This window comes from Cetorhinus maximus, chromosome 5 (assembly GCF_964194155.1).
Source record: "Cetorhinus maximus chromosome 5, sCetMax3.hap1.1, whole genome shotgun sequence".
NCBI classification, from domain to species: Eukaryota; Metazoa; Chordata; class Chondrichthyes; order Lamniformes; family Cetorhinidae; genus Cetorhinus; species Cetorhinus maximus.
This window is the reverse complement of record NC_135883.1, coordinates 117,674,912-117,747,000: the sequence shown is the minus strand read 5'-3', so window position 1 is coordinate 117,747,000 and position 72,089 is coordinate 117,674,912.

Sequence of the window (72,089 nt, the reverse complement as noted above, 5' to 3'; positions counted from 1 at the left end):
GGGCAATCATCTCAGTCCCAGGAGTTCTACAGGATAGTGCCCGAGGCCCAACCGTCTTCAGCTGCCTTCTCAATGACTTTCCATCCATCATAAGGTCAGAAGTGGGGATGTTCATTGTGCAATAATCAATGTTCAGCAGCATTTGCAACTCCTCAGATATTGAAACAGTCTGTGCCCATACGCAGCAAGACTTGGACAACATTCAGATTCGAGCTGATAAGTGGAAAGTAACATTTGTGCCACACAAGTGCCAGGCTGTAGCCATCTCCAACAAGAGAGAATCTAACCATTGTCCCTTGATGTTTAATGGCATTACCATTGCTGAATCTCCCACTGTCAACATCCTGGGGGTTACCGTTGAGCAGAAACTGAACTGGGCTAGCCATATAAATACTGTGACTACAAGAGCAGGTCAGAGGCTGGGAATTCTGTAGAGAGTAACTCACCTCCTGACTCTCTAAAGCCTGTCCACCGTCTACAAGGCACATGTTAGGAGTGTGACGGAATACTCCCCGCTTGGCTGGATGAGTGTAGCTCCAACAACACTTAAGCTTGACACCATCCAGGACAAAGCCACCTGCTTGATTGGCACTCCTTCCACTACCTTTAACATTCACTCATTGCACCACTGACTCACAGGGCCTCATCGGGTGGGCACAGCCAGGCAGGCCAGAAAATGGCCGGGAGATCGACTGCCGCCCGCGATCGGGCCCCGACCACGATTTCACACTGGCTGGCCAATTGATAGCCAGCGTGAAAGGCACGCTAAAAGCCTCAGCGCTGCTGGGGTGGTGGGGGGGTGGGGGGTGTGGCAGCAGCGTGGGGGAACGTGCACTGACAGCTCCTTCAGGGAGAGCTGCCTCAGAGTTGCCTCAGGGAGTTGACGGATTTTAAATACAAAAATAAACTTTCCGCATATGAGATTAACATGTCCCCACATGTGACTCAGTCACATGAAGAGGGACACGTAAAAAAAGTTGTTAGAAAATTTTTATTGCTTTTTTTAGTAAGCATTGGAAACCTCATCCCGCCCATGGATGAGGTTTTGTTAAAAATGCAAAGGCCGCCTGGTCTATTCGCCCACCCGCCAACTGAATGGTTGAACAGGCAACGAAAAATGCAGCTTTATTAATTACCTAAGGGCCTTAATAGGCCTCTTAATTGTCAGCGGGCGCGCAGCCACCTTTTGTGCATGCTCGCCGACCAAAAGGTCGCAAGAGTACACGATGACGTCGGGACACTTGCCCGATGTCATCGTGCACTATTTCACTCCCGTTCAGGTCGGGCGCGTGCCCGCGGGACAAAATTTCAGCCCACAGTGATAGCAGTGTGTACCATCTACAAGATGCACTGCAATAACTCACTAAGGCTCCTTCGACAGCACCTTCCAAACCCACGACCAATACCACCTAGAAGGACAAGGGCAGCAGATACATAGGAACACCACCACCTGGAAGTTCCCCTCCATACCACACACCATCCTGACTTGGAAATATATCGCCGTTCCTTCACTGTCAATGGGTCAAAATCCTGGAACTCCCTCCCTAACAGTACTGTGGGTGTACCTACACTGCACAGAACACAGCGGCTCAAGAAGGCAGCTCACCACCACTTTCTCAAGGGCAATTAGGGATGGGCAATAAATGCAGGTCTAGGCAGTGATGCCCACATCTCTTGAAAGAATAAAAAAGAAGCATGGATTGGCCAAGAGAAAAACAAGATGAAGGCAAGAAGCCAGCAAAGATTTCTACTGAACCACCTTTCCAGCAACAAGTGCTATATTGTAGACTCTCATTGATGTGGCCTTTATCTAAGTGCCCTCTCTACTCAAACTTGCAATAGTTTTTCCATGCAAATCAGCCACTGTTTTAAACCTTGTCTTGTTACCTAAGTATTAAATTTAATTTTGAATGGGCAAAATTTTCTGCCCTCTCTAGTTTTCTTCAATTCATTCATCGGATGTGGGCTTCGCTGGTTGGGCCACCAATTATTGCCCAACCCTAATTGCCCTTGAACCACTGCAGTCCATGTGGTGTAGGTACACCCACAGTGCTGTTAGGGAGGGACTTCCAGGAATTTGACTCAGTGACAGTGAAAGAATGGCGATATATTTCCAAGTCAGGATGGTGAGTGACTTGGAGAGGAACTTTCCGGTGGTGGTGTTCCCATCAATCTGCTATCCTTGTCCTTCTAGATGGCAGCAGTGGTAGGTTTGAAAGTTGGTGTCTAAAGAGCCTTTAGTGGTGTGTTTGGAGGTGGGGAGGGCGTTTAATCAGGCGAGAGGGGGAAGGATGAGCACCCTGCATCTTTTCTGCCTCCACCCCATTAAGTCTGGGGTGGGATGGCTTGTGGTTGACCTTTCCACTCCATCACCAATTGAGGTCCTTAAGTAGACAATTAATGACCACATAAGGGCCTCACCCCACTGCAGCTGGGATTAACCCAGCTGCATGCTGGCCTCTCGCCATGAGGCGTGCACAACAAATAAACCTGCGCGGGCTGCTTGTTGTCCCCCGAGAGGGTCTCCCTCCTTCAAAAGCACTCAGCGCCTGATCAAGGGACCTGGCATTGGGATTGGAGGGGCCTGGTGAGAACAACCCCTCTACCTCATGACCCCCACTATTACTTACCCGTGGCCTGAGTTGCTCATTCATGCAGCAGCCACCAGATCCCCTGTGGCACTGCTGAGCAAAAGAGCTTCTGGGAGCTCGCGGTAGGCAGGACCTCATAACTCATGGTCTTGATTCCAGGAAAAGGCTCCAAGAAGTGACTTCTCCGCTGCCTCATTAGCCTGTGGGTCAGCAGGCCTTCCCTAAAGGAAGCAACACGGGTCCCTTGCCAGCTCTTAAGCCAGCAGACGAATCCACATGCTTCTGCCCCATGATTCACCACTCCTGTTCATCCTCCTGTTACTATCCCTCTGACTGTTTACCTCATTTCTGAGCTTTGTATCATCTTCAATCTTTGAAATTATGCTGTGTACACCCAAGGCATAATTATTCCTAGAAAATCAGCTCTCATGCATATACTGAGGGCATATAGCCCTAAACTCTCAAGTACCTTTCTTGACCCTCACTGCCTCTCTACTATCAGATTGCTTGTCTGACATTCAGTTGTCAATGAGCTGTAAACACCACCAGCTAAACGTTGAGAAAATCCAAAATCATCATCTTTGACCATTTGCACACACTCTGTGTCTTCATCTTCGATTCTATGGGTAGGATTTTGCATGTCGGTGAGCAGGGGCAGAGCCCGCTCGCTGACGCGTAAAATGACACGCGGTGACGTTGGGTGGAACTCCTGACATCACTGCGCCCCATTTAAATTTTCAGGTAGGCGGGGGCGCAGCAAAATCAGCTGTGCATCCGCTGACCTGTCAAAGGCCAATTGAGGCCATTGACAGAGTCAATTAAGTAATTAAAGGACCTGCCCGTCCAACCTTAAGGTTGCAAATTAGAAAAAGCATGAAACCTCATCCACAGGTGGGATGAGGTTTCATGTAGGTTTTTAAAAATATTAATAAAGTTTTTGTAAAAATTATGGACATGTCCTAACTCATGTGACATTGTCACATGAGGGGACATGTTAGGGAAATTTTATTTTTCTATTTTTAGGTTTTTCACATTTAGAGCCGATCTCCCTGAAGCAGCACTTAGCCTCAGGGAGATGAGTGCGCTCTTTCGTGCGTATGCGCGAAAGAGCGCACTCTCGATTTTGGGATTCCACCCCACCCGCACAGGAAGCGCATAGCGCTTCTATGCGGATGTCACGCTGGGCGGGCCTTAATTTGCCCACTCACGTAAAATGGCGCCGAGCCCCTGATCGGGGGGGGCGCCGATCGGAACCGCGCCTGTGCGCGCCCGCCCTTCAACTTCACCCCCAACGGGGAGAAAATTCAGCCCTATGAGCTTCTTTGCCACTGTCCCATGTTGCAACAGGCTACATTTTCTGTATCACAGAGGCTGACCATTTCTTCCTCTGTAACATTACCCATTACTGTCTTTTCCTTAGCCCATTCATCACCCTCAGACTTGCTAACTTAGTGAGCCTGTGATCCTCCACCCTTACATAAATTTAATTTACCCCTGTATCCTATCCCTCACCAAGTTCTGCTTGTTCATCACCCGTGACCTTGCTCAGCAAATTGGCTCATAGTGCCCTAAAGTGACAAGTTTAAAATCCTCATTCTTGTCTAGCAAGGACTCCACATTTGGAAGATGTCAAGCATCTTCAACAATGCTCAATATGTAATAGAAGCGAATAAATTGCCAATTCTGTGATCGTTATATTAGCATAATGTCCTCTCCAAATTGGAATTATGTCAAGGAGACAGGTTGATGTCTCTCTTCCTGGTTGCAGCAGCTGAGTGGTTCTGGTGACAAGAAACTTAAAAGAAAATTTTCTCTCCTCCTTTCTCCTTTGAAGATGAGCCAGTTCGTTGTCCAAGTCATCCTCCTGCAAATGTGACAGTTAGTTTTGGCAGGGTGTCAACCCAAGTAGGGTAAAAAAGCCAAGCCTTATCCTACCCTCACCTGATGACACACTTGCCAAAAGGTGTCACAGGATAACAAGTAGGAAAGAACTTGGTTGAATTTAACTCTTCCTAGCCTAGATGCATTGAATCCGTTGAAACATTCTTACCACTGCATGAGTCGAGGTCATCTAACTCTGCACACACTAGGAATCGAAACTGCGTGCTTCCTTTATAGCTGAGTTCCATACAGTACAGGGTAGTGTGCTTACCAAGTGATCCAGCATCAATGCCAAGATACTTTTATTCATATATCAGGTGTGTAAGTCTAATTCAAAAGCTGCATTAGAAAGACAACTTCAATCTACAGTTCTTGATTTTTTCGTACACACCCTTACCATTTGCAACACAGCTGATATTTAAACCTTCTTGCTTATATACTGTGACAATCTGATGGAGCTGTGAATGTTACAAGGAATTCAAAAACAGCAAGAGACAAGTTCATTCTTGCTCAGACAGCTCAAATCACAGGAAGGCTGTGGCTAAAATTCAGGGAGAAACTGAAATATTTCAAAAAACCTAGAACATACAGTCTAAGTTGAATGACCTCTTTTGCATCAATGGTCAGGTGTGACCAGAGTAAACTGCATTTTGTGTCAGTACTCAGCGATATTTCATTGCACCATTGTAGCACTGCTTGAAATCTTACCTTTCATTGAGCAATGTTGCAAGTATGTTTATATGAATGCCAAATAAAGTGTTATTGCACCAACAATTGTTTCTGTATTTTTTCCATCTCAGAGACCAGTAGAAGTTAAGCTAAGAAATAATGGATGAGCGGCAGATCACATAAACAGACATCGATTTTTAAATACTTTCTTCTCCCTGAAAAGCACTGAACCTTAAATTCTTTGTGTTGAAATTCCGAACACTATGCTGGAATCGTTTCTGATGGTGCCCCCCAGCTGGTGTGTTTGGAGTCAGACAGATGCATGGTACATTTTTGCGCAGACAAAGCAGGACCAAGTGGGGTTATTCTCTGACACTTGTCTGGCCATATCACCCAGAATTTCAATTCTCACTCATTCCTGCTGAGGGGAGGCAGTGCGTTTCCCAAGCTCTGACCCACAACCCACCCCCTCTATTATGCCTATGATTGTCTGAACAAGGAAGATAATTACTTTACATTTCAGGGAAAGAAAAATCTGGTGGAGCTTCAGCAGTCCAGACCACTGCCCTGGCCTGATCCTCACTGGTCCGGCTCATGTGAACCCTTGTGAAGTCCAGATCTTGGTGTATTGCCTGCAACACACGTTCCAGGTCTTGATTGTGGAATACGGATGGGAACATCCTGTTGCGGATATTCTGATCCCTGACCCTGCCCACTGGCTCTCACCCCCTAACCCTGCCATCTGCCAGTCATTAGCCTTGTAAGGAATGGATGAAAGTCAATAAGGAAAGTGCCAGAAAAGACAGAGACCCCGGGTAACCAAAAAAAAACACGGGGCAGGATTTTGCCCTCGTTAGGCGGGCTCAGCAGGGGTGGGCAGGAGCGGTCGGGAAGCTGACCACCACCTGCAATTGGGGCCGGACTGTGATTTCACACTAGCGGGCCGATTAAGGCCCACCCAGCGTGAAACGTGTGCTGCTGCGCTCAGCGCTGCCTGTGTGGGGGGGGGGGGGCGTGGAAGGAAGGCAAGTGGGGAACTTCGCATATGCACGCAAATGCGCACAGGAAAAGCTCCCTGAGGCACAGAGCTGCCTCCGGGAGATGCAGATATAAAAAATTAAAAATGAAGCATTTTAAGATGTTAAAAAACATGTCCCCTCTTGTGATTCTGTCACATGAGCAGGGGCATGTTAGAAATTAGGATGAAAATGTTTTTTTTTAATGGTGGATCGAAGCCTCATCCCGCCTGTGGATGAGGTTTCGCAAAAAATGCAAAGGCCGCTTAGCCTTTTCGCCTGCCTGCCAACCGCAAGGTTGGACGGGCAGTGAAAAATTTATGTCAATTAGATTGTTAATGGCCTTAATAGGCCTTTTAATTGTCGGCGGGTGCGCAGCCAACTCACGCATGCGCTCACTGACCGAAATATCTCGTGAGTGTGCGACGACATCGGGACGCTTGCCCGACATCGCTGTGCGTCATTTTACGTTCGTTCAGGTTGGGCGCGTACCCGCCCGACAAGCAGAAAATTCTGCCCATGGTTAGAGATCTGAAATTTTCAGTTCTTCATTTGCAAGGTATCTAGAGATGCAGTTTTATGGAAATTTAAAGGGAAATTCATTTTCATTATGTTCATATTTGGAGGCTTTTACTTTACAAGTGCAACTTGATTTAATGCTGTCACTGAGAGAAATCTCATTTGGCAGATCTAATCTGAGGGAGATTTGCAAAAGGAAATCAACCAGCAAATTATTTCAAAATAAAATAGAAAGTAGACTTCTAATTAATTGGCATACATTCATTACAACTTACTAATTTTTTGATGAGGTTGTTAGTTTCTTTTTATAATGTTTTCAGTGCGAACATTTTTATTCAGATTGTATCATTCAATCTTCAAATAAAGGGGATTTGAACCAGCCACATTCAAATTAGATGTTATTCATATAGAGTAAGTGTGAGGATTTTTGAGACGGTCCCTGGTGTAGCAAATGTGCTTGCTGAAAGATCACAAGTTCTGCAAACCAGCTGCAAGGTTTCTGTCACACAGATTCAGCAAACTGTCCTTTGTAACCACAAATGTGGCCACAAAATAACCCGAATGACGCAAATAGTTATCTGAAAGTGGCAACTGTTTCCTGCACCAAACTTAAAAGTTTCACATTATAGCATTTTTGTTGTTGCATAAACCTTTAACATGTAAAGAACATGAGCAAGGCTAAACAGTAAAAACTCAGTGCCTGCTTTGTTTTCATGAAAAAAAATATATACAGTATGCATTTTCATAGAGTTTACAAACTATGATTAAATTTCCATAGAAGTTCGGCTGATCGAGTTGATGCAATTGTCTATCTCCCCACAACCTTGTATTTTTCTTTGAATGAACTTTTCCTTTAAAAGTACAATGGTTTTTGCGCCATCACTCTCTGTGGCAAAGCATTCCATGCTCCAATAACTCTTGTTGACAAAAAAAAATTCTTCTAATTTCTGTCCTCATTCTCACTCAGATTTCCTTGCTAGAGGGCGTAGTCTTTAAAGGCAATTTTCGACTGTGCACTCAGGCGCTATCAATTATGGCCAAGATGGAGCCTTCAGCTGAAATGCCGGTTTAGCCCCATGTTTTGCACGAGATACCATCTTGGTAAGGGAGTTGAAGCCATCATCTTGGCTGCTTAGAGACTTGTTAAACAGTTGATGGCCACTTAACATGCCTGCTGGCACTCATTAAAGACGCTGTGAGGCATCTCGGTGGCTAGGACCTCAACTAACTCCCTTTCTCCTAACAGCTGCTTGGGAGTGAACACAGCATTGGTGTCGATTTCAAGCACTACTTAAAGCTTACCAATTGGAGCTACAAAGAGGATCTCTAGCACATCAGGAGACTTTTCTGGACACTACATTAAGACTTCCTCAACACCCGAGCAACATTTATTCCAGAACTTCTCTGAGGACATCACTTAAAAAGAATAAGTGCTGTGCTAGCCCACCTTACAGGAGCCACCAGAAGAGCAGGAGCTCTTGGTTATGAGCATTTTGCTAGAGGTTTCCCTTGGCCTGAACAAAGAATGGGAGGCGGGCATGAGGCCAGGCAGAGAAGCACCAGCTGCTGCAGGAGAGAGAGGCAGGAGGGAAGGGAGGATGAGGTGTCACTATTCTTCTGATCACTCTTACTCTGCATCTTCTTCACCAGGACCTCCAGTTCACATCCGAAAAACTGTGGATCCTCGTCCTCAGTCTCTGAGCCATCCTGCGACATGCACTGTGTGGCAACCAGAGAATTCCACTCCTTCATTGGAAATGTCTGTGAGGAACCCACATATACCGCTCCATAAGGATTGCATCTAGTCAGCAGTTGAATGCTAAAATTTCAGGCTGCAAAATTCAGCTCCTTGGTGCTCAGTTTTTTGGTGCCTTGAGTGCTATTTTGCCTTCAAATGGGGTCTGCGGTATCACACACACATGTTGTGAGGGCCATGCCAGATGCCATTTTTGAGAGGGCATTGGCATATTCGCTGGAAGTATGCAAAGTCGGCAAATTGTGAAGTCAACAGCGTGTAATGCTGATTTGATGCCAGTGCTGCCATTTTGGAATTCACTGCTCCAGCTGTTGCCATTTCTTAAACATACACAGTTGAAAATGCGTTCAGCAGCAAGGAGAAACCTCTTGCCCCAGCAACACTTTTTAAAGCACTTTCTGATTGATTTCTACTGGCTGTTGCTGTGTTTGTAGAAGCGTCAGGTAGTTTCTTGAGTTGTTTTAAAGTTTCTAAAGCCTACAGAGACCGGTGTGGCATGTGTTGAAGGTCTTTACCCTGATTTCAAAGATTCTGCACCATCACTTGCTCCCAAATGTGGGTGCAGCAGTGTGGAACTCCCTTGGAGTACAGCACGGCAGGGAGCATGGGCATAGGCAACACAGGGCAGGATGCCTGCGGAGCACTTGATGCTACAACAGGGAGGAAAAGGAGGGAGAGATGGGCTCTCAGTAGGTGGTCATATCTGCTCAACGGGCAATTCTCCTCCCTGAACTTCAGCAAGGAACATTGTGTAAGTTTTCTAAACTTGTTCATGGGAAGTGGTCATCGCTGGCTAGGCCAGCATTTATTACCCAGCACTTAATTGTCCTTGAAAAGGTGGTGGTGAGCTGCCTTCGTGAACTGCTGCAGTCCATGTGATGTGGGTACACCCACAGTGCTGTTAGGAAGGGAATTCCAGGATTTTAACCCAGTGACAGCGAAGGAACGGCGATATATTTCCAAGTCAGGATGGTGAGTGACTTGGAGGGGAACTTCCAGGTGGTGGTGTTCCAATGTGTCTACTGCCCTTGTCCTTTTAGATGGTAGTGGTTGTGGGTTTGGAAGGTGCTATCTAAGGAGCCTTGGTGAGTTCCTGCAGTGCATCTTGTAGATGGTACACACTGCGCTATTATTTGTTGGTGGTGGAGGGAGTGAATGTTTGTGGATGTGGTGCCAATCAAGCGGGCTGCTTTGTCCTGGATGGTGTCAATCTTTTGAGCGATATTGGAGTTGCACTCATCCAGGCGACTGGGGAGTATTCCATCACACTCCTGACTTGTGCCTTGTCGATGGTGGACAGGATTTGAGGAGTCAGGAGGTGAGTTACCCATCGCAGGATTCCTAGCCTCTGGCCTGTTCTTGTAGCCATAGTATTTATGTGGCTAGCCCAGTTCAATTTCTGGCCAATGGTAACTCCCAGGATGTTGATAGTGCAGGATTCAGTGATGGTAATGCCATTGAACATCTAGGGGCGATGATTAGATTTTTTTCTTGTTGGAGATGGTCATTGCCTGGCACTTGTATGGCGTGAATGTTGCTTGCCACTTGTCAGCCCTAGTCTGTATATTGTCCAGGTCTTGCTGCATTTGGACATGGACTGCTTCAGTATCTGAGGAGTCATGAATGGTGCTGAACATTGTGCAATCATCAGCTAACATCCCCACTTCTGACCTTATGATGGAAGGAAGGTTATTGATGAAGTAGCTGAAGATGGTTGGGCCGAGGACACCACCCTGAGGAACTCCTGTAGTGATGTCCTGGAATTGAGATGCTTAACCTCCAACAACCACAACCATCTTCCTTTGTGCCAGGTACGACTCCAACCAGTGGAGAGTTTTCTCCCTGATTCCCATTGACTCCAGTTTTGTTTGGGCTCCTTGATGCCACACTCGGTCAACTGCTGCCTTGATGTCAAGGGCAGTCACTCTCACCTCAGGTGTCTGAGCTTCACTAAGGACATCCTGACCGAAATCTGCCACCTGCTACAGCATAGCCTGAACCGCCAAGTAAGGGACAGGGTGGTATTATCAGTGGCTGTGAAAGTGATCATGTTTCTGGTTCCTTCCAGACTGGAAGAGGTGATATTTACAATATCTCCCTGTTTGCTGTGCTGTGCTGCATGAAGAAGATCACTGAGGCTCGTTATTCCAAAAAGCTGAATACATTTCATTCTTGCCAGAGAGAAGCAGGCAGAGTGAATAGATAGCTTTGTGAGGAATGTGGGAATCCTCAAGGTGCAGGGCACCATTGCCTGCAGGAAATCCACTTCGCGGGCACCGCATGTCAGCTCTGAGAAGTACCACCACTGAAGGGGATTCCACTCCCTCAATGTCCAGCTGGTGTGTGACCATACGCAGCTCACCATGCAGGTCAATGCCCGGCATCTTGGCAGCAGTCACGAAGCCTTCATTGTGCCATCTGCCTTTGAGCCACCACCCCAAAGAAGGGGGTGGCTACTGGGCAACAAGGGCTATTCTCTGAGGAAATGCTCGTGACTCCGGTGTGCAGCCCACACACACAATTTGGCAGCTTGCACATAGCAAAACGTAATAGGACAGGCCAGTGGAGTGCCTAAACAGTGCTTCCGTCACCTAGAATGCTCTGGATGAGCCTTGAAGCACTCAGAGATCGGGCATCAAAATCCGTGGTAGTCCATCTTATTTTCAGACAACTTTACATTTTTCCAGGCGGCTACCTAAAAGCAGTTGAAGCCTCATTAATATGTTATTAAAATAATTTAAAATAATTAAAATTAAATTATGTAAAAAAATAATAAATTAGAAAGGATGGAAAACAGCACTAAAAAAGAACTAGACAGAGCTCTGAAAAAGAACGGATCAGTCCCCATAAAATCTCCACAGTACATAGAACTTTCCATTTCATCCACTCCAGATGGGGAAACAGGGTTATTACACACCAGATCATATCCTAAACAGATATGGGTTTTATTAGCATGTGTTTCAATGGATTTTCAGATTGAAATTAAACTGGCAGGAGAATAGTTTGTGGCATGAATCCTGGCTTCCACTTGCATGTTCCGCACTGGTGGGATTGGGCCAGCCAGCTATAAAATGTACTTCTGGATTTATACATCACAGAAACAGAGATGTTAAGAAAAGAATATTACAAGTACACATGATGAGAAAAGGCCTGGATAAGCCTGCTTATATTGGGCTCCTTCATTCGCCTATATTGCAAACTAAAAACAGGCTGTTAAATGAGGCAAAAAAGATATTGAAAAAGAAAAGGATCAGCCCCCTTTAAATATTCACTGCAGATTATAGGATGGCAACAAAAATAGTTTAAAAATATATCATACTTCTATTTTTTATTCCACACAAATTCAATGGTATGTTCGATCAGTAAGGCACTGCAAGTACAACTCTATGAAAACCCTGGGCAGGACTTAATATAACTGATGTGCGTTCAGCCCACTGGTTGAAGATTTGTGCCACTTCAGAGGGGGAAGCCCGACCGAACTAGGTGCCTGTCAGGCCTTCCCTGGGATTCAGGACCCCGAGGGTGGAAAACCCGCCCACCAAAATCTGTTGGCTAATCCGGGTTCAGCAGCTCTCCATTGCCGGAAGCAGCACTGGGAACAGTTAGTGCTTCCGGTAGTGCTCCAGGGTCTTTACCCAAGATCATTGTGGGATCCCCGGACTCAGGTAAGTAAGGGCAGCTTGGGGAACACAGGGAGGGCGTCGTGGGAGAGGCATTTGGGGAGGGCGGGGTCGGAGGCAAGTGCAGGGGTCACTTTCAGCAGCCAACCCCCTTCCCGATGCCGGGTCCCTTGGTTGGGCACTAAGTGCCTTTGAAAGGGGGACTCCCCTTGGAGGCCGCAGGCAAATCTGACAGAGTTTCCCTGGCGGCCTTTGGGAAACGTGGGAAAGCTGTGCCACTCACATGTAATCCCTAAGCCATTGCTAGTTTCTGGTGAGCTCAGGGATAATTGGTGTCAATTGGCTCAATAACGGGACTAATTGACATCCTGCCATGAGCAGGCAAGTTTCCCCCACAGGCTGGAGGTGTCAGCTGTGGCTCAGTCCATAGCACCCTCGCCTTTGAATCAGAGGGTTGTGGGTTCATGTCCCACTCCCGGAAACCAAGAACTGTGATTGTACTCGGGAAGAGTTGCAATCTGTGACTGTTGATAACTCGAAAGTGTTTCCCCCACTGGCCCCTTCTCGCCTCTGACTTAATTGTGGGAGGTTTTCCATCCACTGGGAGACCAACAAGCGGCCTGTCCCATGATTAAGTGGGCCCAGCCATCATGTTTGCTGCATTAAATCCATCCCCATGAAACTCATCAAGGGCAATGATAGGACCACACCATAAAGTGTATATTTTAATTGTTCATTCTTTGGTATTAATGTTATTAGCCAAGATCGCCAATTAAACTCTTCCTCTTTATATTTTTATACTTTTGACAAACCATAGCAACTGAACCAATTTTATATCAGCATCATTGTCCATTGTTTATTATTTTATTTTTGTAAGCTATTAATTGGGAAACATGGGGAAGAATTTTCCCCCTGTCGGAGGGGAGAAGTGCAGGAGCAGCTGCGTATGGGCACACCTCAGATCGGCGCCCCCAACCGGGGGCGCGCCAATATTTTATGTGGGTGGACCAATTAAGGCTCACCAAGCGTGATGCCTGGCAAGAAGCGCTATGCGCTCCCTGTGCGGGCGGGGGGATTCCCTCAGCCAAGAGTGAGCTCATTCGCGCATGCACACGAAAGAGCGTACTCATCTCCCTGAGGCTAAGTGCTGCCTCAGGGAGATCAGTGCCAAATTTTAAAATGGTGCAGGTGGAAAAATAAAATTTCCCTGACATATCCCCTCATGTGACACTGTCATATGAGTTGGGACATGTCATAACTTTCATTGAAACCTTTATTAAATTTTAAAATCCCTCATGAAACCTCATCCCACTCGTGGATGAGGTTTTATGCTTTTTCTGAAGCTCGCCAGGGCTCCCCGTCTGCCCGCCAATCCTAAGGTTGGAAAGGCAGGTCCATTAATTATTTCAATTAGTTTTTAATTGGCCTCAGTTGGCCGTTGACAGGTCGGCGGGCGCACAGCTGATTCGGCTGCGCCCCCACCGACCTGAAAGTTTAAATGACGTGGGGTGACGTCGGGAGTTCCACCCAACATCATCCCACATCATTTTACTCATCGGTGAGCAGGCCCCGACCCCCATTCGCCGTCCTAAAGATTCTGGCCATGGAACTGGATTTCACAAGGGGTGGTTGCATATTGGTTTTCCCCCCCTCCTCCTCCCCAGTGCAAGAGTTAGTATGTAGCTGACCCACCTAAAAGGAGCCCATCCCGCACCATAATGCGCAGCTAGCAGGCTAAACAGGCTGAGGGTGGGACTTCCACCCCTCCGTGGGAGGCATTCCCACCCTCGAGAGCTGCTGGCCAATAAGATTGGCCGGCAGTTCTAGCCAGCAGCTCAAGAACTGAGTTGTGGGCACTGCTGGGACTGCAAGCTAGCACATGAGGAAGGTAGCCATCACGTCTGGACTCAGGTAAGTCAGGGGCCTTGGACGGGGAGGGATCTGGCAGCTTGTGTGGGAGGTGGGGAAGGGTGTGGGGGGCAAGTTTTGGAGGCCATTTGGGGAGGAACAAGTGTGGGGTAACATCTTAGGAGGTGCCCTCGATGTGCAGAGAACACCCTCCCTGAATTCTGTGCCCCTCTTCCTTCCCACGTTTACAATTTTAAAAAAAATGGCAAGCCCACTCTTACCCGCCTGTCCACGTCAACCGTTTCATCGTACGGGCAGCAAATTCTCTGGGTCAATTGACTTGTTCACAAGTTCAATTTGTTCTTAATTATTTATTTAAAAATGGCAGGTCGGCAGCCGATTTTGACACTCACCCACCTACTGTTTTTTGGGGGACAGCTCGGGGGTGGGCAGGAAGGTGGTGGGCTTGCCACCCCATGTCATTTACGTGCCCATAGAATCCAGCTCATGGGGTCTTTCCTCTGGCATTTGCCTCTGGCATTTGCCTCTGCCTTCTGCGATAATTGTCTTTTGAGCTAAAGATAAGTTCAGGTGCTTGCTTTTAACTCTACATGCCACATCTCAGTTCAAATGGTGCAAGCTCCAACTGGATTAATTAGCAAAAAGAAAGATTTGCATTTATGTAGTGCTTTTCACGACCACGGGATGTCACTAAGGGCAGAACGTTTAGGTCGGTGGGTGGGCACAATTGGCAGGCCCGGGATCAGCCAAAGAACAGACTGCCTACCGTGATCAGCCCCTGACTGCGATTTCACACTGGCTGGCCAATTAATGAAACACGTGCTAAGAAGCTCAGCGCTGCCGGGGTGGGTGCGAAAAGAGGGTGGGTGCTGACATCAACGCGGGCGTGTGCCAGCGCTGAGAGAAAGCTCCCCGAAGGCAGAGAGCTGCCTCAGGGAGCGGCAGACCCAAAAACCCTCAAACCCTCAAAGTTTTGAAAAGCAGAAAAAAAACGTCCAAGCATCCCAATCAGGCAGCTGAAAATACACATGATAAAAATGCTGTCCACCGATTTTTATTTTTTATTTTATTTCATCACGGAAACCTCATCCTGCCCTTGGATGAGGCTTCATGAAAAATGTAAAGGCCGCCTGGCCGATTCACCCATCCGCCAACTGTAAGGTTGGATGGGCAATGTAAAATTAAAGACATTTGGGCTTTTAATGACTTTAATTAGCCTCTTAACTGTCGGCGGGTGCGCTTCCAACTTTTGCGTGCGCCCGCTGACCGAAATATTGCACGAGCGCGGGATGACTTTGGAACGCCTGCCCGACATCATCTCACGCTCCCGCCCAATCAGCGTAAAATTCTGCCCTAAGAGTTTTGCAGCCAATGAAATATTTTTCAAGTCCAGTCACTGTTCCAATCTGTTTCAATAACATTGGTTGAGGAATAAATATTGGCCACGATGCTGGGGAGAACTCCCCTGTTCTTCTTCAAAATAGTGCCATGGGACTATGTCAAGCCTCAGTTTAATGACACTTCTGACAATACAACCCTCCCTCAGTACTGCACTGAAGTATCAGCAAGATTTTGGACTTGGGAGTGGAACTTGAATTCAAAACCATCTGACTGAAAGATAGGACTGAGACACACTGAATATGCCTTCAGTAAGGAACCTAGGGTGGCAAAGAGGATAAAAGGTTAAGGTCTGCCTGGATTTGTTCATTAATTTTCATCGGGTAAGTTTTTAATCTATGGGAAGAGAATGGGGGAATGGACTAAATGGATGTCTTTTTCAGAGATCTGTCACTGGTATGACAGGCCGAATGACCTATGATTGTATGATTTCATTCTGTTCTGTTGTGGAGCAGTTGGTAGCACACTTCCCTTTTAATCACAAGAATCTGGGTTCAAGTCTCAATCCAGGGCTTGAGCACCAAAAGTAAGGTTGGCGCTCTAGTGCAGCGCTGAGAGAGCTCTGCACATTTGGAGGTGCCGTCTTTTGGATGACAAGCTAAACTGAGGCCTCACCTGCTTGCTCGGGTGGAGGTAAGAGATCCGTGGTACTATTTCAGAGAAGAGCAGGAGAGTTATCCCATGGTCCTGGCCAATATTTATTCCTCAATGAACATCATCAAAACACAGATTGCTGTTGGTGGGAGTTGGCTACGTGCATTTTGGCTGCCATATTTCCAACATTACACTTTTGTACCCTTTTCTATGATTCAGAACTACTGAATTTCACTAAATCAATTACTCACCACCTTATCCTTTTATCCAAATTAAAGAAATACTTCGTGTACAATGTCCCTGTTTGTTTGGATTTCAATCTTCTGCTTCCCTGGCATCACTTATCTTTATTGTTATGCCTGTTTACCTTCTGGTCCGTAGCCCTGTATATACCCAAGTACTTTTTTGGCTCAAGTGGAGTGGAGCATGAACACTGGCATAGACTGGTTGGGCTAAATGGCCTGTTTCCGTGCCCCCATGCTTTGGCCCCCATGAAGTCTTATGGCATCAGGTCAAACATGGGCAAGGAAATCTCCTGCTCCCACTCCCCCTCAGCTGATGAATCAGTGCTCCTCCACGTTGAACACCACTTGAAGGAAGCACTGAAGGTGGCAAGGGCACAGAATGTACCCTGGGTGGAGAACTCCAATATCCATGACCAAGAATGGCTCGGTAGCACCACTACTGATCAAGTCAATATTTATTCCTCAATGAACATCACCAAAACACAGATTGCTGTTTGTGGGAGTTGGCTACGTGCATTTTGGCTGCCTTATTTCCAACATTACACTTTTGTACCCTTTTCTATGATTCCTAAAGAACATAGCTGCTAGACTATTTTCTATGATGTCCTAAAGAACATAGCTGCTAGACTGGGTCTGCGGCAGGTGGTGAGGGAACCAACAAGAGGGAAAAACAAACTTGATCTCATCCTCACCAATCTGCCTGCTGCAAATGCATCTGTCCATGACAGTACCAGTGGGGTGACCACAACACAGTCCTTGTGGAGAAAAAGTCCCCTCTTCACATTGAGGACACCCTCCACTGTGTTGTGTGGCACTACCGCTGTGCTAAATGGGATAGATTTTGAACAGATCTAGCAACTCAAAACTGGGCATCCATGAGGCGCTGTGGGCCATCAGCAGCAGCAGAATTATACTCAATCATAATCTGTAACCTCATGGCCTGGCATATCCCGCATTCTACCATTACCATCAAGCCAGGGGATCAGCCATAGTTCAATGAAGAGTGCAGGAGGGCATGCCAGGAGTAGCACCAGGCATATCTAAGAATGATATATCAACCTGGTGAAGCTATAACACAGGACTACTTGCGTTCCAAACAGCATAACAGCAAGTGATAGACAGAGCTAAGCGATTCCATAACCAACGGATCAGGTCTAAGCTCTGCAGTCCTGCCACATCTAGTCGTGAGTGTTGGTGGACAATTAAACAGCTCACTGGAGGAGGAGGCTCCACAAATGTCCCCATCTCAATAATGGAGGAGTGCAAAAGATAAGGTTTAAGTATTTGCAACAATCTTCAGCCAGAAATGCCAAGTGGATGATCCATCTCAGCCTCCTCCAGAGGTCCCAGCATTACAGATGCCAGTCTTCAGCCAATTCGATTCACTCCATACGATATCAAGAAATGGCTGGAGGCACTGGATACTGCAAAGGCTATGGGCCCTGACAATATTCCGGCAATAGTACTGATGACTTGTGCTCCAGAACTTGCTGTGCCCCTAGCCAAGCTGTTCATGTACAGCTACAACACTGGAATCTACCCGGCAATGTGGAAAATTGCCCAGGCATGTCCTGTACACAAAAAGCAGGACAAGTCCAACCCGCCCTAATAGTCTACTCTTGATCATCATTAAAATGATGGAAGGTGTCATCAACAGTGCTATCAAATGACACTTGCTTAGCAATAGCCTGCTTACTGATGCTCAGTGTGGGTTCAGCCAGGGCCACTCAGGTCCTGACCTCATTACAGTCATTGTTCAAAAATGGACAAAAGAGCTGAACTCCAGAGGTGAGGCAAGAGTGTTGACATGAAGGCAGCATTTGACTGAGTGTGACATCAAGGAGCCCTAGCAAAACTGGAGTCAGTGGGAATCAGGAGGAAACCTCTCCGCTGGTTCGAGTCATACCTAGCACAAAGATGGTTGTGGTTGTTGGAGGTCAATCATCTCAGCTCCTGGACACCACTGCAGGGGTTCCTCAGGGTAGTGTCCTAGGCCCAACCATCTTCAGCTGCTTTAACAATGACCTTCCTTCCATCATAAGGTCAGAAGTGGGGATGCTCATTGATAATTACACAATAGATACAAGGGATAGGAAGGACCTATTTCCATTAGCAGTGAGGTCAATAACCAGGGGGCATGGATTTAAAATAGATGGTAGAAGGATTGGGGTGAGTTGAGGAGTAGTTTTTTCACCCAGAGTGTGGTAGGGGATTGCATTTCACTGCCTGACAGGGTGAAAGAGGCAAAAACCTTCAGCGTTTTTTAAAAGTACTTGAGAAGCACTCAAAGTGCTCTAACCTATGGGCCTATGGACCATGGCCAGGATTTTCCCGTTGGCGATTTGGGGGCGGGGCCCACTCGCCGAAGGGAAAATGACGCGGGATGACATCGGGAGGAACCCCTGACGTCATCCCGGTCCCTTTAAATTTTCAGGAAGGCGGGTAGACAGCGAAATCAGCTGTCCGCCCACCGACCTGTCAATGGCCAATTGAGGCCATTGACAGGCTAATTAAGATTGTTAAAGACCTGGCAGCCCAACCTTAAGGCTGGTGGGCAGGCCAGGAGCACCAGCGGGCTTCTGATAATACATGAAACTTCATCCACTGACGGGATGAGGTTTCATGTCCGTTTTTAAAAAGTTTCATAATGTTTATGTGTTTCTTATTAACATGTCCCATCTCGTGTGACATTGTCACATGAGGGGGACATGTTAATAATTTTAATATTTTTCTATTTTTGGAGTTTTTTTGCCTGTCAATAATCTCCCTGAGACAGCACTTTGTCTCAGGGAGCAGTGCGCTCTTTCGTGTGCATGCGTGAAAGAGCGCACTTCGATAGCTGGGGATTCCCTCCCCCCCGCACAGGAAGTGGGCCAGCCCACTCAAAATGGCGGTGGGCCCCGTTTCGGCGGCGGAGTTTGGCTGCCCGCCCGCCGCCGAGCCGGTGGGGCCCGCCCACCAGCCAAGGGCAAAATTCTTCCCCATGAGCTTAAAGGTGGGACTGGGCCAGCATGGAAACAGTGGGCTGAATGGCCTCCTCGTGTGGCGTAGATCTGTTTCTATATTTCACAAACAAGAATACTTCATATTGTCATGTTCTTTCTATCCTAAACTTACATGGCATTATGGTAAAGCAGGTGTGTCTATATTTATCCAATTATGCATGTTTTTTTTATTCATTCATGGGATGTGGGCGTCACAGGCTGGGCCAGCATTTATTGTCCATCCTAAATGCCCTTGGGAAGGTGGTGGTGAGCTGACTTCTTGAACCATGTCCAGTCTATATAAGCTTGAGTGTGATATTTTAGAACTTTTGCAAAGAGTATGTTGGAAATTATCTGTGCAATTTCAGATTGATGAGAACACTTATTATCTTTTACTTTCTGGTATATATGAATATTATAACATTATTATAACAATACAACACCAGCACTATCCAACAATGTGGAAAATTGCTGACATATGTCCTGACCACAAAAAGCAGGACAAATCCATTCCAGCCAATTACTACCCCATCAGTCTATTCTTCATCATCAGCAAAGTGATGGAGGGTGTCATCGACAGTGCTATCAAGTGGCACTTACACAGCAATAACCTGCTCATCAATGTTCAATTTCAATCTGCAGGGGAATACGGCTCCTAATCTCATTGCAGCCTTCGTCCAAACATAAAAAAAGAGCTGAATTTCAGAGGCGAGATGAGAGTGACTGCCCTTGACACCATGGCAGTATTTGACTGAGTGTGGCAACAAAGAGCCCCAACAAAATTGAAGCCAATGGAATCAGGGGCAAAACTCTCCACTGGTTGGAGTCATACCTAGTACAAAGGAGGATGTTTGTGTTTGTTGGAAGCTAATCATCTCAGCCCCAGGACATCACTGCAGGAGTTCCTCAGGGTAGTGTCCTAGGCCCAATCATCTTCAGCTGCTTCATCAATGACCTTCCCTCCATCATAAGGTCAGAACTAGAGATGTTTGCTGATAATTGAACATACCTCAGTACCACTCATGACTCCACAGATACTGAAGCAGTTCATGTCCATAGGCGACAAGACCTGGACAATATTCAGGCTTGGTTTGATTAGTGGCAAATAACATTCTTGCCATACCAGTTCCAGGTAATGATCATTCCCAACAAGAGAGAATCTAACCATCTCCCATTGATATTCAACAACATTACTATTGCTGAATGCCCCACAATCAACCGGCGGTTACCATTTACCAAAAACTTCACTGGGCCAGCCATATAAATACTATGGCTACAACAGCAGGTCAGAGGCTGAAAATTCTGAGGTGAGTAACTCACCTCCAGACTCCCCAAAGCATGTCTGCCATCTACAAGGCACAAGTCAGGAGTGCGATGGAATACTCTCCACTTGCCTGGATGAGTACAGCTCCCACAACACTCAAGAAGCTCAACACCATCCAACATAAATCAATCTGTTTGTTCGGCCCCAACATCCACCACCTTAAATATTCACCCCCTCCACCACCGGCACACAGTGGTAGCAGTATGCACCATTCACAAGTTGAACTGCAGCAACTCACCAAGGCTCCTTCGACAACACCTTCCAAACCCACAACCTCTGCCACCTAGAAGGACAAGGGTACCAGATGCATGAGAACTCCATCACATGCAAATTCCCTTCCAAGTTACACACCATCTTGACTTGGAGCTATATTGCCGTTCCTTCAATGTTGCTGGGTCAAAATCCTGGAACTCCCTTCCTAACAGCATTTTGGGTGAACATATACCACATGGACTGTTTCAAGAAGACAGCTCACCACCATCTTCTCAAGAGCAATTAGGGGTGAGCAACAAATGCTGGCCTTGCCAGTGACACTTGCATCCCATGAAAGAAAGAAAATAGTATGACTGGATGTATCACTCAACAATAATTTTATTCTATTATGACCTTGATAGGTTCTGATATGTACTTTTACAAAAAAGGTAATATCAATCTTTGGTCTCCCTAGAAGTGAGGGGCACGATTTCAAATTAATTGATGCCAACAAGAAATCCTTCAATATTTTAACAAATTCCAGCAACATTTTCTATTTACCAGTCATCAAGGTCTAGCAGAAAACTTTGAAGTATACACATATACATTCAGTGAAGAAACAAGTTCAGTCGATATAACTTGAAAGAGGAAGCCAATCATAAAATATCTAAATCTCAAATACACTTGTATGCATATAATAATCTCACTAATAACCTAATAATTTGATGGAGGTTATTTGATATAATGGTTTTAAATTGAACAGTATATAGGTTAGCTGCTGTTGGCAAATGGAAATGCTTGTGAAGTTCAGAATGTACTGTGCTTGTGCCTTCATTTTTCGGGAGTCATCCACTCATAAATGCATTAAGGAATGATTGCTATCTAGGAAGTTGTGTTTTTGCACTGACAGTTCAAGTTTATGTTTATTGCTATAATGCATGCATTTCTCCAAAGTCTGATACCTGTACTGAAATCATGAAAGACTCTTTAAGGTAATGCCAAGATTTTTTTTTGCTGTTTGAACTATATCTTGAATGTACACCTTTATGTATAAATTAGGTAACAAATTAAATTATTAGACAACCTGATGGTTAAAACATTGTTCGCATTTAATGCTTTTTTTAATTTTGTGGGTTTAGCAAGGAACAGCTCTTGAGTAAACTGTAAACATTTTGTGGGGTAGCATAATTGAAAGAAAAGAAAATCCATTTCTTAATTCACATTACGTAGTAAGTTACTATAGCTTTTGCATTTTTCCTCTGTTTCTCCTACCTTCACCAATTTGCTTTTGTAAATAATTGCAAACGTCTTATTTTTGTTGCTCCACATACAGTCTTGCTGTGGTTTGAATGTGCATAAAAGAGGCTTGGCCTGTGGTTTCACTGCAGGTCCTAACTAGATGGAGCAATAGGTATTAAGAAAAAGATCTGAGAATGGATTATTACTCCAGACGAATGCAAAGCTTTCATTCCTTTTCAAGACAATTTTTATGTGGCAACGTCTTGGGCTGAGCAAGCACGTTATTATGCACATTTCAGGAAGGCAGATTGTAACATGTGGTTATAGTCTTATATCTCCAAGATCAAATAGATGGTAAACAAGTCTAATGGTATTTTAATTGCAATTTACAATGGGCTAATAAATTTATTGTTGGATATAGTAGCATAGTAGTTATGGACTAGTAACCTAGAGATGTACTTTCAAAACTCACCAAGGCTGAGAACTTTAAATTCAATTAAGTATGGAATTAAACACTGGCATTGTGACCATGAAATGACTGGATTGTTAAAAGAAACCATTTGGTTCACCAGTATCTTTCTAGGGAGGGAAATATGCCGTCCTCACACACTCTAGCCTATATTTTTAAAATTTGTTCATGGGATGCAAGTATCACTCGCAAGGCCAGCATTTGTGGCCCATCCCTAAATGTCATTGACAAGGTGGTGGTGAGCTGCCTTCTTGAACTGCTGTAGTCTATGTGGTGTAGGGAAACCCTGACAGAAATGGAGTTCCAGGATTTTAACCCAGCGACAGTTAAGGAGCGGCAATATGCTTTCAAGTCAGGATGATGTGTGCCCTTGTCCTTCTGGGTGTTGTGGGGGTGACGGTGCTATTGAAGGAGCCTTAGTGAGTTGCTGCAGTGCATCTTGTATATGGTACACACTGCTGCCACTGTGTCAGTGGTAGAGGGAGTGAATGATTAATTTGGTGGATGTGGTGCCATACAAGTGGGCTGCTTTGTCCTGTACAGTGTCAAGCTTCTTGAGTATTGTGGTACCTGCACTCATCCAGGCAAGTGGGGAGTATTACATCACACTCCTGACTTGTGCCTTGTAGATGGTGGACAGGCTTTGGGGAGTCAGGAGGTGAGTTACTCGCCAGAGAATTCGCAGCCTCTGTCCTGCTCTTCTAGCCACAGTATTTACATGGTGAGTCCATTTAAGTTATGATAACCGACAAGATGTTGATCCGAGATCTAGTAGTGGGTGAGCAGAAACTTCTTCCAATTAAATATTGGGAAAACTGAAGCCATTGTTTTGGGTCCCCACTCCAAATTCTGTTCCCTAGCTAGCTACTCCATCCATCTCCCTGGCAAGAGTCTGAGATTAAGCCAGTTTGTTTGCAATCGTGGAGTCACATTTGACCCAAAATGAACTTCTGACCTCATATTTATGCCATCAGTAAGGTTATCTACTTTTGTAACATTGCCTAATTTCACTTGGTCTCAACTCATCTGCTACTGAAACCCTCATTCATGCCTTGGTAATCTCCAGACCGGACTATTGCAACACATTCCTGGCTGCTGTCCCACAATCTACTCTCTGTAAGCTTAAGGTCATCCAAAGTTCTGCTGCCCCTCTCGTAAATTGCACCCAGTCCCATTCTCCTATCACCCAATGCTCGCTGACCTACATTTGCTCCAGGTCAAGCCATGTTTTGGTTTTAAAATTCTCACTCTTATTTTCAAATCTCCTCCATGGCCTTGCCCCTCACTAGCTGTGGTGAGCTCTGTAATCTCTCCTCCAGCCCCACAACCCTCTTAGATATTTACTTTCTTCCAATTCTGGCCTGATGCGCACCCCCGATTTTACTCACCCCACCATTGGTGGCTGTGCCTTCAGTTGCCTAGACCCCAAGCTCTGAAACCTCCTTGTACATCCCTGACTCTCTACATCACTTTCCTCCTTTAAGATACTCCTTTAAACCTACCTCTTCGATCAAGCTTTTGGTCATCTGACCCAGTATCTCCTTTTGTGGCTTGGTGTCATACTTGGTTTTTTATTGCTCCTATGAAACACCTTGGGAAATGTTATTACATTAAAAGTGCCATATAAATATAAGTTGTGTTGTTGATAGTGTGGGATTCAGAGATGGTAATGTTGTTCAACATCAAGGGGAGATGGTTAGATTCTCCCTTGTTGGAAATGGTCATTGTCTGACATTTTTGAGTCGCAAATGTTACTTGCCATTTAGCAGCACAAGCCTGAATGTTGTCCAGGTCTTGCTGCATGTAAGCGTGAACTAATTCAGTATATGAGGAGCAGAAAATGTTGCTCAACATTGTGCAATAATCAGCGAACATTCGCACTTCTGACCTTATGACGGAAGGAAAGTCATTGATGAAGCAGCTGAAGCTGGTTGAGCCGAGGGCACTACCCTGAGGAACTCCTGCAGTGATGTTCTGGGGCTGAGATGATTGACCTCCAATAACTGCAACCATTTCTCTTTCTGCTAGATATGACTCCAACCATTGGAGAGTTTTCCCCCGACTTCCATTGACATCAATTTTGCTAGGACTCTTTGATGCCTCACTCTGTCAAATGCTGCCCTGATGTTAAGGGCAATCATGCTCACCTCACCTTTTGAATTCAGCTCTTTTGTCCATGTACGGACCAAGGCTGTAATGAGGTCTGGACCCAAGTGGCCCTCGTGGAACCCATACTGAGCATCAATGAACAGGTTATTGCTGAGTAAGTGCCCCTTGATAGCATTGACAATCACACCTTTCATCACTTTGTTGATGATCGAGAGTAGTCTAGTGGGATGGTATTGGCCAGTTTGGGTTTGTCCTGCTTTTTGTGGACACATCTTACCTCAGCAATTTTCCATATTGTGTTGTTAGTGCTGTAGCTGTCCTGGAACAGCTTGGCTGGAGGTGCAACTAACTCTGGAGCACAAGTCTTCAGTACTACAGCCGGGATATTGTTGGTGTCCACAGCCTTTGCTGAATCCAGTGTGTTCTTTCATTTCTTTATATCACGTGACTCCTTATATGTGACTCCAAATCCACAGCAACATGGTTGACTCTTAACTTCCATGTGAAATGGCCGAGTAAACCATTCAATTGTGTTCAAGGAGCCTTCTCAAGGGAAGTTAGGGTTGGGAAATTATTCTGGTTTGCCAGTGATGCTCACATCCTGGGAATGAATTTTAAAAACTCATTTTGACTCAGTTGGTAGCAAATTGACCTCTAAGTCAGAATGTTCTGGGCTCAAGTCTGACTCTGAATTTGAGCCCATTTTCTAAATTCTCACCTGGCATTGCCACCTCCATTCCTGATGTAAGGATGCAAGATAGTGGGTACAAGATACTGCTCGTTCCTGCATCCACAGGAAATACCTATGCTTGTGAAACGAAGTGGAAGGCATCAAGCTTGTCCTCTTCCTCTAATAAAACAGATAATGCTCAAATCACTCAGTAGGTCTAGCAGTATCTGTGAAGAGAGGAAGGTTGATGACCTTACGTGATTCTGATGAAGGGTCATCAACATGAAACATTAATACTAACTTCCTTTGGCCTATCTTTCATTTCTGGTGGGTTTTAACAGCGATCTCTAGGATTGACAAAAGGCATCTGACTAGAAATACAAATTTCTACTGTTATAGAAAACCAAGTCCAGTCATACATATTTAGGCTCTCACATGCTGTACCATGGAATTGTGGAATCTGTGTTTACTAAATAGTTTAATGCTAAGAACTTGTCTCAAAGTAATGGCTAAAATTATTTCCACTATTTCTTCTAAAACAAAAATGTTGGTGTCGCTTAAGTAATGATATCAAACGATCCTTTCACCTCGATCCAAATCATGACCAGACCAATGGATTAAATTTCTGTGGAGTTATTTCAACTCAGTTAGAACTGAGCACAGGCCCAAAGCACAAAACTGAGAACAACCTGGAGAACTGTACCAGTACAACATCATTAACATTCATCGCAATTAATTCTATTATATCTAAAATATCAAACAGGACAGGAATGTTACAGCTTTAATGTAAAATCCATTATGAATACAGGAGAATGTTCCCTAGCTTCTTTATTTGTATAAAAATGCTTATAACTGGCACCAGCGGTGTTCCTCTCCTGGGAGAAGGAGTGAATAATGGAAGTTATGCATTGTTTTAACACAATTAATGTCACTATGGGATTGTAAATGAAACAGCTTAACTGTCCACGAAGTTTTTGGATATTTCAACCACATTTCCCCTCAGGGCTAGACAGCCCCTTGCCGTGTATTGACTGCATGCAAGACCTCACACATTTTCCATATTAAATCTCATCAGTTTGTTTAACCATTTATTCCTTAGCCTAAATTGCATGAATCACACACGTAGACAATATATCCAAAATTCTCTAGCTACCAAACTGATAAATGATGATCTGAAAGACTCCACACTTGCTTGATCATGCTAGGTGCTCATGTTTGCATAATGAACACATAGAATTCATTCATTCCTTCTACAGACTATGCAATAGGTCCACTCTAGATAAACACCTGCTGGAGGTGTGGACAAGACAAAAAATCACGGAAATTTCAGTACAGGAGGAGGCTAAGCGAGCCAGTGCTAAGTCTTTAACTGGAGATAATCCGATTACCTGTTCTTTCCTTGTATATTTTTCTATTTTCTTCAGTTGCAAACACCTCTCCAAAACCACTTTCAATGAGGTTATGAAGGTGAATTGTTTCTTATTGCACTGGGACATAAAGGATCACCAGGATTGCATGCGGGTAATAGTGTTCACTATCAATTTTCCATTCATTAATTTAAAACAGGCAGAATCTTGGGTGGGGTCTTCTACACAAATGCAATGCTCCTAATCTGAGTTTTTTTAAGGTGTGTTATATACATAGACAACCTTTTTGCTCCCAAGCACACTAGCATCAAAATCCGCCCCAATGTATTCTCTGCCTTGGTAGATTTAAAAAAATTTTTTTTAGCCATCCATCAGATGTAATTGCTGCCAAGGTCAGCATTTATTGCCTTTCTCTCAATTGTCCTTGAACAGGTGGTGGTGAGCGCCTTCATGAACCACTGCGGCTGACATGGTGTATAGGTACACCCACAGTGCTCTACATATTTATCTGCAATGAACTGCCCACCATCAGCCTAAAATAAATGTTTTTCTTTGATTTTTATAGCGGAAGTGAGAACATAGAGGACATGCATTGATAGAGATAACTGTCAGTTTCAGTGTAGTTTTTGTAAGATCTGGCGTTTGCTTTAATTTACTTGTAAGACATAGGTCAATTTCAATTACAGACTAAGCTGGGAGAGCAGATCTGAAAGGGACTTTCAGCTCAGACTAGCTATAAGACCACACAGATACAAGGGTGTTTTCACAAGCTTCACAGGCTTTCTTAAGTTTTTCACAATAAGCACAAAATTGTGATAATTAGCAAAGGGCAGTGGTCAATAGTCACGTTCATGATGGAACACCGATCCTCAACCCACGGTTGACTGGGTGCCTTGTCTCTTGATTGACGCTTATCTTTTGTCTTCTCTTCTTCATGGTGATGATGCATGTTTAGTATCTTACAAATCCTTATTTTATACACTGTTCCTAGTTTGGCTCTGTGCCATATTAGGTAAAACCCCGTTTCTGTTCATCTGACTGGTCAGTGATTACCTAACTGCCCTTCCATGATGGTACCTTGAATCTTATTTAGGTCATTGTCATTGTCATTCGGTGGGATGGGAAGGGGCTGCTCCCTTGCTGTTTAGTCATCAACAATGACCACTCAAAGAGATTAATATGTGCTTGTCCCATTTCACAGCTATTTGGCTAGACATGTTTACAGTCGTTACTGGTTAAAAGGCTAACAGCCTCCCTGGGGCTATCCGCATGCTAATGACTTTTAAACAAAGGATCCTTACATGGTTTGAATTTGTCCTTTTCATTGCTTCTCAACATCATGACTTGTAGAGGACTGTAGCCAACATTCAACTAAGCTTGATCCATCATGCTTTTGTGGTTATGTTATATACAGAAAACAATTTAACCAATATAATTAAAGATATGACAACTGAGCCCTAACAGTACTATAATAAAATAAACTCAATCCTACATTTTAATCCCTGTGTTTCCCTCATGTGACCATAGTGAGAATGTTTATTGAATGAGGCAAGAAGCAAAATCAATGTAACCAAAATTACAAAATCTCTACCCAAAAAACTTGCGTCCCTCTTCACTCAGATACAGGGGTATAGACCCAACCCAACAAAAATCACATGCAGCACACTACAATGCAAGTACTGTTTAAAAATGCCTCTTGGAGCCAGTATTAAACCATGTGCCTGACATCTTAAGGAGAATCTACAATAGAGCCTTCATTGGCATTGACCTGATGTCTTGGAGTATCTTTGTGCTGCAGGATCAGATAGTGAAAACCTAGAGGCAGGATTTGCAGAATCCAGGTCTGCTCCCATGCAAATCAGACAAGGTGGTGCCCAGCAGCTGACACATGGATTTATTAGGCACAATTGCACTGTTATATGTCAGTACAACACCTTCTCCAGCCAAGCTCACCTCTTTGTAACTGATAGTAGTTGGTTGCACTGTCTCTCCTGTATCTAGATACTGTTGGTCAGTGTTTGTATTCTGTTCTGCTCTGGATGCTGGGCATGCGGCATACCACAATAATATTCGATATCCTGGCACAGCTGTGCACATTGAGACATTTGAAGCTGTGCTTCCAGATGCCAATGATCTATGTTCTATGATTATTTTGGTATCTACATGGACCTTGTTTTATCCTCCTTCATAGATGTCTGCAGTAAGGCTCTTCTTAGAGCAGCAAAAGTATTCTCGTCATTCCTGGCTAAGAAACAGTTCTTCCAGTTTCCCTTTACCTTAAGTTTGGTCTGGAACAAATGATTAACTCATGCATTGACCTTGAAATTCCACAGGAATTCTCCTCAAAGCAGGAAATCAGAAGAACCCTGGAGAATTGGGTTAAATGACTGTTTACAGCCATTTATGTTGCTTCTCCTGAGTCTCCACTGATGTGTTGCTTTGACAGAAAATAAGGTGAACCCTCACAAAAACTCATGGCCATTTTTGTATGCGGCTCAAGCAGCATTCATTGGCTTGCATGATATAGTACAAGTAGTGGCTGACAAATTTCACAATGATGAAATTATGCAGCCCAAGTTATTAATGTTCAGTGGGAAAAGAGATAAAAGTATTGGACCTGCTGAACAATGGCTAAGTCACTTATCTGATGCATCTGTGGATAACCAGTTGGCTGATACTGCAGATGTCACCGGCGCTTGCCTGGGAAGAGCCAGGAGCATTACCTTTGCAGCCACGGTCACTTTGACAACAACTGGCAACACCAACCTTATGTAGGAAGTTGGTGCAGGACCCCTCGAAGCAAATGGTACTGCCCTCTAACTGTGTCCCTGTTCAACCTGAGCCTACAGTCAGTGTCAGGTGGCTGTGCCTAAAACTGTAGGTAGTGTGGGTGGCATTTTGGTAGCTGTGGCCAGTTTTTCTTTTCTTGCTGGCTTTTCTGAAATCTCTGGCAGCACTTCTTTGTCCCTGTTCATCTTCTTCAGTTAAATCAAGTGAAAGCAATCACCATGGTTTACAAGTGTCTGGCATTCAAAACAAATGAACACTACTGATGTTAAATTTCAATTCCTGTTAAGTGAAAGCCTGGCTAGCTGTTAACATTTACATAAAATGGGCAAAAATGAGCACACTGCATACCTGGTGAAAACTAGAAAATTTAGGCTCCTTCTGTGCTGTTAAGTAATTATGTCAAAAGTGATTTCCAGACCATTATGCTATCAAAGTTCATAACCCTGTAAAATAATGTAGAGGTGGATGAAAATCAACATCCTGGGGGATTATTGACCAGATACTGAGCTGGACCAGTCTTATAAATACTGTGGCTTCAAGAGCAGGTCAGAACCTGAGAATCCTATGGCAAGCAAAAAAGTCTGTCCACCAGCTATAGGGCAATGGAATATTCTCCACTTGCTTGGATGAGTGCAGCTCCAACAACACTCGAGAAACTTGACACGATCCAGGACAAAGCAGCCCACTTGATTGGCACCCCTTCCGCCACCTTCAAATTCACTCCCTCCACCACTGACGCACAGTAGCAGCAGCGTGTGCCATCTACAAGGCACTGCGACAACTCACCAAGGCTCCTTTGACAGCACCTTCCAAACCTGCGACCTCTATCACCTAGAAGGACAAGGGCAGCAGATGAATGGGAATACGACTATCTGCAAGATCCCCATCAAATCACACACCATCCAGACTTTGAACTATATTGCTGTTCCTTCACCGTCATTGGTTGGGAACTGCCTTCCTAGCAACACTATGGGTGTACCTACACTACATGGACTGCAGTGGTTCAGGAACCGCCACCTTCTCAAGGACAATTAGGAATTGGCAATAAATACTGGCCAAGCCAGCAATGCTTACACCCCATGAAAGAATTTAAAAAGTCTTGAAGAGGACATTTTCATATTCATAGTTTAAAGAATCACTTGGTAGTACAGAACTTGAATGTTTCTGAAAAGAGAGACATGTTGCTGAAGCTTTTATTCTTGCACTCATCAGACCAAACACAAGAATGCTAAATTTCAAACAATCATAACAATTTATACTATAGGAGAAAGGGGTGCTGATTGGTTTTCTGGTTGGCTAAGGGATGGAGCTGAGAGCCAATAGTTCCTTCCCCCTTGCTTTCTCCATGGCAACGCCTCAGCCAATCAGAGTCAGCTTGCCAACCAATCAGCATTTTTTTCTCTTGTAGTATAAATAGTTGTGATTATTTGAAACTTGGCATTCTTGCATTTGTCCTGATGAATGCAAGATGAAAAACTTTGGCAACATGTCTCTCTTTTCAGCAATATTCATAGGCCTGAACTTAATATGACGTGCGATGATGTCAGGCGTTCGTCCCGACATCATTGCGCTGTCTCGTGATATTTTGTTTGGCGGGCATGCGCCGGTGTCAGTTACGCGCCTGCCAATAATTGAAAGGCCTATTAAGGCCATTAACAAACTAATTAGCTTCAAATTTAAGCTGCCTGTCCAACCTAACGATTGGCGGGCAGGCGAAAAGTCCAAGCGGCCTTCGCATTTTTTAGGAAACTTCATCCACGAGCGGGGTGAGGTTTCCTAAAGTTAACGCAAATTAAATAAAAAGTTTATTTTGACATTAAAAATATGTCCCATCTCATGTGACACAGTCACATGGGGACATGTTTCATTAAATTTTCAATCTCCCTGAGGCAGCTCCGTGCCTCAGATTGAAGCACTCTTTCACACACATGCGCGAACTGCATGCTAGACCCAACTCTCCCCGCCTGCACAGGTAGCACTCTACCACTCGCGATCCATGCAGAGCGGGCCTTAAATGGCCCGCCCACGTGAAATCGCAATCAGGGGTGGAGGTAGGCTCCCCCACCGCCCCTGCCCACGCTCTCCGAGCCCACCCGAAGAGGGAAAAATTCAGGCCAAAGTGTTTTAATCTAGAAAATAAGTCCAATCAAAATATATAGGATGGATATTGTCACATTTCTGGGTTTTTATTTGCCATCCATCTGTAGGTGACTTTAGCTCTCATGCCTGAGATCACTTTCATAGGTGAACCATCCACAATTTAAAAACAGAAAATGCTGGGAATACTCACTAGGTTTGGCAGCATCTGTGGAGGGAACAATGGAATTGACATTTTAGGTCAAAGACCTTTCTTCAGAACTCAGATACCGCCAGACCTGTTGAGTATTTCCAGAATTTTCCGTTTTTATTTCAGATTTCCAGCATCCGCTGTATTTTGCTTTTGTATGCAAGTTTCTCCTCTAGCCTTGAGATTTAGGTTAGTTAGATGTATCCAGATAACAAAACAAGAAACCTCATTTATTAATTATTTTGACTATTCACCTTAGGCCTTCAGGTCTTGTTCTTCTTTTGTTTATAACTAAATAGAATATCATACCTTTAAATTTGATTTCAAGTTTAAACAATTTACTGAGTTTATTTAATGAAATAAGTAACATTATTAAAATAAAGTTATATATTTGTAGTGGAGAATTCTAATTCCTCCAGTGGAGAAAGCAATTAAAGACCGCAGGGTGATTTCTGTGTTGGGTGCACATCAAACAGTGGGAAGAGTGATCTCCCCACCCTCACAATGTTATCAGCGAGAAGCTCAAACCATTTTTTATGGTCAGGCCTCAATACAATACTTTCAGTGAACTGACAGCGATCAACAAGCAGTAATAGTCAGCCCACTGTTTTAAGGAAGGGTTGGGAAATCCAATGGGCTTTCCATGGAGCCAAGCAGAAAGCGTGTACTATACTTTTGGGGGGAAGGTGTGGAAGTGAGTGCAGAGAGATTGGCAGCAGGTAGGAATATTTTTGTGGGTTCAGGAGGAACAAGCCCTGCAAAGACAATACCTTGGACACCCCTGGTATATATTAACTGTACCTTTGCTTCTTTAAATTATTTAGTTGTAAATAAATTTGGGCAGTAGTTTTATCCTGCATAAACTGACCTAGAAATTCATTTTATTCTTCTGGATCAATAGGAGACATAGTGAGACCTACAAGAATACAAATACTGTTACCAGGAATCATTTTTATACCTAGGCTGTGTTAATTCACTATGGCAGAGAATAAAAGACACCTTTAAGATTGTAAGGAATACAATCTCCTACATGACGTTAGCAGGTCATTTTCATGAAAAAATGGCTTTGCAAAAAGACTGGATGATAACTACAAGGCTATTACAGAAAATATTTTACATTTTGCTTGTTCTTTATTGGGCAGGACATCTTAGGTATTTCTTAATCCAAGACATTTTCAGGCTCCAAGGGAATTCTCAATTGAATATTTGAAGGGTTAATTATAATTTTCTTTCTTTAAGTTACAGAAGCTTTATCCCTTTCCATTGGGTCATTTTTAATGATTTCAGCAGTCAATTGGCAGCTCTACTGAAACCTGAATGAGTATCAATGTCTGGTTGCCATGGATTTTAAATCTTGTATTAAATTATATCAAGAGTTATGTCAAAATTTGCAGTGCATTGAAGTTAATATTATTCATCTCACACATTGAATCACATTTTGAAAGATCTTTGGAGCATTTTATGTGGGAAAAGTAAAGGAGTAACAGATTAGAAGTATTGAATGGTTCCACATTTTAATTTGTTCTTAATTAATTCTCTTGTCCTTTTCTGAGTTAGTACACAGATCATCTCATGCAATGTTCATCTTGTTATTCACACCAACTGGTGAAAAATAATTCTGTTACACTAAAATTAATGATGTTCAATCCAAGTACCCGAGTAAAGGACAGGTATTACAATCCTCTGAGGAGTTCTGTTTGCAGCTCAGCTTTTTATCTTTCATTGTTTTCGGCAAATATAGCTAACAGACTGTAAACTCTATGGAAATGCTATGTGCTTCCAGCAGCATTATTTTTATTTGGCTCAACAGTGTATTCTAGACATTAAAGAGATTTTACTTTTTTTAAGATGGTTCCCTCAAGGCTGTGTACGGAAGCATAAAAATCCAATCTACTGATCATACCTTATCAGATATTCTTGTCTTATCCAGTTGTTCTTTACAAATTCTACTTGAAATTTAACAAAGTATTTTGTTTCAGTAGGGGGAAAGAAGACCACCAACTTTGAATTGCATTCTATGCGTGTTTTTCAAGGCTGCTTTATAAAATCAATATTTGAAGACCACTGGAATATAATCTTATATGCATACAAGAAAATCAGAAGAGAACAAAGACTGTTTATCACACTGTAAGGATGAGAACTTTCCTATTTAAATAATGGGCAAGTCTCTCCCAGTCCTTATGCAGGTAGAAGTTAGACCATAAGACCATGGGCTGTAGGAGCAGAAGTAGGCCATTTGGCCCATCGAGTCTGCTCCGCCATTCAATGCGACCATGGCTGATATGATAATCCTCAACTTCACTTTCCTGCCTCTCCCCCATTACCCTTGATTCCCTTACTGATTAAACATCTGTTTATCTCAGCCTTGAGTGTACTTAATGACCCAGCCTCTACAGCCCTCTGTGGTAAAGAATTCCACAGATTGACTACCCTCTGAGAGAAGCAATTCCTCCTCGTCGCTGTTTTAAATGGGTGACCTCTTACTCCGAGGTTATGCCCTCTGGTCCTAGACTCTCCCACAAAGTGAAACAATTTCTCAGCATCCACTCTGTCAAGCCCCCTAAGAATTTTATATGTTTCAATAAGGCTGCCTCTCTTTCTTCTAAACTCCAATGAGTATAGGCCCAACCTACTCAACCTCTCCTCATAAGAAAATACCTCCATACCCAGGATCAACCTAGTGAACCTTCTCTGGACTGCCTCCAATGCCAGTATATCTTTCCTTAGATAAGAGGACCAAAACTGTTCACAGTAATCTAGATGTGGTCTAATGTAGAGTTTTGACCTTTTATAGTTTTAGCAAGACTTCCCTATTTTTATACTCCATTCCCTTCAAAATAAAAGTTAACATTCCATTTGCCTTCCCTATTACCTGCTGAACTTGTATGCTAGCTTTTTTGTGATTCATGCACAAGGACCCCCAAATCCCTCTGTGCTGCAGCTTTCTGCAGTCTTTCTCCATTTAAATAATATTCAGCTCCTCTATTCCTCCTGCCAAAGTGCATAACCTCACATTTCCCCACATTAAAGTTCATCTGCAAAGTTTTTGCCCACTCACTTAACCTGTCTTTATCCATCTGTAGACTCTGCATCATCCTCACCGCTTGCCTTCCCACCTATTTTTGTGTGATCTGCAAACTTGGCAATAGTTCATTCACTTCCCTCATCCAAGTCATTAATATGTATTGTAAATAATTGTGGCTCCAACACTGATTCCTGTGGCACTCCACTAGTTACAGGTTGCCATCCTGAAAATGCACCCCCCACCCCACTCCTTTATCCCAACTCCATGCCTTCTATTAGTTATCCAATCCTTTATCCATGCTAATATACTACCCCCAACATCAGGGGCTCTTATCTTATTAAGTAGCCTCATGTGTGATACCTTATAAAACGTCTTTTGGAAATCCAAATATATTACAACTACTGGTTCCCCTTTATTTATCCTGCTTGTTACCTCCTCAAAGAATTGTCATGCTGACTCTGCTTGATTATATTATGCATTTCTAAATGCTCTGCTATTACATCCTTTATAATAGACTCTAACATTTTCCCAATGACACATTAAGCTAACTCATCTATTTGTCAACGGATATGACAGTTCAGACTGAAAATGCAAAGGAGAGATGTATAATGTATGCTTTCTCTTAACTTATTCTTTATTTTTTACTTCTCTTGTTATGAACTTTCCCCACTCTTTCCCCACCAGCTATTTCTTCTGGAATGTTACTGAAAGATTGCAGAGCAATAGATCTAGGGCTGGATTTTCCTGTTTTATTTTATGTTCTTCTTCAGTTTTATGCCCAAAGGCAGGCCTAACCCACAACATGACAATATCCACCACAGGTAAGGCAAGGAAGCAGGTCCCAAATCCACCCCAGCTAGAATAGGGATCAAACCCTATGCTGTTGGCACCAATCTGATCCACACTGGCTGTCCAGCCAAGTGAGTCAATTGGTCCCCCAAAGTGTCCACGTTGCAGTGGCAACAAGCACTCTTACATGCATGTTGTAGCCTGGGGCAGTGGGTCATGATGGGTAGGGCCCCCAAGTTCTCTCCATCACATGGCTGACCAGTAATCTCTCACAGTCTTACTACCTGCCATTGGCGTCTGGTGGAAGGGTTTACAAGTTGGTACTCAACCTGTTTGGTCATGTTATGAACCCACTGTGCTTAGCCATCAAGTCCTGGAGTGGGACTAAAACCCAGAGGTAGGAATGCAACCACTGCACCACAAGACCTCCAATATACCATGATGTTACAGAATTTAATCAATCCCAATCAAAATGATACATGCACATGATTTTTGGTCCATATAATTCTGCATATTTGAATTCACTAGTTAGTATGAAAAAGAAGTCATCAAGCACAACACATCCACCATAGTGCTCTTTACATATCTCGGCCAATGATTGTGGAACGTGCAAAATGTGAAAAATAGCATTATCAAATGTAAGTAACTGAATTTCACTGTCAGTGATCTGGAAGTCCTGATATACAGCATTTTAGAAAAAAAACTTGCTGAGCTTTTGGCTCAGGGGAGCAGCCTTGACAAACTGGAATAACTCTGGGCTGATTAAATATATTATTATTCTTATTGGGCTGGCCTAATACTCAAATTACAACTGTACAATTTAATCTGTATAATAAGTCTCCAGGAAACATAAGAATTTTGAATTAAACTTCAAAAATGTTCAGCTGTTAAGAATTTCCTGAGAATGCTCTGGGATGATATTAATGGTAAAAGCATGAAGCACTATTAGATATATTCCTGGCGGCAAGTCTATTGAACAGGGAAATAAAGATGTAGCAGTATAATTGCACAAAGAAGCTGTCTATGACATTGAGGCACGGCTATAGATATTACAGCAATTTTACAAACTCATTCTCCCTGTGCAGAAGATCACACAGCAGGGAGGAAAATTTAACCTGTCAGGGTGGGCAGGTGTTGATGTGTGCAAGAGGTTAAAGCATCAACAAATACTGGCATGTTGGGAGACTGGCTGTAACCTGCTGACTTCTGCATTTAACTGAAGTGTGGTAGTGAACTTGCAGAAAACCCCATGGGATAGGTAGGCCTGCTCTCAACATATGTCAAAAGCTGAATGACTGTATCTTTTAACTGCCAATGCACATATTTTCCAGGCCTCCTGGAACTCGCTGGCTTAAACAAGGGAGAAATGAAAGACATTTGGGAATGATGGGACTGAGCAATTGACAATATCCAGTCTTGGGCTGACAAGTGGCAAGTAACATTTGCGCCACACAAGTGTCAGGCAATGACCATCTCTAACAAGAGAGAATCTAACCATCACCCCTTGATGTTCAATGGCATTACCATCACTGAATCCCCCAATATCAACTTCCTGGGGGTTACCATTGACCAGAAACTGAACTGGACTAGCCATATAAATATTGTGGCTACAAGAGCAGGTCAGAGGCTAGCAATCCTGTGGCGAGTAACTTGCCTCCAGACTCCCCAAAGCGTGTCCACCACCTACAAAGCACAAGTCAGGAGTGCGATGGAATACTCCCCACTTGCCTGGATGAGTGCAGCTCCCAAAATACTCAAGAAGCTTGACACCATCCAGGGCAAAGTAGCCTGCTTGATTGGCACCACATCCACAAACATTCATTAGCTCCACCACCAGCGCACAGTAGCAGCAGTGTGTACCATCTACAAGATACACTGCAGGAATTCACCAAGGCTCCTTAGACACCATCTTTCAAACCCACGACCACTGCCATCTAGAAGGACAAGGGCAGCAGATAGATGGGAACACCACCACCTGAAAGTTCCCCTCCAAGACACTCACCATCGTGATTTGGAAATATATCGCCGTTCCTTCACTGTCGCTGGGTCAAAATCCTGGAACTCCCTTCTTAACAGCACTATGGGTGTACCTACACCACATGGACTGCAATGGTTCAAGAAAGCAGCTCACCACCACCTTCTCAAGGGCAACTAGGAATGGACAATAAATGCTGCCCAGCCAGTGAAGCCCACATCCTGTGAACGAATAATAAAAAAAGATTGTCTGGGGTGGGGGTTAGAAACATGAAAGGGAGTGTTAAGTTTGAGGCACAAGTAAATAGGTTAGATCCAAAATTTGCATTTTTAGGTAAGTTGAGAGTCTTTTTGAATTTCAAAGGGGACTCAGAGGTACAAAGATACATGCTTGCATCTTGCAGGAGTTCCATAGGTAAACAGTAGTGGGGATATTATACTTTATTTACCTAAAAGCAAGGACAAGATGGAAACATGAAAGATCTTATCTTTGGGAGGTCTGAGTTTCAAAGAGGTGTTAGGACAATGGAATGGAGATGAAAGGGAAAAATGGTATATTAGAGTCACTGTGGATAGCTGTTGAGTTAGAGATGGCTGCAGATAGCTGGACCTGTTTGAGCTGTTGAGATAGCTGGAGCTCTGGGCTGGGAGAGGATGCAGTTTGAATCACCCATCCAGTCAAGCTAGAAAAGTCTGAGGCTGCAGCAAGTAGTTTTATTCCGAAGTGGATTCCGCCGCAGAGTGGAAGAGGGTAAAGGTCATGTGGTCCATCTTTATTGAAACTACAGCAGTTTGCAGTTTGTCTTGTGTCATCTTACTGGATTTTTCTTATAGTTAACATCTATAAGGGAGTGTTGTCTGGAAGGTGTTTATTTGTGGGTTTGACCAAGCAGAGAGTTTTGGGGGAACGTTTTGTAAGGCTAACCTTAATTGTGTAACTGTAACCTCGTGTGCTTAAGATTTCTTTTATTTTTGTTAATAAAACTTTTACTTTTAATTTTTAAAATCCCAAAAGTGTTACTGGACCTCTTACTGCTGAGATCAGTATGTCTTCTTCTCAGTTTCAGAATACAAAAGAAGGTTATGGCCTGTAAGCCAAGTTTCCCTCTGGGATTTGTTTTATGCAGCAATTAACACCAGCTGTGGCCATAACAATCCCATACAATCTCTTTTCCCAACACCTTCTAAGTCAATATAGGAATCATTTGCACCATTAACCAGCGTGTTGCTCACAGATATATGAACCATCTGTTTATTGCATCAATCAGCATAGCCAACAATTTAAATTACAGAGATAAAAACAAAAAGCTAAAAGCTACTGCGGATGCTGGAAATCCAAACACTCCTTTCAAGTGAAGCAGCATTTCACTTGCATTTCCCCTAACTTAGTCTACTATATTCGTTGCTCCCAATGCGGTCTCCTCTACATTGGAGAGACCAAACGCAAACTGGGCGACCGCTTTGCAGAACACCTGTGGTCTGTCCGCAAGAAAGACCCAAACCTCCCTGTCGCTTGCCATTTTAACACTCCACCCTGTTCTCTTGCCCACATGTCTGTCCTTGGCTTGCTGCATTGTTCCAGTGAAGCCCAACGCAAACTGGAGGAACAGCACCTCATCTTCCGACTAGGCACTTTACAGCCTTCCGGGCTGAATATTGAATTCAACAACTTTAGATCTTAAACTCCCCCTCCCCCCATCCCCACCCCGTTTCTCCCCCCTCCCTTTTTTTTCAATAATTTATATAGATTCTTCTTTTCCCACCTATTTCCATTATTTTTAAATCTAAAACTAAAACTTTGTTAGTCTTCCCACCCCACTCCCACTAGAGCTGTACCTTGAGTATCCTGTCTTCCATTCTTAATTAGCACTTTTCTTAGACAATATCACCACCTTCAACACCTCTTTGATCCTTTTGTCTGTGACATCTTTTGATTATCTGCTCCTATCACTGCTTGCTTATCTCCACAATCACCACACCCTCAACTTCTCTCTCCCCCCGCCCCCCCCACCTTAGACCAGCTTATATTTCACTTTTCTCCTAACTATACTCAGTTCTGCCGAAGGGTCATGAAGACTCGAAACGTTAACTGATTTCTTCTCCACCGATGCTGCCAGACCTGCTGAGTTTTTCCAGGTAATTCAATTTAAATTACAGTCTCACTGGTTAGCAACAGAAGTATGATACAACTCTACAGTGGGTCTTCACTGCCCAATGTCACTACAAATAGTTGCTTGGTAGTACAGAACTTGAGCATTGCTGAAAAAAGAGATATGCAGCCAAAAAAAAATCCTGCCTACCACACAAATCAGTAATGTGGTATATGGATTCCAGTGCTGGTTTGATGCCAGATACACAGGCCATGTGTCTCAATGACCGGCAAATCATATCAAACAGCATCTCCTTTCAACTGTTCGCAATAGGTAGAACACTAACTGTGTTCAACCAACTAGTGCTTGCCAAAACTCAGACCATAATGTCTAACATTAGATATGATTCTGTGATTGGACAGCACTTGCTGAACAATCAAGAGTGTGCTAAGAGTTACACTAATAATCAGTTAAAATTATCAGTCAGGCTTGCAATGTGGCTCATGTACTCATGAAGCTACATAAATTCATATGTAGGGACCTGTCCTCTGCAGGCAAAAGGAACATGTTCAGGATTTGCACCTTTTTTAAATTAAATAAAAATGTGGTGGACAATAGTTATCTGGTGCATTCTTCATGGCAACTCCTTGAACAATCAGAGTCGATTGCACCCTTTTCTCATGCAGTATAAATTGTCGCTCCCTTTGAAATTTGACATTCTTGCATTTGTCCTGATGAGTGCAACGCAAAATGCTCAACTGCATGTCTTTGTTTTCAGCATAACTCAATGGGGAGAATTTTCGGCTTGGCAAGCAGGGGCAGGGCCTGTTCGCCGAGATGTAAAATGACGCAGGTTGAAGTCAGGCGTGCATCCTGAAGTCACTGCGTGTCATTTAGATTTTTAGTTCACCTGGCTGCGTGCCCACCAAACTGTCAAAGGCCTGTTAAGGCCATTAATTAACTAATTAAGGCTATTGAGAAAGCTGCTCATCCAACCTTAAGATTGACGGGCAGGCGAAGAGCCCAGGCAGCCTTTGCATTTTTCATGGAACCTCATCCATGGGTGGGATGAGGTTTCATGAAGGGTTTATAAATTAAATACATTTTTAAATTAAAGTTCATCGATATGTCCCAACTCATGTGACATTGTCACATGAGGGGACATGTCTTAAATTTTTTTTTCTTTCTTAAAATTTTTAAAACTTAAAACTTATCTCCCTGAGGCCCCTCTGTGCCTTAGGGTGATTTAAGAGCGCACTCCCAACTCAGGGAACCCATCCACCCGCCCCCCCCACCTGCCCCACCACCCGCACAGGGAGCGCTCAGCACTTCTGGGTGCACGTCATGCTGGGTGGGCCTTAATTGGCCCGCCCACGTAAAATGGCGGAGCGGACCCGATCGGGGGCGCCGGTCGGGTATGTGCCCGCCCGTGCCTGCCCATGCATAACCCCCCCGGATGGGGGGAAGAAAATTCTCTCCAGTGTCACTACACTGCTATATTTCCCAGAGCTCAGGGATTCCCTTACAGTGACCAATAGGTTCCTACTCCTCCTCTGAAACAACCACTTGTTTCTGCTCACTCACACTGTAATTCAAAATATGCTACCTCCTCAAGCTCATTAACTGCATCCTGCATACCTTAGGATAGGTGTAGCTGTGCTGGCACTTGCAAAAGTTGTTGAAAAAAATGTAGGGCGCTGCATGATGCTGTCATGTAATAATCAATTTTCCCTACCTGCAGGATGCTGTAACAGAAACGTAACTAATGCTACACTGCTGACACAACGAAACATCTTCCAGCATAGCTCATCTTATAAAATATTGAGAGATGAATTCTGTGAATCTGCCTGAAATTTGGAATCATTGACTCAGGATGGTGTCTGGAACAACAAAATGAAAACATACAAATTAGGAGCAGAAGTAGGCCACTCAGCCCCTCGAGCCTGCTCTTCCATTCAATAAGAGCATGGCTGATCTGAATGTAACCTTAACTTCACATTCCTGCTTACCCCCAATAAACTTTCACCCCCTTGTTAATCAAGAATCTATCTAGCTCTGCCTTAAAAATATTCAGACTCTGCTTCCACCGCCTTTTGAGAAAAGAGTTTCAATGGCTTATAACCCTCTGAGACAAAAAAATTCTCCTCATCTATGTCTTAAATGAGTGACCCCTTATTTTAAAATAGTGACCTAAATTCTCCCACAAGAGGAAACATCCTCTCCACAACCACCCCATCAAGAACCCTTAGGATCTTAGAGGTTTCAATTAGGTCACCTCTTACCATTCTAAATTCCAGTGGATACAAGCCTAACCTGTCCAGCCTTTCCTCATAAGACAACCCACCCATTCCTGGTATTAGTCTAGTAAACCTTCTTTGAACTGCTTCTAATGCACTTACATCTTTCTTTAAATAAGGAGACCAGCACTGTACATAATACTCCAGATGTGGCCTCACCAATGCCCTGTACAACTGACAAAACCTCTCTACTTTTGTATGCAATTCCCCTTGTAATAAATGATAGCTTTCTATTAGCTTTCCTAATTACCTGCTGTACTTGCATACTAACCTTTTGTGATTCATGCACTAGGTCACCCAGGTCCCTCTGAATCTCAGAGCTCCTCAATCTCTCACCACTTAGATAATAAGCTTTTTTATTCTTCCTGCTAAAATGAATGATTTCACATTTGCCCACATTATACTCTGTTTGCCAGGTCTTTTCCCACTCATTTAACATATCTATGTCACTTTGTAGCCCCCTTACATCCTCTTCACAATTTACATTCCTACCTATCTTTGTGTCATCAGAAAATTTAGCAGCCATTCCTTTGGTCCCTTCATCCAAGTCATTTATATAAATTGTAAAGAGTTGAGGCCCCAAAAAGCAGCCTGTGGCACACCACTTGTCACATCCTGCCAACCAGAAAAAGACCCAACTCTCTGCTTCCTGTTAGCTAGCCAATCTTCTATCCATGCCAATATGTTACCCCCTACACCATGAGCTTTTATTTTCTGCAATAACCTTTGATGTGGCACTTTATGAAATGCCTTCTGGAAATCTAAGTACAGTACATCCACCGGTTCCCCTATGACAGATGTTAGGCTAGCTGGCCTGTAGTTTCCTGCTTTCTGTCTCCTTCCCTTTTTGAATAACAGAGTTATATTTGCTATTTCCCAATTTAATGGAACCTTCCCCCGAATCTAGGGAATTTTGGAAAATTAATACCAGTCAGCCCTCAGCCCCAACAAATTGCTCAATACTACTTCCCTGGTGATTGTAATTTTCCTGGGTTCCTCCCCCACCTTCCATTTCCTGATTTACAGTTAATACCAGGATGTTACTTGTGTCCTCTAGAGTGAAGACTGAAGCAAAATGCCTGTTTAATTCATTTGCCATCTCCCTACTTTCCATTATCAATTCCCCAGACCAACTCCCTCTATAGGACCAGCGCTCACTTTGTTAACTCTTTTCTTATTTAAATATCGATAGAAACTTGTACTATCTGTCTTTATATTATTACCTAGCTTTCTCTCATACTCTAATTTTTCCCTCCTTATTAATCTTTTTGTCATTCTTTGCTGTTCTTTATATTCTTTCCAATCTTCTGAACTGCCACCCATCTCTGTGTAATTATATGCATCTACTTTAAGTTTGATACTGTCTTTAACTTTTTTAGTTAACCACGGATGGTGGACCCTCCCCTTGGAATTTTCCTTTCTCATTGGAATGTATGTATTCAGTGTATTCTGAAATATCCCTTTAAAATGTCTGCCACTGAGCTTCTATTGACATATCCCTTAACCTCATTTGCCAGTTCACTTTACCTAACTCTGCCTTTATGCCCTCATAATTACTCTTATTTAAGTTTAAAATACTAGCCTTGGATGCACTTGTTTCTCCCTCAAAAAGAATGTAAAATTCAATCATAGTTTGATTGCTGCTACCTAGGGGTTCCTTCACTAGGAGATTATCAATTAATCCTATCGCTTCGCTTAATACCAGGGGCAGGACTTTCCCGTCGGCGAGTGGGGGGGTGGTGGGGCTCGCTCGCCGACATGTAAAATGGGTGGAACTCCTAATGTCACTGCGCCCCATTTAAATTTTCAGGTAGGCGGGGGTGCAGCAAAATCAACTGTGCACCTGTCAATGGTCAATTGAGGCCATTGACAGAGTCATTAAAGTAATTAATGGAACTGCTCGTCCAACCTTAAGGCTGCGGGCAGGCCAAGAGCCCCAGCGGGCTTCTGAAAAAACATGAAACCTCATCCACCGGTGGGATGAGGTTTCATGTAGGTTTTAAAGAATTTAATTAAAGTTTTTTAAAAAAATTATGGACATGTCCCCACTCATGTGACAGTGTCACATGAGGGGGCATGTCAGGGAAATTTTTTTGTTTCTATTTTTAATATTTTTGACATTAGAGGCGATCTCCCTGAGGCAGCACTTAGCCTCAGGGAGATGAATGTGCTCTTTCGTGTGCATGCGCGAAAGAGCACACTCTTGGGATTAGGGATTCCTGCCCGCCCACACAGGGAGCGCATAGCGCTTCCATGTGGACGTCACGCTGGGTGTGCCTTAATTGGCCCGCCCACGTAAAATGGCGGCGCGCCCCCTCCTCACGCCCACACTTCAACTTCGCCCCCAACGGGGGGAAAATCCTGCCCCAGGTCTAGTATAGCCTGTTCTCAGGTTGCCTCCAGAATGTGCTGTTCTAAGAAACTATCCGAAAACGTTCCATTAACCCCTCATCTACGCTACCTTTGCTCATCTGATTTTTCCAGTCTATATCTAGATTAAAATTCCCCATGATTATTGCTGTACCTTTCTGGCAAGCTCCCATTATCTCTTTTATACTCTGTCCCACTGTGTAGTCACAATTAGAATCATAGAGGTCTACAGCACAGAAAAAGGCCCTTCGGCCCATCAAGTCTGCTACCAGTCAAACAAGTACCTAACTATTCTAATCCCATTTTCCAGCACTAGGCCCATAGCCTTGTGTGCCATGGCATCACAAGTGCACATCCAAATGCTTCTTAAATGTTGTGAGGGTTTCTGCCTCTACCAACCTTTCAGGCAGTGAGTTCCAGATTCCACCACCCTCTGGGTGAAAAAATTCTTCCTCACATCCCCTCTAAACCTCCTGCCCCTTACCCTAAATCTATGCCCCCTGGTTATTAATTCCTCCACCAAGGGGAAAAGTTCCTTCCTGTCTACCCTATCTATGCCCCTCATAATTTTATACACCTCAATCATGTCCCCCCTCAATCTCCTCTGCTCCACGGAAAATAACCCCAGTCTATTCAATCTCTCCTCATAACTAAAACTCTCCAGCCCAGGCAACATCCTGGTAAATCTCCTCTGCACTCTCTCTACTGCAATCACATCCTTCCTATAATGTGGATTCCAGAACTGCACGCAATACTCTAGCTGTGGCCTAACCAGCATTTTATACAGTTCCAGCATAACCTCCCTGCTCTTATATTAGGGGGCCTATACAACCCTCCCACAAGTGACTTCTTGCCTTTATCATTCCTCATCTCAACCCAAATCACTTCTACATCCTGGTTTCCTGAATTTAGATAATCTCTTGCTAATGTGCTAATACCATCATTAATTAACAGAGCCACCCCTCCACCTTTTCTTAACTTCCTGTTCTTTCTAAATGTTATGTACCCTTCAATATTCAGGCCCCAATCTATGTCATCCTGTAACCATGTCTTGTAATGGCTATCAGATCGGGCTTATTTATTTCTATTTGCGTTATCAGTTCATCTGTTTTGTTTTGAATGCTATGTGCATTTAGATACAGAGCCTTTAGTTTTGTCCTTTTAGTATTTTTGTGGCATCTAGCCTTATCTACTGATTTACTCTTGGATTTGTACTCTCTGTCCCTTTCAGTCACAGTCTGTTTATCATTTCCCATATTAATAACTGTCTCTCTTGCCTTGTCTCTACTTTGGTTTACCACGTCTTCCCAAATTTGATCCCTTGCCCCCACTATTCAGTTACAAGAAATATTTTGACACAGAGGGCCAGAGAACACAAATGCTTCACCATAAATGTTTACTGCTGCTGAGATAGCAACATCAATTTTTAAAAATGGATAATCATTTGAAAAGGAAAATAAAAGGATTAATGGAAAGGGTAGGGAAATAGGATTTGCTCCAGTTGCCAAGTTAGCACTGGCATAGCAATAGTGGGTCAAATGACCTCTCTGCGAATGCAAATGTAACTCCATTACTAAGAAGGGCGAGAATGAGGAACTGGAAAATATATGGACCTGTTTATCTAACATCTGTTGTGTGGAAGTTACTGGACTCTATAATTAAGGGCAGAGTACATGAGCACTTAGAGAAATTTGAGCTGATTAGAAAGATTCAACATGGATTTGTAAAGTATAGGTCATGTCTATTTGAGATAGCAACTAAATTATTAGACAGGAGAATCTCTTTGGATGTAATTTATACAGACTTCCAGAAGGCATTATATAAAGTTACACATAAGACACTGTTAGCTAAGGTTAAAGCTAATTGAAGGCAATTTATAGACCTGGTAGAGAGTAGAGCTAATGGGTATGTACTTGAATTGGGGAGAAGTGACTGGAGGAGGCCTGCAAGGATCTGTGCTGAGGCCTCAACTATTTGCTTTCTGAATAATCATTTAAATCACACAATAGAGAGCCATATATCCAAGTTTGCTGATGACACAAAGATTGGTGATGTAGTAAGTAGTGTAGATGAGAGCATGAAATTACAGAGATACTGTGATAGATTAAGTGAATAGGCAAAATTGTGGCAGATTGATTTCAATGCAGACAAGTGTGAGATCATCCATTTTGCCCTAAAATAGGATTGATTCAAATATTATTTAAATGGTGAAAAGGTAGAAAGAATGGAGGTCCAAAGAGATTTAGGGCTGTATGTGCACAGATCACCAAAATGTAATAGTCAGGAACAAAAAAAAATTAAAAAGGCTAATGGCCTTTGTAACTCAAGTGGTAGAATATAAACAGGAGAAAATTTAGCTACAGCTATACAAAGCCCTGTTCTGGGCACTGCACCTTATAAAGGTTATATTGACCTGGAAGGAGTGCAGTGCAGATTTACCAGAATGTTACCAGGCCTCACAGGTTATAACAGGAGATTACATAAACTAGATTTGTATCCCCTGGAACGTAGAAGAAAAGGGTGATTTGATTGAGGTTTTATTGGATTTTCAGAAGAATTGACAAAGTAGATAGAAAGAAACATTTTCTGCTGCTGACAAGGGAACATGACCTTAAAATCAGAGTCAGGTTATTCAAGAAAGAAGTTAAGAAACATTTTTTCATGCAATGAGCAGTAAAAATGTCAAACTTTCTCTCACGTAAAGCAATAGATGCTAGTTCAATTAATAATTCTTAATCTGAGATTGATGGATTTTTATAGTTAAAGATCTAAAACTATATGGAGAACAGCTATAAGCTCATTGAATGGTGGAACAGACTTGAGAGGCTGAACGGGCTACTCCTGTTCCTGTAATACTCTCTGCGCTATAATTTTAGTCAGATACTAATGATAAGTAAGCAAATGATGACAGTATCATGCCTAGACATGCCTTATTATTAACTTTCAGTCAATACTTGTAAAATTTGGACAAAAACAAGCTGTTAAGATGGCTGCCATGAATCATGTGACTTTTACCACCTGGACTGCAGACAATATCAAGTATCTGCGGATACCTAATTAAGTATGGACATAGGGGAAGGTATGTCACACCCATTTGGGGAATTCACAGGTCTCATTGTTTAAGGATGAGCCAACACCTAAAGATTGTGGAGCTTCCAGACTGCCAGCCTCCATGTTTCATACTGGACAAAATGGAAGATCAAAACTCAATGGCCTCTTAAACTTCCCGTTGTACCATGATGGCCTACCCCATCCAAACTAGACTGGGTAGGCATCAGAATGTTAACCCAGTGGTCATGTGATTGAAGCTGGTTTCAGGGCCTGCATCCTTTATGATCCCAAGACACAGAAGAGGGCATACAAATACAGGGCAGACTGCAGAAGAACACCAACAGCAGTAGAGGAAGTTTGTGCCATATTTGCCTTTTATGGAAGCATCAGCAATCAGCCAGACTGAGAGCCAGACTCTGAAACTAGCAGCAATTCATCAAGAGGCCAAAATTCTTAACCCATTCCAGTTTCAAAGTTCACCTGAAAACCAACCTCTAGATATTCAACTACAAGAAACCTCATAACCTGCTCTAAACACTTTGCATTACAAGACCCTCACTTGAACCTTAAATAATTGAATCCATTCAAGAAACCACAGGCCTGCCACGTTGGAGACCGTAAGTCAGAGACTGGATTAACTGTAAGCTGTAAAAGTGCACTATCTCTGTATGTGTGCATGCGTGAGAATAAATGCATCAGTTTGGGGTAAACGTATGAGAATAACAAGCCTTGTTTATTTTAAAATAACAAAGGCTTGCTGCTGAATTATTTAAGTGGAATACACATTCCAAGGAAAGAAAAGACACACCTCTTTCCATACAAAATATCCTGATTATGGGCAGTAATAGAGCACATACATTCTGTCCATGGAAACAGTGAATCACATTATGTATTTTTATGGTTATTCTGATGATGACTAACAAACAATAGTACTTAAGAAATGTGAAACAATGATTGTCAGCTGGAGATGATGTTGAACATCTTACATCTGACAGAATCAGAGAAACTTCAACTAAAAATAGCAAATATTTGCCCAAAAATCTTGGCACTGACTTGCAGAACATAGCATCAGATTGTTAGAAAATTCACAGCCAGTAGTTGAACATTTTAGAAAGGTTCTATCTGGGCTGAAAAATAAACACAAAAGCAAGTGAACCACATGAAATCACTTGGCATGATTACAAAGTTTTATGAGGTCACTGAACGAATTAGTTTCCAAGTGACCATAAACAAATTAGATGGACAGATACTAGCACCTTCATCCATGTAATCTGAACAAGGGTGTATAGAAATAATAGTGCTTATTGCCTACAAAAGAATAAATTGTGTCACAGTTTGTTGCAGCTGAAGTGCTTTCCAAATCAGATGCAACTAGTGCGTTCTGGCAAATCTTTTCTGATGGTCATGCCTATGCATCTTCAATACCGCCTTTGGAACATACTACCACCTCTGTGTCCCATTTGGAATGCATCACTATGTGTCCCATTTGGAATGTATCACTATGTGTCCCATTTGGAATGCATCACTACCTCTGTGTTCCATATGGAATGAACATCCTGTGCCTCTGAAGTACTTTTCTGTATTCTATAATGTCGCATCCATTGTTGAGCATATGGCACTCGCACCAGCCTGGCCAACATCACACAACACAATAGGAACATCAGACCAGAGGCAGATCACTCAGTTTCTGAAGACTATTCCAACGTCAAAGCAGATTGTGGTCAATCAGTACCCATCTTTGATTCACACCCCTTGATCCCTTAAATCAACAAAAATCTATTGATCTCGGAGAGTCATAGAGTCATTTTCAACACAGAAAGAGGCATCTGCCCAGCTGAATGTGGGGTCTCCATGGAACAATCCAGTTAGTCCCATTACCCTACTCTATCCCTGTAACTCTGCAAGTTTATTTCCTTTAAGTGCCCATCCAATTTCCTTTTGAAATCACTATACTCATAGGCATTGAGTTCCAGGTCATTATCACTTGCTGACTAAAACATTCATCCTCACATTCCCCTTGCATCTCTTGCCCAAAACCTTGACTCATATCCCCTAGTCCTTGTAGCATCAGCTAACGAGAGCAGTTTTTCCTTGGCTTACCTTATGCAAACCTGTCATAATCTTGTACACGTCTATCATATTTACTCTCAAGCTCCTTTGCTCGATAACTCCAGCTGCTCCAACCTAACTTTGTAGCCAAAATTCCTCATCCCTGGAACCATTCTGGTAAATCTCTTCTGCACCCTCTCAAGGACTCTCATACCCTTCATGTTGTGGTCAGCACTGGATGCAATACTCTAGTTGTAGCTAACCAGAGCTTTATAAAGGTTCAGCATAACTTCCCTGCTTTTGAACTCAATACTTCTACTTATGGAGCCCAAGATCTCGGTCTTTAAAATTTAAATTGTCCCTGTATTCACAGTCTTTTGAGGACAGAGTTCCAGGTTTCCAGTACTCTTTGTGTAAAAAAGGTGTTTTCAGATTTCAATCCTAAATGGTCAATCTCTGATGTTGCGATTTTGGCCCTGTGTTCTGGATTCCTCAACCAGACGAAAACCTCTCTTCATAATTTAATCCTTTAAGCCTCCTGCAGCTGCCCCAGCTCAGGCCTTCCTCTGGGCATGTCAGAAGCTGTGGGCTTGGCATACAAAGTCCTTGAAACATGCTGAACCAAATTTCAGTGCTTGCCTCCACGTGGGCCAGTTGCCTGAAATGTTTTCCCAAGAGAGCTGGTCTGCAATGCAGAAGTTTGTAAGATTTTTTTTAGGGCGCCCTTATATTGTTTGTACTGACCACCTTGTTGTTTGCAGACAGTTTGCAGAGCTAAGACAATTCCCCATAGAAGAGCTGCCTGTGAATTTTGTAGTCATCCACGTGGGAAACATGATCTTCCCGTCTAAGTTGAATTTTCTGGAGGGTGTCCTTCATACTGGTGAGCCCAGCACAATGAAGTACCTCACTGTTTGTGATTTTGTCCTGCCATTGAATTCTCATGATGGACTCTCAGGTGCCTTTGATGGAAATGTTCCAGAGCTTTGATGTGATACCTATAGTAGACCCATGATTCTGCAGCATACAGCAGGATGGTAAGGACAATGGCCTAGTAGAGTTTGATTTTAGTCTTCTGCTTGATACCATGCTGCTTCTAGACATGATCAAGGAGTTGGCTATAGGCAGATCTTTCTTCCTGGATGTGTGCACATTTATCTTCATCAGTAGTGGCATCCCTAGAGAGCACAGTATCAAGGTATGAGGATTTTTCTACAGCCTTGAGACTGATGGCATCAACAATTTTGTCTGGTTGTGTCTTGGTCCTGGAGACACTGATTTGGAGACCACGGTTTTTGGCAGCACTCGAAAATTTGCTTACCATAGTCTCGATGTTTTCCTTGTTATGAGCAGCTTGGGCACAGTCATTTGTGTACAGAAGCTCTCTAATTACTGCCTCTGTGACTTTGGTGGAGGAATGCAGTTTGGAGAGATTGAAGAGCTTCCTTGAACAGAACCTAATGTTGACGCCTGCAGGCATGGCTCTGATTGCTTCCTTACATATTGCAGCAAAGAAAGGCTTGTAGAGTTGGGGAGCCATGACTCACTTTGTGCCACTGGTTACCGCAAAATCATCAGACATCCGACCACAGGCACAAACACTATGGGCAGAAATTAGCCCTTGGCTGGTGGGCGGGCCCCACCAACTCGGCGGCGGGCAGGCAGCCGAACCCCGCCGCCGAAACGGGGCCCGCTGCCATTTTGAGTGGGCGGACCAGTTAAGGCCCACCCAGCGGCCTGCCCAACAGGAAGTGCTATGCGCTTCCTGTGCGGGGGGGAGGGATTCCCCATCTGTCAAAGTGCGCTCCTTCGCGCATGTGCGCAAAAGAGCACACTGCTCCCTGAGGCAAAGTCCTGTCTCAGGGAGATTCATGACAGGTAAGTAAACTCTAAAAATAGATAAATATTAAAATTATTAACATGTCCCCCTCATGTGACAATGTCACACGAGATGGGACATGTTAATAATAAACACACAAAATTTATTAAATTTTTAAAAAACGGATATGAAACTTTATCCTGCCAGTGGATGAAGTTTCATTAATAATCTGCAGCCCGCTGGGGCTCCTGGCCTGCCCGCCAGCCTTAAGGTTGGCCGGGCAGGGTGTTTAATAATGTTTATTAGCCTGTCAATGGCCTCAATTGGCCATTGACAGGTCGGCGAGCGGAAAGCTGATTTCGCTGTCCGCCCGCCTTCCTGAATATTTAAAGGGATCGAGATGACATCGGGGGTTCCTCCCCATGTCATCCCGCGTCATTTTCCCCTCGGCAAGCGGGCCCCACCCCCAAATTGCCGAGGGGAAATTCCTGGCCGATGCTGTGCCATCATGAAGTAGGTGCTGGATTTTAACAAACATGTTTGGACATCCTAACTAACGTGCACAAACCTGTTCAGGCTTGCTGGAAAAACATTTAAAAATTCAAGTGCCGCACTGACATGCCCCTTAATGAGCTCCTTAACAAGATCAGGGACCGTTGGTTGGTAGCTCCTTCCCACCTTGGTTCTTCCACAATTCAAAACAGATCCGGAAGCATCAGGATCCCAAGATGACCTCCGGGATTGCTGGCTACCACCCCTGGTCCCGACCTCATGACCCTTTGAAAATTTGGTCTTAAACGTCAATCTCACAAACAAGGAGTTCAGGAAATGGCACAGGACTGGATGTTAGTAAAGCCAGTGGGTTGAAAGGACACCTAGTCTCATTAATTGGTTGTGAAAAAAATGGCAGGTCAAACAGCAGACTAGCAATATGAGATATTTACACCTGAGATGAATGTGTATGTGCAGCTTAAATACATTGTATTATTGGAGTTAAAGGGATATATCAATGGGTGGAGTTCTACGGATAAGTAGAGAAACTAGATAAATAATAAGCTTTAAAAATAGAGACACAGAATAAGTTTAGTGGGGAATAATATAGGACAGAATTTAAAAATGTAAAGAACTAATAGGGACCAAAAAATGAAAAGGACAGGTGGGGGGAGAACAAACTAAAATGGGCAGGTTATGGTAATGTTCTGTTGAGAGGAAAGCAAGAAGGGCCTAGGTAGTTTATTGTAAGACCAGTGCCAAGCGATTGTGGTCTGTTTCAGTACTAAAACAGATTAAAAAGAAATGTATATAGCCCACGATCAGAACAGAACCACATGGATTATTATTTTTCTGACTGTCAACAGCAACATGCATTTATATTACACAAGAAAGGAGATGAAATTAGGTGAAGTAAGTGAGGTTCAACTGTTCCGTACATTCACTAGCAGTCAGTAAAACAAAGTAACTTAATTTGTACCTGCCCTTCACTCACTGAAATTTTATCAGTCTGCCTACTGAAGGATTCGAGAAGTACAGGTGAGGAGACTTGTGAAAGACAATTCAGTTTGCCAAGGGGGTATTAATGTTTTTTCCTGTTACTTTTGTATTTGTCATTGCCGGCTCTCTGCAAGGGCAATTTACCCAGTGTCGCTCCCCCGCCTTTTGCCCATAATGCTGCAAATTTTTCCTCTTCAGATAATGATCCAATTTTGTTTTGAAAGCCATAATTGAATCTGCCTCCATTAAACCCTTAGGCAGTGCATTCCAGATCCCAACTATTCGTTTGTTGCCATTGTTTCTTTTGCCAATCACCTTAAACTGGTACCCTTTGGATCTCAATCCTTCCACAAATGAGAGCAGTTTCTCTCTATCCACTCTGTCCAGGCTCCTCATGATTTTGAATACCTCTATCAAATTTCCTCTCAGCCTAATCTTCTCTAAGGAGAACAGCCCCAGCGTCTCCTTATGTAACTGAAGCTCCTTACCCCTAGAACGATTCTTGTGAATCTTTTCTGCACCTTCTCTAATTCTTTCACATCCTTCCTACAGAGTGGTGCCCAGAACTGGACACAATACTCCACTTGAGGCCAATCCAGTGTTTTAAACAGGTTTATCATGACTTCCTTGTTTTTGTACTCTATGCCCCTATTTATAATGTTCAGGATCCAATATACTTTTTAAACTACTCTCTCAACTTACCCTGTCACCTTCAATTATTTCTGCACATATTCCCCCAGGCCCTCTGCTCCTGCAACCCCTTTAGAGTTAGACCCTTTACTTTACATTGTAACTCCCCGTTCCCCTACCAAAATTAATCACTTCACAATTCTCTGCATCAAATTTCATATGCAACTTGCCCACCCATTCGACCAGCTTGTCGCTGTCTATGTCCTTTTGAAGTTTACCACTATCCTCCTCACAATACTTCCAAGTTTTGCATCACCCACAAATTTTGAAATTGTGCCCTGTACATCAAAGTCTAGGTTGTAAATATATATCAAGAAAGGCAGGGGTCCTAACACCAATCCCTGGGGCAGAATATTGCTGTCGGCGTGTGGGGGCGGGCCCAACATGCCAATGTGTAAAATGACGTGCGATGACGTCAGGCATGTGTCCCGAAGTCATCACGCGTCATTCCGATATTTTGTGGGGCTGATGCACGGTGAAGGCAGCTGCGCACCCGCCAAACTGTTAATGGCCTATTAAGGGCATTAAAAAACCAATTAAAGTTGTTAACAACGCTGCCCATCCAACCTTAAGGTTGGAGGGCAGGCGAAGAGCCCAAGCCGCCTTTGCGTTTTTCAGGAAACTTCATCCACGGGCGGGATGAGGTTTCCTGAAGCTTTTATAAAATAAATAAATAAATGTTCTTGACTTGACAAACATGTCCCAGGTCATGTGACACTGTCACATGAGGGGACACATTTAAATAATTTTTTACTTTATTATTTAAAAATTTTTATTATGTGTTTAATCTCCCTGAGACAGCTCCATGCCTCAGGGAGATTGCTGCGCTCTTTTGCACACATGCGCGAAAGAACGCAGGCCCCGACTCTCCCTCCTTCCCCTGCCCACACAGGTAGTGCTGAGCACTACCGGCCATGCGTTACGCTGGGCGGGCCTTAATTGGCCTGCCCGCGTAAAATGGCGGGCAGCAGCCGATCGCAGGTGGCGATCAGCTCTGCGCCCAGCCCCGCTCATCCCTGCCCAGCCTGCCTGACATAGGTAAGATTCTACCCCTGGAAATCCCACTATAGACCTTCCTTCAGTCCATAAAACAAAAGTACTGTGAATGCTGGTAGTCTGAACTAAAAACAGAAAATGCTGGAAATGCCCAGCAGGTCTGGCAGCATCTGTGGAGAGAGAAACAGAGTTAATGGGCAAAATTTTTAGCTTGGCGAGCGCGCGCGCGCCTGACCCGCTCGTGCGTAAAATGATGTGCGATATTTCATTCAGCGGGCGCACGCTGGAGTTGGCAGTGTGCCCACCGACAATTAAAAGACTTGTTAATGCCATTAAATTATCAATTAAGTTAAATTTTTGCTGCCTGCCCAACTTAACGGTTGACGGGCAGGCGAAAAGGCCAAACGGCCTTTGCACTTTTTAGGGAACCTCATCCATGGGCAGGATGAGGTTTCCTAAAGCGAATAAAAATTAAATTAAAAAATTAAAATTTAATTAATAACATGTGACAGTCACATGAGGGGACATGTTTTATTCATTTATTTCTTTATTATTTTTCTTGAAAATGCTTCATCTCCCTGAGGCAGCCTCAGGGAGATTATGAAGCGTGCACTTGCTCATATGTGCGAAAGTCATGCTCGCCCCGCTTGCACTTGCCCCTCCATCGCCCGCTCGTATTTCATGCTAGTCAGGCCTTAATTGGCCCACCAGTGTGAAATTGCTTTTTGGCCTCAATTGCGGGTGGCAGTCGGCTTCCCGACCGTCCCCGCTTGCTGCTGCCAAGTCCTCCCGACAAGGGCAAGACTTTGCCCAATGTTTCAGGTCACGACCCATCATCAGATCCTTCCATTCACCACTATTCTCTGTTTCCTGTCACTCAGCCAATCTCATGTCCATGTTGCTACTGTCTCTTTTATTCTATGAGCTCTAACTTTCCACACAAGTCTGTTGTGCAGCGCTTTATCAAATGTCCTTTGAAAGACCATGTACATCACATCAACCATATTACCCTCATCTACTCTCTTCTGTTACCTCATTAAAATACTCAAGCAAGTTAGTTAAACATTATTTTCCCTTAACAAATCCATGCTGGCTCTCCTTAATTAACCCCTATCTGCCCAAGTGACTATTAATTTTGTCCCAAATTATTGTTTCTAAAAGTTTTCCCAACATTGATATTAAATTGATTGCTCTGTAGTTGCTGGGTTTATCCTTATACTCTTTTTTAAACAAGAGAGTAACATTTGCAATTCTCCAGTCCTCTGGTATCAACCCTGTATCTGAGGAGGATTGGAAGGTTATGGTCAATGCCTCCGCAATTTCCACCCTTATTTTCCTCAGAATCCTTGGATGCATCTCATCTGGTCCTGGTGACTTATCAACTTTAAGTGCAATCAACCTATCTGATGGCTCCTCCTTATCAATTTTAAACCAATCAAGTATCTCAACCTCTTTCACTATGAATTAGGCAGCATCTTCTTCCTTGGTAAAGACAGATGCAAAATATTCATTCAGTACCTCAGCCATAACCCCTGCCTCCATGTGTAAATCCCCTTTTCGGTTCATAATTGTCCTCACTCCTCCATTTACCACTCTTTTACTATTTATGTGCCTAACAAAGATTTTTGGCTTCCCGTTATGTTAGCTGGCAGTATCTTCTCATACTCTCTCTTTGTCTCTCTTATTTGCTTTTTAAATTCCCCTCTGAGCCTTCTGTATTGAGCCTCATTCTCAATTGTATTATCCACCTGACATTTGTCATATGCACCCTTTTTCCGCTTCATCCTATTCTCTATCTCATTCAGTATCTAGTTTGCCCTACCTTTCCCCCTCATGGGGCTATACCTTGACTTTGACTGAAGTATCTCCTTGCTAAAGGCAGCCCCATTGTTCAGTTATAGTTTTGTCAGACAGGCTTTGATTCCAATTATTCCAGGCCAGATCTGTTCTCACCCCATTGAAGTTTGTCCTCCCCCAATTAATTGTTACATACGAACATACGAATTAGGAGCAGGAGTAGGCCATTTGGCCTCTTGAGCATGCTCCACCATTCAATAAGATCATGGTTGATCTAATTGTGGCCTCAACTCCACATTCCCACCTACCCCCAATAACCTTTGATTCCAAGTTAGTCAAGAATCTATCTACCTTTGCCTGAAAAATATTCAATGACCCTACCTCTAACACTCTCTGGGGAAGAGGGTGCCAAAGGCTCATGACCGTCTGAGAGAAAAAAAAATTCTCATCTTCATCTTAAATTGGAGACGCCTTATTTTTAAATTATATCCCCTAGTTCTAGTCTCTCCCACAAGGAGAAAGATCCTTTCAGCATCCACCCTGTCAAGTCCCCTCAGGATCTTAAACATTTCAATAAGGTCACCTTTCATTCTTCTAAACTCCAATGGATACAGGCCCAATCTGTTCAACCTTTCCTCATAAGAAAATGCACGACCCCACCATCCCAGGTATCAGTCGACTGAACCTTCTCTGGACTGCTTCTAACATATTTATATATTTTCTTAAATAAGGAGACAAAATCTGTACACAGTACTCCAGATGTGGTCTCACCAATGCCCAGAACAACTGTAGCAAAACATCCCTACTTTTATATTCCATTCCCTTCACACTAAACAACAACATTCCATTTGCCTTTCTAATCACTTTCTGTACCTGCAGACTAACTTTTTGTTATTCATGTACCAGGACACCTCTATACGTCAGAGTTCTATAATCTTCCTCCATTTAAAAAAATGCTGATTTTCTCTTCCTGCTAAAGTGAACAATTTCAAATTTTCCCACATGATACTCCATCTGCCAAATTTTTGCCCACTCACCTAACCTATATATAGTCCTTTGCAGATTCCTTACATCCTCTTCACAGCTTACTTGCCTACCTATCTTTGTACACTCAGCAAATTTAGAAACTATACATTCAGTGTCTTCATCCAAGTCATTGGTATAAATTGTAAATAGTTGAGGCCCCAACACAGACCTCTGTGGCTCTCTACTCATTACATCTTGACAACCGGAAAATGACCCATTTATGCCTACTTTCAGTTTCCTATTAGCTAACCAACATTCTATCCATGCAAATATGTTACCCCTACACCATGAGCTCTTATTTTATGTAGTAAGCTTTGATGTGGCATCTTGTCAAATGCCTTCTGGAAATCTAAGTATATCACATCTACAGGTTCTCCTTTATCCATGTTGTTTGTTACTTCCTCAAAGAGCTCGAATAAATTAGTCAAACATGATTACCCTTTCACAAATCCATGTTGACTCTGCTTGATTGTATTGAGATTTGCTAAGTGCCCTGTTAAAACCTGCTTAATAATAGATTCCAGCATTTTCCCAATGATAGATGTTAAGCTAAGTGGCCTATAGTTTCCTGCTCTCTGTCTCCCTCCTTCCTTGAATAGGAGTCACAGTCGTTATTTTCTAATCTGATGGGATCTTTCCAGAATCAAGGGAATTTTGGAAAATTAAAACAAATGTATCTACTATCCCAACAGCCATTTCTTTTAAGATCCTAGGATGAAGTCCATCAGAACATGGGGACTTGTCAACCATGAGTGGGAGAGGAAGGTGTCCCAGAGGGTGGGGGGGTTGGGAGAGGAAGGTCTAGGTTTGACTGGTAGAGGAAGGTGTACCAGGGAGGGGGGGAATTTGGGAGGTTGGGAAGCAGTGGAGGGACTGCAGGGGTAGAGGGTGTCACAGGAGAGAGAATACGGTAACTGGGCAGGTAGGTGTAAGCGTTCTAATAATTTTTTCAGTACCCTTTCTCTGGCGATTGTAATTATTTTTGTCCCTCCCTCCCTTTCACCTCCTGATTCATAATTATTTGGGGATGTTACTTCTATTCTGTACAGTGAAAACAGATGCAAAATATTTGTTCAATTCATTCTTCCTTATTTTCCATTATTAATTCTCCAGACTCACTGTCTGGAGGACCAATGCTCACTTCTCTTACTCTTTTCCTTTTCAAATACATATAGAAAGTCTTATTATCTATTTTCTCTCATATTCTAATTTCTCCCTCCTTATTAATCTTTGCTATTCTTTAGCTACAGATGGTGTATCGTTCCCTTGGAGTCTTTCTTTCTCACAGTCATCTATTCTGAATATTCTGAAATATTTCTTTAAATATCTGGAACTGCATCTCTACTGACCTATCCCTTCATCTAATTTCCCAGTTCACTTCAGCCAACTCTGTCTTCATGCTCTCATAATTGCACTTAAGTTTAAAACATTAGTCTTAGATCCACTCTTCTCTCCTTCAACCTGAATATCAAATTCAATCATATTATGATCACTGCTACCTAGGGGCGCCTTCACTATGAGGTCATTAATTAATCCTGTCTCGTTGCACATTACCAGACCTAGTAAAGCCTGCTCTCTGCTTGGCTCTAGAACATGCTGGTCTAAGAAACTGTCCCAGAACACTCTCTGAACTCTTTATCCAGGCTACCTTTGCCAATCTGATTCATCCAATTTATATGTAAATTAAAATTACAAGCCCCCATTATTTCTTCCTGTATACCCCATCCTACAATGTAGTTACTGTTAGGGTTCCCATAAAACACCCCACAAGTGATTTCTTACCTTTACTATTTCTCATCTCTACACAAATTGATTCTATATCCTGATCTCCAAAACTGAGGTCATTCCTCTCCATTGTAGCAGTCATACTTAATTAACAGAGCTACCCCTCCACATTCTCCTTGCTTCCTGTCCTATTTAAATGTCGTATACCCTTGAATATTCAGGTCCCAGTCTTTGTCATCTTGTCTTTGTATTCTTACTTTGGATTGAGCCCTGTCCTTTTCCATAGCCAACCTTAACCTTATGATATAATGATCACTGTCCCCTCCCCTAAATGTTCCCTTCCTGACACTAGTTAAGAACATAAGAACTAGGAGCAGGAATAGGCAATTCAGCCCCTCGAGCCTGCCCCGCCATTCATTACGATCATGGCTGATCTCATTTTGGCCTCAACTCCAATTTCCCGCCCTCTCCCCAAAACCTTTCAACCCATTACTAATTAAAAATCTGTCTATCTCCTCCTTAAATTTATTCAGCGTCCCGGCATCCACTGCACTCTGAGGTAGTGAATTCCACAGATTCACAACCCTTTGAGAATAATAATTCCTCCTCATCTCTGATTTAAATCTACCACCCCTAGCCTAAAACTATGGCCTCTCATTCTAGAATGCCCCAGAAGGGGAAACATCCGCTCCACGTCCTCTTTGTCTATCCCCTTTAGCATCTTATATACCTCAATTAGATCTCCTCTCATCCTTCTAAACTCTAGCGTGTATAGGCCTAAACTGCTCAATATCTCCTCATAAGACAAGCCCCGCATCTCTGGAATCAATTTACTGAACCTCCTCTGAACCACCTCCAATGCAACTAGATCCTTCCTCAAGTAAGGGGACCAAAACTGTGCACAGTTCTCCAGGTGCGGTCTCACCAATGCCTTGTACAGTTGCAACAACACTTCCCTATTTTTATACTCTATTCCTTTAGCAATAAATGCCAAAATTCCATTTGCATTCCTTATTACCTGCTGTACCTGTATACTAGCTTTTAGCGATTCATGCACGAGGACACCCAGATCCCTCTGCACTGAAGCATTCTAAAGTTTCTCTCCATTTAAATAATAAGTTGCCTTTTTATTCTTCCAACCAAAATGAATAACCTCACACTTATCCACATTAAACTCCATCTGCCAAATTTTGGCCCATTCACCTAACCTGTCCATATCCACGAGAAAGTGTTGGTTTGGGAGATGATTCCAAATTGTGTTCTTCGAGAGTGGAGATTGGAAACCCTCATGTGAAAGGTGGAGTTCAGTGAGACTGGTTGGCTCACGGTGTGACAAACATCTGGGAGGGTGGTTGAGGAGAGATCCATAGCATCTGTTTGGGGTGGCATCTGTCACTTGGTTTCAGAGTGTGGTGTGTCTGACCACAGGTTGCATATTGTGCACTTACTGTGAACATTAAAGTAGAAGATAGCTTTTGTAACTTGTGTTATCCTTACGAATCTTTACATATCTGTAAAGGTATAGTGCTGGGTCAGCGAGTTTGTAATATAGTTCACCTTTTCTTGTTAATAAATGTTTTATTCTTTTGTTAAAAGTTCATCAGCTGACTCCTATGACTCTGTTCAGTTGTCATTCTCCACATTTCTAAAAAATAAAAATTAGATTCTATCAAGCCAGGTTCCACCCCAGGACCTGACTTGTCTAGTAGTAACATCAGCTGGGATTATAATAGCGACCAGAACTGCAAGCAATATTCAAAGTGTGGTCTAACGAAGGTTCAGTACAGGTTTAGCATAACTTCCCTACTTTCCAATTCTATCCACTGCAAATAAACCCTAGTGCCTGTTTTGCTTGTTTTCTGGCTTTACTAACCTGTGGTGCAACTTTTAGTGATTATTGTATTTGTACTCCTTTGTTCTCTACCCCAATTAGACTTTCACCTTCTAAATATTAAGTGACTTCTTTATTCTTGTTAGCAAAATGTACTACTTCACATTTATTTATGTTGAACATTGTTTGCCAATTATTTCCCCATTCTGCAAGTTTATTAATGTCATCCTGTACTTTGTTGGAGTCCTCCTCAGTATTGCTTATCCCCCCAATTTGGTGTCATTCGCAAATTTAGAAATTGTATTTTTGATTCCAAAGTCCAAATCGTTAATGTAAATTGCGAATAGCAGTAGTCCCAGCACTGATCTTTGTGGAACACCACTTCCTACCTCCTGCCTTTTACTCCCAGGGCTGTATCTTCTGGTCAGCGAGCGGGGGCAGGGCCCGCTTGCCGACACGTAAAGTGACGTGGGGTGACATCGGGCATGCATCTTGATGTCACGGCACGTCATTCAGGCTTTCAGTTCTGTGGGTGTGCACCCGAGTCGGCTGCGTGCCCGCTGACCTGTCAACGGCCTATTAAGGCCATTAACAAAGTAGTTGAAGTCATTAATGGACCTGCCTGTCCAACCTTAAGGTTGGTGGGCAGGCCGGGAGCCCTGGCGGGCTTCTGAAAAAGCATGAAACCTCATCCACGGGCGGGATGAGGTTTCATGAGGATTTAAAAATCTCACATTATTTTAAAATAAAAGTTATGGACATGTCCCAACTCACGTGACAGTGTCACATGAGGGGACATGGCAGGGAAATTTTTTTCTCAGCTTTATTTAAAGTTTAAAATGTGAGCCAATCTCCCTGAGGCAGCACTTTGCCTCAGGGAGATCTGTGTGCTCTTCTGCGCGCATACGCGAAAGAGTGCATTCCCGGCTCAGGGAATCCCCCCCCCGCCTGCACAGGGAGCGCATAGCACTTCCTGGCGGATGTCATGCTGGGCGGGCCTTAACTGGCCCGCCCACGTAAAATGGCGACGCGCCCCTGGCCCGGGGTGCTGATCAGAAGCCCAACTGCCCACTCCCACACTTCCCCCCATCCCCCCCCCCACAACGGGGGGAAAATATTGCCCACAATCTCTGCTTTCTGTCTGGAAGCCAGCTAACAATCCATTCTGCCACTTGCCTAAAGGCCTTTTGAAAAGCTAACACTATTGTCTTTTCTCTGTTACCTCCTCAAAAAATTCAATAATGTCGTCTCTGGTTCTTTGGCTAATCACCTTGAATTTGTACTCTCTAGAACCTTATGCCACTGGAAAAAATTTATCTTTAGGTCTGAATTTTTCAGATGGCGGCTCCCTTCCCACCATCAAATGAGCATTAAGTGTCTGCAGGCAGGACATCTACCCCTCACCCAGGAGGAAGTCCCACCTTAGAGAGCTGCTGGCCTATCTGATTGGCCGGCAGCTCTCCCATGCCTGCAGCGTCAAGAACTGCAGTGGACTGAAGCGGAAATGCACAAGCATGCCTGAGCTTAATTCCCAGGAATGGAGGACAAGGTAAGTAGGAGGAGTCCCAGGGCATGGGTGGGAGTATGGAAGGCCTGGGGGGCACAAAGGAGGCAATGGGAATGTCGGGGGACAGGCTGGGGCTGTGGTGGGTGCGGGGTGCCCACAGCCAAAAGTGGGCTTCTGACAAATGCAACCCTCCCCACTACCCACCTGAGATCTAGGCCCATTCTTTGTCGGGCTTCCCCCACGCCAGGCAAATCTGCCCATCAGCCTAAAAAAGTGAGGCTGGGTGGGAACATTCCTTAAGTGGCCAATAATTGGCCACTTCAAGGCCTCAACTGGGGCAAGTCCAGGCTTCCCATCCAAGGCCTTGCACACCCCAGCATAAAATTGCTGTGTGATCGGGGCAGGTGGGAACGAGAGAGAATCCCGTCCCTTCAATTTCACACTCCCCCACCCACCCCCGGCCTAAAAACCCATCGGTGGGGGAGCGTAAAATTCTGGCCTTAGTACTCTATACCCTTCATGATTTTGAATTCCTCTAACAAATCTCATTTTAACCTTTTCTGCCCTTTGAAGAACAACCCTCAGCTTCATGAGTCTCTCATCCCCGCTATCATTCTAGTCTACTTTTCTCCACCCTCCCACTTCCTAAAGTGTCATGCTTAGGACTTAACTCAATACACCAGCTGTTTTATTAAGCTTTAGCTTTTGTACTCTATTCCTTTATTAATAAAGTCAAGGATCCAATACGCTTTTTTAACATAATTCAAAGATTTGCGTATGCTCACCCCAAGTTTCTCTGTTCCTGTACCGTGCTTTAAAGCACTTGAGCACATTATCCAGGCTTACACTCCTCTGCAGAATGAAGGAATACTGGATGGTCAGAGGGGCTGCTTTAGGATGAAATATGAAACTGAGTTCCGGTCTGGCCTCTCACAGCACTATTTTGAAGAAGAAAAGGTGAGTTCTCTCTGGTACCCTGGCCAATATTTACCTCTCAATCAACATCGCTAAAGCAAATTACCTGGTCATGAACTCACTGCTATGGCCGGGATTTTCCAGACCTGTCATGGCAGGACCTGCTGGAGAGATTCGGCGGTCCAGCCAAAAGCCCACTGGCTTTCAGCAGGACCCGACGGTCATGGCAGTGGATGGGGCCAGAAAATCCTGCCCTATATGTGGGACCTTAATGTACATAAATTGCCTGCTGTATTTTCCCAGACTTCATTGGCTGAGATTGTGAAAGGTGCTATATAAATGCACGCCTTTCTTTCTTTTATCAGTATCTTATTTGCATGGAGTCACTGGTGCCAGCACCACCACAGATTCCATTATCAACAGCCATGAGCTTCAGAGTTGCTGGAAAATCCTGTAACTCTTCTTCTTCAGTGGAAGCGAGATATGCCCAGTGCCCTGCCCCCCAACTCTCCCCCCCACCCCCACCGCACCAAGGCCACATGCAGCTCCCCCTCAGCATTATTTTCAAGGGACACAGATTTTTTTTATTTTAAATCAACTGCCTTTCAATTGGAACCAGGGATTTGCCTAGCCAGACACCCCCTCCCCCACTCCAGGACAAGGTCCGTCAGTCTCCTGGATTCGAGCAAACTTCACTCAGCGTGCCAGCCTCCAGTGTTACGTCTGGTGTCTTCTGAGCCAGGCAAATGGAAAATCCCAGTGTAGGGAAATTCTGCCTTTGTCCCGCTCGCTTGACATGATTGACCTTGCATGGGCTGGGCAGTGGTTCTGCCTCCCAGCAGGTTCCGAGTCTACGGGAACCTGGTGTATCTGGGTCCCTGCCTTTTCCAGTATATTCCCTCAGGCTCCCACTGAGTCTCAGCAGGAGTCTTGTGGAACTCTTAAGGAGGTTCTGGGCTGGGCTTTGCTATTGGAAAGATAAACACAACCAAGGAAAACAGGTGGTAGAAATATTGCTAAACAGATGTAGCAGTATTAAAGGATTAAATCAATATGCATCATCTAGTCACACGCTAGTGCAATATTGTGCGAATCGAAGTCTATGCTAAGTAAAATAAGCCTGTTTACATATTACTAAGTATAAACAGAAAAAATAAGATAAATTGCTACAAAAGTAGCAGAAGAAACATTTTTAAAGTTTTGTATTCTTTTGATTTTCCTTCAACTAAGAAACATATCAGGTTATAAAAATGCTTATAATATAAAAATGGGTAGTTTGAAAAAAAAATTAATTCTAAGGAAGAACGCACCAAGGAAGAAATGACATTATCAAACTATTCTTATATTGTAATTGACCTAAACAACACCATGTTAACATATAGCAGATGAAATCCACTGTAGTCTTGTTTTATAGTTTGAATGGTGCCCGGACAAAGTTTTTTAAATTTATTCATTCACGGGATGTGGGCTTCGCTGGCTGGGCCAGCAATTATTGCCCATCCCTAATTGCCCTTGAGAAGGTGGGGATGAGCCACATCCTTGAACCACTCCATGTGGTGCAGGTACACCCACTGTGCTGTTAGGGAGAGAGTTCCAGGATTTTGACCCAGCGACAGTGAAGAAATGGCAGTATAGTTCCAAGTCAGGATGGTGAGTGGCTTGGAGGGGAACTTCCAGTGGTGGTGTTCCCATGTGTCTGCTGCCCTTGTCCTCCTAGATGGTAGTGGTTGTGAATTTGGACGGTGCTGTCTGAGGAGCCTTGGTGAGTTGCTGCAGTGCATCTTGTTGATAGTATACACTGCTGCCACTTTGTGTCGGTGGTGGAGGGACTGAATGTTTGTGGATGTAGTGCCAATCAAGCCGGCTGCTTTGTCCTGGATGGTTTCAAGCTTCTTGAGTGTTGGTGGAGCTGCACTCATCCAGGTAAGTGGAGAGTATTCCATCACACTCCTGACTTGTGCCTTGTAGATGGTGGACAGGCTTTGGGGAGTCAGGATGTGAATTATCCTCTGCAGAATTCCCAGTCTCATACCTGCTCTTGTAGCTCAGTTTCTGGTCAATGATAACCACCAGGACATTGATAGTGGGTGATTCAGTGATGGTAATGCCATTGAATGTCAAGGGGAGATGGTTATTTCTCTCTTGTTGGAGGAGGTCATTGCAAGGCATTTGTATGGCATGAATGCTATTTGCCATATACCAGTCCAAGCCTGAATATTGTCCAGGTCTTGTTGCATTTGGACACGGACTGCTTCAGTATCTGAGGAGGCGTGAATGATACTGAACATTGTGCAATCATCAGCAAACATTGCCACATCTGACCTTATGATGGAGGGAAGGTCATTGATGAAGCAACTGAAGGTAGTTGGGCCGAGGATACTACCCTAAGGAACTCCTGCTGCGATGTCCTAGGATTGAGATGATTGACCTCCAACAACCACAACCATCTACCTTTGTGTTAGGTATGACTCCAACCAGTGGAGAGTTTTCCCCCTGATTCCCATCGACTTCAGTTTTGCTAGGGATCCTTGATGCCACACTGGTCAAATGCTGGCTTGATGTCAAGAGCAGTCACTCTCACCTATTCAGAAATGAACCTATCGATTTTTCTCCAATCTTTTCTATTGAACATAGCAACAGAGCAATGGCATATGAGGCAAGGATTTACTGATCCTTCCCCCTGAAGATGAAATATGATGTCATGAGGCTGTGACTTTTTATTTTTGAAAACATGGCTTTTCAACTTTCAACTGACTAGAAATTTTGTAATTTGAACTGTTGCAGAGCAAACTGCTTAAAAATGCAAGGCCACATCACAAGGTGAAGGTGAGAAACAAACAAATCACCCTCAGGGGAGTGTTAAGAGAGACATTTCCCATAATCCAAACATCCATCGAAACTCATTACTGTCTAAGGAAGAGACATTTAAAATGCAATGTACTGGATATTGAAAGAATGGCTGCCACAGACAGACACACTCAAAACTTCATGGAAATGCATAATGGGTGAAGTATTTCAAGGCAAGGCTTCCCATGCACTAGAGACACTAGTGACACAGGCGATGTCAAGAAAGTCTTCAGCAAAGGAAACAGGCTGGAGGCTGCTCTCTTTCTCTCTCTCTCTTTTGGAATAAGTATGTTGCCTGGTTCAAGAAGCCATCTCTATTAGAAACCTACCAGTGAACCGAGATCTCATAATAACTGCAACATCTTTGACATCTGACCACAGCCAAGAAACCAGCTAATCTAAATTGGCTGCAGTGCTTAAAATCTATGCCTCAAGGACATTTAACAATATATCCTGTTACCTTTTTTTATTGGACTCTAACTCCCCTTATTTCTGACACCTGTGTGTGTGTGTGTGTGTGCGCATGCGTGTGTGGGCTCAAATTACTGCATGAGGGCTAAATGTTTGACATCACGCTTTTATTATTTTTCTTGGGTTTAGTTGTTAATAAATTTGCTCCTTCTTTGGCTCAAGAAAACCTTGTTTGATTGTCTCCTTATTACTCACAGCTTAAATAGTAAAATACATTCTGATTTGGAAAAGGCATACCCTCATAAAAAATAAACTTAAACCTTTGTTGTGACCACCGAGGAGGTCGAATAGAGGGGAGCCAGTTCCCCCCTTCTCACCTGGTCATAACAAAGAATATATTTTTCTCTACTCCTTCCCTCCCAGTTCTCACTGTGGTTATATTTAACTGCTGTTCCTCAGGAACTTTTTAAGCTTTGAATCTTGTAAAAACTAAGCAGTCATGTTATATCTTCTGACAGGTTTCAAAAGAGTACCAACTCTAGGGGTCCCACCTGTATGCGAAGTTTGCATACTATTGTATGCAAAGCTTACTGAAATCATGCCAAGATTTTCATTTCAGAAGCTCAGAGCCTTTTGTAACGGCATGATTCAAACGTGTCCAAAACCACCATTGTGCTCAGAAGATAGCAATAACTTATAATTAGATATTGGCCTTCATGAAAAAATTATGTAGCATTAAAAATAGCTGGTGAGTTTTGTATATTAAACAAAGACATGCCAGGGTTATAAAACAGGATTATACTGCTATAATCCTGATATAAGCCATTTTGATGGTGGTCTAGCATGTTTCCAGCGTGCCCCAGTTCAAGAGCCTCATTAGCCAATGGAAACCAGAGACCTATAAGGTCCCCGATAGAAGTGCCAATGTTACTTGGTGTTAGCATCCTAACCAGTCTTTCATAATGTGATTTTTGCCACTGTTCAAAAAATGTTGAAACAGAAGTTTTAAAACAGCCTATGATTCTAACACTAAGAAAATCAACCCCACCAATAACGTTTCCTGCCCATTCCCCTAAAATTGTTTCCCCGCATTTAACTGACTTGCACTGAGCTCTGCAAACAGGACCAACTCACTGATGGAATGCAAGTGACTCAGACCTTGACCAGGTAGCAGGCGACAGGCTCTTGCCATCCATCTCCTGCCTGAACCTATAGCTGCCAAATGCCCAGGGAAATTTGAAATGAACGTATGCTATAGGTAAGTACATAAGGAAGTACGCAACCAGAAAAGGCTGTTTAAAGCTCATTCCTCTAATCACCCATGTAAAATTTGCTCCACTAAGGACTCTACCCAAATTTATGCCCTCAAGGTTACTTGAAATCTCAACCTAGACTTAGAACGTAAACTATTCAGCTTAGAAATCTGGATGTTACTTTTGTTGCAATGTTAGTTTCTCTGACTGCAGGCAGTGCCTTGGAGTGGGGACCTCCAACAGACATTGGGCCCCTTATTTGCATAAGCAAAGTGCTAATGCTTGTTTCAAGAATTGGTAAAGGGTGCCACTTGTTTGTCCTTGCTCAATATGGTGGATAGCACATTTCTGGCCAGAAATGTGCAAACACTTCCTGCCCGTCATTTTGGATTCTTCATTGCAATGTACCCTCTAATTTTTTTGTAGTGCATGGCCAATTGATTTAAGTGGAGAGGCCCTTTTACCTTTTTTGCATGGCTGCACATACGCAGTAAATGAAAGGTGCTGCCTTGTGTGAGGCCTATGGGAACTTTCAGGATGCTGCACAGTTGTGCAAGTTAGAGAAAACATTGCTTCGTAGTCCAAATGGGGCTTAATAAGTAGGCGCCATATGGACCATTTTCCAACCTGCCAGCTTTGATTACATTGTTATGATAACCAGGCCTACTGGGTTGTGTTGCAGTTTTCTTACACTCAAACTTAGAATGGGTACTTGCACAATTCCAATATATCCACGTTATTAATGCAGCTAAAGCCATTGAACTTAACTATGTGTTAATTTCCTTACATTTCTTAATGGACTCCATCCTGCGCTCAAATACACCTTTGAAATGGAGCATCAAATGAACTCCCATTCCTTGATGTACTAGTTCCACACACTATAAGGTTGGCCTTATCGGCAACTCCGTAAATAGGGCCTGAGCCATTTGCTAACTGTGCAAGCTTGATGCTTAAATAGGGCGCATCAAAGGCATCCTGCAGGATAATGACTACCCTGGTCAGATCATTTCACACTGTATATTGCGTAAACTCATGAACGGGTCTAAGGCCACCAATTTCGGCCCTGAAAAGTGCCCAGTCTACCTCCAGATTACCTTGGAATAAAACAAAGAACAAAAAACAAAGAAAAGTATAGCACAGGAACAGGCCCTTCGGCCCTCCAAGCCTGCGCCGATCATATTGCCCGTCAACGAAAACATTTTGCACTTCCGGGGTCCGTATTCCTCTATTCCCATCCTATTCATGTATTTGTCAAGCTGCCTCTTAAACACCACTATCGTACCTGCTTTCACCACCTCCTCTGGCAGCGAATTCCAGACACTCACTACCCTCTGCGTAAAAAACTTGCCTCGCACATCTCCTCTATAGTTTTCTCCTCTCACCTTAAATCTATGTCCCCTAGTAATTGACTCTTCCACCCTGGGAAAAAGCTTCTGACTATCTACTCTGTCCATGCCACTCATAATTTTGTAAACTTCTATCAAATCGCCCCTCAATCTCCGTTGCTCTAGTGAGAACAATCCGAGTTTCTCCAACCTCTCCTCCTCCAGACCAGGCAGCATCCTGGTAAACCTCCTCAGCACCCTCTCCAACGCCTCCATATTCTTCTGGTAATGTGGTGACCAGAATTGCACGCAATATTCCAAGTGTGGCCTAACCAAGGTTCTATACAGCTGCAGCATGACTTCCCAGCTTTTACACTCAATATCCCTGCCAATGAAGGCAAGCATGCTGTATGCCCTCCTGACCACCTTATCCACCTGCGTTGCCACTTTCAGTGACCTGTGGACCTGTACACCCAGATCCCTCTGCCCGTCGATGCACTTAAGGGTTCTGCCATTTACTGTATAATTCCTGCCTGTATTACTGTATTAGACCTTCCAAAATGCATTACCTCGCATTTGTCCGGATTAAACTCCATCTGCCATTTCTCCGCCCAAGTCTCCAACTGATCTATATCCTGTTGTATCCTTTGACAATCCTCTTCACTATCTGCAACTCCTCCAACCTTAGTGTCATCTGCAAACTTACTAATTAGCCCAGTTACATTTTCCTCCAAATCATTTACGTATACTACAAACAGCAAAGGTCCCAGCACTGATTCCTGCGGAACACCACTAATCACAGCTCTCTATTCAGAAAAGCAGCCTTCCACTGCTACCCTCTGTCTTCTATGACCAAGCCAATTATGTATCCATCTTGCCAGCTCACCTCTGATCCTGTGCGACTTTACCTTCTGTACCAGTCTGGCATGAGGGAACTTGTCAAAGGACTTACTGAAATCCATGTGGTTAACAGCCACTGCCCTTCCATCGTCGATCATCTTTGTCACTTCCTCAAAAAACTTGATCAAGTTAGTGAGACACAAAACCATGCTGCCTCTCACTAATACGCCCATTTGCTTCCAAATGGTAGTAAATCCTGTCACGAAGAATCTTCTCCAATAATTTCCCTACCACTGACGTAAGGCTCACCGGCCTGTAATTTCCTGGATTATCCCTTCTACCCTTCTTAAACAATGGAACAACATTGGCCATTCTCCAGTCCTCTGGGACCTCACCCGTAGCCAGTAAGGATACAAATATTTCTGTCAAGGCCCCAGCAATCTCCTCCCTTGCCTCCCTCAGTACTCTGGAGTAAATTCCATCTGGCCCTTTGGACTTATCCACCTTAATATTCTTCAAGACGCCTAACACTTCCTCTTTTTTGATCTCAACGTGATCCAGGCTATCTACACACTGTTCCCTAGACAAATTGATGGCTAAGTCCTTCTCTTTGGTGAATACTGATGAGAAGTACTCATTTAGTATCTCTCCCATTTCTTCTGGCTCCACACACAGATTCCCAACTCTGTCCCTGAGTGGGCCTACCCTTTCCCTGGCTACCCTCTTGCTTTTTACATATGTATAAAAGGCCTTGGGATTTTCCTTAATCCTGGTTGCCAATGACTTTTCATGACCCCTTTTAGCCCTCCTGACTCCTTGCTTAAGTTTCTTCCTACTTTCTTTGTATTCTCCACGGGCTTCATCTGTTCCCAGCCTTCTAGCCCTTATGAATGCTTTCCTTTTCTTTTTGACTAATCTCACAATATCCTTCGTTATCCAAGGTTCCTGAAACTTGCCATGCTTATCCTTCATCCTAGCAGGAACATGCTGGTCCTGAATTCTTATCAACTGACGTTTGAAAGCCCCCCACATGTCAGTTGTTGATTTGCCCTCAAACATCCGCCTCCAGTCTAGATTCCTCAGTTCCTGCCTAATATTGTTATAATTAGCCTTCCCCCAATTAAGGACCTTAACCTGAGTACTCCTGTTATCCTTATCCACCAGAATGGCAAGGTATCTCAAAGAATTTGAGCATCAGCTGAAGCTAGCTGTTTCATGCTGCTAATGTGCAGTAGCAACACGAGCAGTATTCACCACTAACAGGATGCTCAAAGCCAAGAAGACATTCTGCCTATCACACAAATAATTAACGTGGCATATGAATTTCAGTGCTAGTGTGATGCTAAGCACGTAGGCCATACATCCCAAAGACTGGCAGATCATATCAAACAGCATGTCCCTTCCACTGTTTGCAATGGGCAGGGTACAGGGTACCCTGTAAGCCCATGTTTGCAAAACTCAAAACACATTGTCCCACATTAGATATGATTCCGCGGCTGGACAACATTTGCTAAGTAATCCTCAATGTGCTAAGAATTACATTGAGAACCAATTTAAGATGTCATTCGGGCTTGCAGTGTGGTGTATTTGCATGTAGTAGGAGCTACATAGACAGAAAGAACATGTACACACCTGTTTCAGCTAAAGAAAATAAATGACAGCCATTTGCTGGTTCATTCTTCAGGGAAATGCTTTGACTAATCAGTGTCAAGCTGCTTGGTTTGAATTTCAAACAATGCTTGGCAGTCAACTGTCAGTCACCATCAACTGGTGCATTCTCCATGGCAATGCCTCTACCAGTCAGAGTCTACTTGTCAACCAATCAACGCTCTCTTCTCATACAGTATAAATTTGTTGTCTCCATTGGACTTGTATTCTTGCGAAATGTCCTGATATGCGCAAGACGAAAAGCTTCCACAATAATGTCTTTTTCCAATAATACTATGTGTTAATGCTCTAATAGTATGTAATTCAAATAAAACCTGGAAAACAACTCCTATAACTGCCAGATCATTCAATCTGGCCTGGACCCATGGACAACCAAAATCCCAAACTTCTTTAAAAATATATTTGTGGGATACAGGCGACACTGGCATGACTGCATCTATTGTGTTCATCGACTTGGGAAAGCACTGGTGGGCCTTCTCCTTGAACAACTGCAGTCTTTATGGTGATATGGTGATTTTTTTTTTACAACTAAATGGCTTGCCGGGCTATTTCAGAGGGCATTAGAGGGAACCACATGATGCAAACTCAATGGCATGGAAATTTATTTGGACAAATTCTGAAGCCCGTAAGTGGCAACGAGCTGCAAGAGCTCATTAGAAGCTGAAGGCCTGAGATCCATTTGAATTTGGCCTCTGGCCTTATTTTATTAGTAAT